The sequence below is a fragment of the Arachis hypogaea genome, chromosome 16 (genome assembly GCF_003086295.3).
Source record: "Arachis hypogaea cultivar Tifrunner chromosome 16, arahy.Tifrunner.gnm2.J5K5, whole genome shotgun sequence".
NCBI classification, from domain to species: domain Eukaryota; kingdom Viridiplantae; phylum Streptophyta; class Magnoliopsida; order Fabales; family Fabaceae; genus Arachis; species Arachis hypogaea.
This window is the reverse complement of record NC_092051.1, coordinates 143,215,286-143,287,151: the sequence shown is the minus strand read 5'-3', so window position 1 is coordinate 143,287,151 and position 71,866 is coordinate 143,215,286. Positions and strand designations below refer to the sequence as shown.

The window sequence follows — 71,866 nt, the reverse complement described above, 5'->3', positions numbered from 1 at the left end:
GAGGTGGTTGATGAACATGGACGTCAATAGCACATTGCTCTTCCATGTTCGTTGAATGCTGGAGTTGAGGCTGAGGTTGAGGCTGAGAATGCTTGGTTGCTTCTGTCTCCTCCCGGTTCGTATCCATCATGAAAAGAGCATCCAGTTCCTCTTTCATCTTTTCTGGGTTATCCTCCATATCCATCTTTGAAAGAGTGTCATCCCAAGAATGCAGTTGATTATCGTCCAAGTCCAAGGGTAACAGATCTTCCATCATCTCCTTGGTATCCATGGTTAAGAGAGCATCTAGCTCCTCTTCAATTATTGCTGCATCAAATATTTCCTCTGTAATCATTCCTGCGTTCTGTAGGTCTCCCTTCTTCTTAGTTTCTTGGTCAGCTTCTTGGTTCTTCTTTGTTTCTTGGAGAGTTTCTTTCGTTTGGTTGAATCCTAATAACACATTTATTGAAACTTCACTATATATTAGAGTTGGTTAGTTTAAATTAAATTAAGGGAACTTCCACAAGGATTACATTCCATTATTCCTGCGTTCTGTAGGTCTCCCTTCTTCTTAGTTTCTTGGTCAGCTTCTTGGTTCTTCTTCTTCTTGGTTTCTTGGAGAGTTTCTTTCGTTTGGTTTAATCCTAATAACACATTTATTGAAACTTCACCATAGATTAGAGTTGTTTAGTTTAAATTAAATTAAGGGAACTTCCACTAGGATTACATTCCATTGGAAGATTTTTTCTCTTCACATTTAATATAAGCTTCATTTTTTAAATTAAAGTGGTTTAGATTACATTAAATTATGGATAAAATCCAAAAAGATTTCATCTTCAAAATTTTATTTTAGAATCTTTTAATTTTTATATAATGTAAATTTGGAAAATTTTAACTAAATAAAGAAAGTATTCTAATAGGATGTCGAGCTTCTTCTTTCTTGGCGTGATGAAGTGAAGTTAATGGCAGCAACTCTTCGAACCCGAAAGAGATGAAAGCCAATGGAAGAAGCCTATGCGTTGAAAGCAAAGAAGGCTTACAGGCAGAGGCAGGGACTTAGGTTGAGGCAAGAAATGGCTTGATGACGCGTTAAATAATGTGGAATTTGTTGTCTTTGGTAGTTATTTTTTAGTTCTTGATCTGATTATGAAACAAGCTCTTCCCCCATTGCATGCCTTCTAATCAAAAATTGATTTAAATTTGTTTTTTGAAAGATATATTTCTCAATGTAAAACGAAAATTTAAAATTTAGATTTTATTAGACAAATCACATTATTAACTAATTTTGTTAAGTTTAAATAAGTAAAAAAAGTGAGAAAATAAATAAATCTTAAAATAATTTAATTTTTATGCACATGTTTTTATTTCAATCAGGATTTATTACTATAAGAGAATCACTCATTCAGTAACTCTTGAAAAGTATAGCTAAAAATGAAAAAAAAAATATGCCTTTGTCAAAGGCTACGCCATTTTAAATTCATATATATAATTCTGTATTTCTAATTAAATTAATCAATTATTATAAAATAAAAATAAATGTATAATAGGTAACAAACAATCTCTTCTCGCTAACTCTCCTCCCCCACCCCCCACCCCCCTAACTGTGTTTGGACTAGAAGTTTACAAAGACAATTTAATAAAGGTTTTGCGAGCAAATAGCCATTTGATCAGTTGAGGGACTGAGTCCATGGCCAAGACAAATCCTCCAATCCGGTAACAAGGTCAGGAGTCGCACGAATTGGTTTTGGTGCAATGATTGCAGTGCCTTGACTTCCAGGCACAAATGTATTTCTTCTAGTCTTCTAGTCTTCTCAATCAGTGACCAATCAGCATTGAGGAAGGCATTTCTGAAAAGATAATACATAACAAGTTCATAAGGTAGCGTTTGTTTTGAGGTACTGAGACAGAGACTGAGAGACTGAGACTCAATATTGTGTTTGTTGGTTCAGAGATTGGTACTAAAATTTCTGTGTCTGTCTCCAAAATTTCAGTATTTCAGTATCTCCAAAAAGTAGGGACACAAGGGACTGAAATTTTTAGAGATAGAGACTAAAATTTTAATAACATTTTATACCTAAAATACTTTCATTTCAATTAATTAATTCCAAATTTACCCTTTGTGCAAATTAAATTAAAGTTTCATACTTGTTTTAATTCTTGTCTCCCATTTTGCACCAAACAGAATACTGAAATTTATTTCAATCTCTGTCTCTTAGTCTCTGTCTCTCAGTCTCAGTCTTTTTGTCTCTGTCTCTCCACCAAACGCTACCTAAAAGTTCAAATATCAAAGTTTATGACTAAAGAAGAACAATAATAATCACTCATGCAAGAAAAATGATAACAAAATTTAACAATTAACAATGTTTATATTACATTGATACATGAGATAGAGTTTCATATGTAAGCAATTCAAATAATTCTGAAGCAAGGAGATAATCTTATATTAGTAATTTTTTTTTTTAAAAATTGAAGCTGTTAATATTTGTGTAAGCATGCACATGTTTTGTAGAAATTTATCAAAAACAACAGAATAAATAAACACTTAGCCAGATTAGGTTCCAAAACAAATAAACACTTAATCAATACAGGCCTGCTACACATACAAGCTTTTTTGAGTTACAACTCGAACGTAAAAACCATGCGTCTTCTTATGATGAGGAACACCTGTAAGTGGTAAAAAGAAAACAATATCAGGTTTAGCATGAGTCAGATCATCAAGGAAATTGAGCTTCTTATCTTGATAATTAATATAATCTACTTTTGTTAAGTTATGCTTAGCCAATTGGCTCATTATCCTCAAAACAATTATCCTATTGGAGCAGTCATCAGCATATATAACAAGAAATAATATCAAACAATAAAAAATAACTCGATTAATTGAGAAGTCATAGAGTGCAAAAAGACAAAGTCAAAGTGCATCCAAATCCAACCTTTTTTTTTATCAAGGATCATTTCAAGATATGATTTGGTGATCCAAGGTCCATTTATACCAAGCCTCATTGCTTCTGTTCAGTCTGCAGAAAATTATTTTTTCCCCACTTTTGGATAAGTAACTCAGCATATTATTAATAAAAGAATGCATAATTGAAGTAGGCAGCAAGGATATACATAGAAATCTCTAGCCAAACAAGGTTTTTAATATAAAGTGGAAGAGAAGGTAAGAAAAGATACAACAATGAAAATGAGAATAACACAAGATCATAACTGACAGTTGAAATGCCAACGAGCTAGTTAGTATCACAATTGACACTAGGCCCAAGTTGTAAGACTAATTGTTTCCACAGAAGTGGCACTCATCCGAGTGAATGCAGCTGACAGGATAATTTTACAAGTAATGGGGTGAAAACTTCAACAAAATACTTAGGAGAAAACAACAAGACTTTATGATCACTGATAAACCTGAACCGAACTTGCCCTTCAAAATCTCCTGAAAAAGTAACACATACAAGATAAAATCCCAGGGACCATTTATCAAACAGTGGAATAGAACTCATTCGAATTTCAGGGGAAATTATATGAGAAAGCTGCCAGGAAATTGAATAAGTAAACAGCTCTGGTATGCATTGCTTAATCACGTTTCTGATAAAACTTGTGTTCAAGATCAATCATTGAGTTAATAAACTCTAAGAACATGGATGATGATTAATACAGATCAAGTTAGTTGAGATTTAGAGAAGAGATTGAATTTAATTTCCCTTTTTCCATGCTTGCATTCTTAGTATTTCTCTGCAATTATCCATAAATATGGCTTTTAAAAGGTATTAAAAGACTTCCAGATAAGTAACTAACTACCATTAAAAGGGTTTAGGATTTACACTGATGTATCATATTATATTATATTGAAGTTTCTAGAAGAAATAAAACACAGAAGTCCAAACCCCTTAAACTGGCCCAAGCTGAAGAGTTTCCTGCCTTAATATCACATTTTGCCGAACTTATGGTGAACAGGTTTTGCGAAATTTAATATCAAATTAATCAAAGCATATCAGACATTTTACTAACAAAAAGTTGAAAAGAACAAATCAGACAGCAATGCATACTCTTGACATTTCAGAAAGTGAGAAAGAGAAAACTAAGCAAAATTTAAAAGAATCAAGAAAAGAAGAGTTCTTCACTAGTGAAGCAACCAAATGGATGATGATCATCTTCAAGTCCATCATATCATTGCTACTACAACAAAACCAACAGCAATAGACATCAATGCAGTTCCTTGAATGCTAAGTAAGCTCGGTGCAGCAGACTTATCCTGATTCTCTTGATCTTCAGTAGAAGACTTCAGTGTATTAATTGGAACTTCTATTGTCGTAACCCCTGCCATGTTAGAAACTCTCTGTCTCACTTCAGCTACCTGCAGGTTGCACAAGAATGAATCACGACATTTGAAAGAGTATTGAATCGGACTGGATGTTTAATCAAAAGGGCACTTTTCACTTTTCATTCTATATTCTCATTATATATATATATATATATATATATATATATATATATATATATATATATATGTTTTTCCCCAATTATTCCACCTCCACTGAAATATACAATTCCTTACAAGTTTGACCATCTAAACCAGGGCATTCAGTTATTTATACCACAAAAATCTCAAATCCAGCACTTAATTATATATAAAATGCAGTTAAATATACCTTCTCTAACAATCAGAACCTAGAACCCTAACAATCAGAAACATACCTTTTCTAACAATCAGAACCTAGAACACCAACAACCAGAAACAATACACATTCAAAAGCTAAATCCCCAAACTTAAAAACCCTATAATCGCAGAACCTCCATAATTCACAGAACCAAATTTAGGAAAAACGAAACATACCATCTCTGTCTCGTTTGGCCATTGTTGTTCATCATCATCATCATCATCATAGCCACACGCACCTTCTTCGACACTGAAACCAGAGAAGAAGTGAGGTAATGAGCAAGAAAGAGAAGATAGAGAGTGAATCAGAGAATGATTATCTAGTGAGTGCACGATGGTTAGCGACGAGACGACGATGTGAGCTACGATGATGAGCCAAGGAGGCTTGTGACGATTGGGAGCAGCGACGGTGAGCGCGCGAAACGACGATTGTGAGCTCACGAGACGACGGCGGTGAGCGCACGAGACGGAGATGGTGAGTGGCGGCGACGGCGAGAGACGAAGGAAGGTGAAGAAGAAAACCTCTGTGAATTCGAATGGCGGGTAAATTCAGTAACTTGAAAACTTGCCTTGTAAAATTTCCGAGTATATACCCATTTTGGTCCTCAAAGAATTTCAGATTGGATACTTTAGTCCCCAACTAAAATTAATTACTCGATTGGTTCCTAATAATTGATTTCGTCAGTCACTTAGATCCTCAGGCACAAAATGGTCCCAGATCTCTTCTGTTCGGAAACTATACTGTTCTCTCTCAATTTTCATCATATCTCGTATAACATTAGCAGTCTAACACTGTAACTTCAAACTACACAATGCACGCTCTATAAATTTAATGTTTACAAGAAAAAAAATCCTCAACTTGTTCTTAACCAATTCATACTCAGGAAATTAATACCTATGTCTCTCAACTAGTTATCGTCTTCGATAGATTGCATGAATCTAGACAGCAAGTCTGATTTGTTAAGACCTGTCGTCGTCGTTGCCATCTCCCTCCTCCTCTGTCCTATCATCTCCATGGCCGCATTGTCCACCACTCAGCTTCTTCTCCGAACCAATGTTCAGTAATCGCTTCAGTTTCCATATGAGCAGCAACGGCGACGTTGCTCGTTGTACTGACAGCTTGGATGCGAGGTCGAAGCTGTCTGCCAACTTGGACTCTGGAAAAGAAGAAATGAAACACTCGGTGTCTATTTCAAATGAGAATTTACATATGATGTTGAAGGAGAATCTTCTTATGATGTTCTAATGTCCAACAATCTATATTGCTTGCTAGAGAGTGGAGAATTTGTGGAACTCGGTCTTGAGGATGTCGTGAACGTGTCGGGGTTGGAGGTGATGTTATCGAAGACGTGGAAGTAGATGCTTTTGGTGGGTGTAGTGCAGAGGAGGTGGATGTACCAGTTACAAAGATTTAGGAAGTGTGTGGTCCATGACATGTTGAGGTAGGTGCGACATGTGTGACAATTACACCATGGCTTAATCTTGAAGCTAAAGAGGAGGAAGGAAAAGATGAAAAAGAAGACTGTGAAGGTGAAGAAAGAGAGTATGAATGTTAGAGTTATGCGAGATATGATAAAAATTGGGGAAAAACAATGTCGTTTTCGAATAAAGGGGTTAGTGATCATTTTGTCCCTTGTTAGAGTTGCCAAGGACCATTTTGTCCCCGTTAGAGTTAACGGAGTAAAGGATCTAAGTGACCGACGGAATTAATTGTTAGGGACCAATCGAGTAATTAATTTTAGTTGGAAACTAAAATGTCCAGTTTGAAATTCTTTGAAGACCAAAATGGCTATATACTCTAAAATTTTCATTAGGCGCATACTAAGCATAGGAAACACTTTTTGAAAACGTTTTTTTAGTAAGAAAAGTATATTCATATGTATTAAAATAAAGTTTACTGTTAGGATTTTTTTTTCTAAAATAAAAGTAAAAAATTTATTATTTTTTTAAATCCAATATTCTAAATTTAATTTTAGAAATGTCATTTTTTTTAACAGTGAGTTGGCTCAATCTCGGTAAACTCCGTTCAAATTTTTTAAAATTTCAATTTTTAAGTTATTATTATCGTCTCCATCAGTTAGAACCGTTAAAATGGGTTAAACTCATCGGGCCAGTTTGTTTACTCATTTAAATGGACAGGCTTTGTCTCTAACATTAAACCCGTTTAAATTTCAGGCTAAACAGGCTAAGCCCGATTAACCCGAAAAAAATGACGGGTTAAACGAGCTAGTCTGCGGGTTAAACGAGTGGCTCGTTTAATTTTTTTTTTACATTTTTTCAAAAAAAATACTACTTTTAGTCGATATTTCTCTCGACCCGATCCGAAAATCCGACCCATCAAATAAAAAAAATATTAATTTTTAAAGATTTTTTTATCTAAAAGTGATATTTTTTGTCAAAATATATTTCAAAAAATAAAATAAAAGAATAAACAGATTGACCCGTTTAACCCATCGAACTTACCATAAACGATCCGGACTGAAAAATTATGGCTCGCAAATAAAGCGGATTTAAACGGTCCAGCCCATTTAATCCACGGATTTAACGGTCCGGGACTAAATGGGCCGGACTAGCCCGTTTGATAGCCATACCATCAGTGTATAAGAGTACATAAAATTATAAAAGTACACATACATGATGATACAACAAATATGGCTTCTTCAATATCGTCGACACCAATGATAATAATTATCATTGTCTCCAAAATATACAGATACACCGAAATAAGCTATATTTAACCATAATTTTTTAATTATAAATTAAAAAAATCACTATTCCAAAAAAAAATACAATTTATTCCTGTATACTCCTATATACTTTAGAGATGATGATAATGGTTGTCTTTCTTAACATTCCAACTTTTTTTTTCTCACCTAATCTGATATTTTTTAAAACGCATAATAGGCGAAATCTATATAAATTATGCGAACTTGTCATAAATACAAAAAAAAAACGTATTTCAGAAATTAAAGTTAAAAAATTAGGTATAAAAAAATAATTATTTTTTTATTTTATTTTTGAAAAATTTTCTCTCCTGTTATAAGTGATCTTTTTAATATTTAAGAAAATATTTTTTAAGTGATGTCATAATTATATTTTTTATTTTACTATAAAAAAGTAATATAGAAAAAACATAACCTATTCTATAAACAGATTAGGCTTTTTAAATATAATCTGAATTGTTAAAGGGGTGATTTTTTTGTAATATTATAAAAGTTATAAAGTATTTTTTTTATAAAATAATAGATATAAAAATTAAAGGAAGAAATTAAGAAGTAGAAATAACAATGACAACAAATTCGTTGGAAAAAATAGTTAAAAAATGAAAGGTTTAATTACTTTGTTAATCCCTATAGTTTTGCAAAATTTTTAATTAGGTTCCTGTACTTTTTTTTCTTTTAATTAAGTCTTTTCACCAATTTTTTTTTAATTGAGTCCCTACACTTTTTTTTTCTTTTATTTGGATCCTTCACTATTTTTTTTATTTTTAGTTGGGTCCCTAACTCTCTATAAAATTAAGTCAATTACTGCCAAGAGAGACCTAATTAAAAAAAAATTAATTGGTGCAAGGATCCAATCAAAAGAAAAAAAAGTATAGGAACCTCATTGAAAATTTTGCGAAACTATAGGAACCAATAGAATAATTAAATCAAAATTAAAATATAAAAGAACAATAAAAAAACCATTAAACAAAGGCTTTTTTATTTAAATAAATTAAGAGAAGAACTAAATTACTCGACTCTCCTAAATAGATTTTAAAAACGTGATTCCCCTAAATCATATAATATATAAATCGTCCTAGACTTTTGTGTTTTAAATAATATATGAATCATGTTACCCTGGGGAGATTTATGCATGAAATGCAATGCTCAAAAATACATAAATCATCCCAGGCCTTTATATTTTACAAAATGTATATAAATCGTCCTAGGCCATCATGAGTTACATTTTTTTATCCTAAAGCTCTTTGCCCTAGCACAATTTATGTGTAACTAGTCACCCCTCAAGACCCTAACACGATTTATGTATTACTATGGCAAGGCACATTAGGCTGGGACGATTTACATTCAAAAACACAAAGCTCATGACTATGGAATAATTTATGTGCTAAAAGAGGTTATAAATGAAGGAGAACCATGAATATCGATCCATAGTTAAGTTGAGAGTTTTAGGAAGATAACTGAGAATGTTTTTTGTAGTTCATTACCAGAGAAAAATTAATGAAAAATAAAGGTGTATCGTTCAGTAGTAAAAAGTAGGTCAGAGTGTTCATAAATAATATATTATAGAAGTAAATAAAATTAGGATAAAAAGTAAATAAAATTCATATGAATAAAACTAAATAAAAAAATAAAAGATTTTATATACAACATAAATATAGTACAATAAAAGATAAAAAAAAAGAATTTATATAAACAAAAAAAATAAAAATATCTTAAAATTAAGAATTTATACAACAATATTTGTCATATGAATAAAAAATACAATAAAAATAAATAAAAATTATATGAATAAAATCAAATAAAAATAAAATTCATAAAAAATATACATATAAAAAATAGTTTAGTAAGTGATAAAAAAAATCATATAAATTAAGAAGTAATACGTACTCTAAAATATAAGATCAGCACACTAAAAAATAATATAAAAAATATTTATCATGTACATAAAAGTACAATATGATCTTATATTTTTATATCATTTTTTTAGTATTATGATCTTATATTTTTAGAGTATATACTATTTTTTTTAATTATTTATTATACTATTTTTTATATGTATATTTTTTATGAATTTTTTTTATTTTATTTGATTTTGTTCATATAATTTTTTATTTATTTTTATTGTATTTTTTATTTATATGACAAATATTGTTATATAAATTCTTATTTTTATTAATTTTTATGATATTTTTATTTTTTTGTGAATATTTTATTGTACTATATTTATGTTATATTTATGTTGTGTATAAATTTTTTTATTTAATTTTATTCATATGAATTTTATTTACTTCTAATAATATACTATTTCGTAAATCCTCTACATTCTTTGAAAGATTTACGAACACTCTGACCTATTTTTTTTTTTTGGTGACTGAAATAAATTAAACAAAGAAAAATAAAAGAAACAAAACAAGGAACTGCTTAAATAGAGGGACAGTCTCGTTTAAGACTACTCTTAAACTCCTCCCAAGGTGAAAGAAGCTCCACATGCGAAAGTTGTAACTTCATCGCCATCTTTGCCATAGTATCTGCCACCGTGTTTGCATCTCTCATAATCAAACGAAAGTCAACACGCCAATTCCAATGCATGATATCTCTTATTTTGAGCACCAGTGGATCAATAAACCCAAAACCATCTTGAGTAACAAGATTAAATGCTTCCATACAATCTGTCTCACAAATAACATCTCGTTGACCCACATCCCAAGCTAAGAGATATCCTCTCCAAATAGCAAACAATTCTCCTTGAAGAATACTATTACTCTCAATCATTCCCAAACACCCCCTTTGCCAGCTCCCATTACAATCTCTAATAACACAAGCAAAACCAACACTATCACCCGAACCAAAATAACTAGCATCACAATTAATCTTAAAAGTACCAATGGATGGGGGATTCCAAAAACCATTTAGAGTAGAGGGAAGGGACATACGTTGTAATTCAAAAATATTTCTAAGCTCCTTTTCTGAAGTTAATGCCAGACAAATGACTTTTTCCGGAGGCCAAGTTTCGTGGGGATTAAAGATGTCGTTATTCCTTGCTCGCCATATCCACCAAAGTCCCGAAAAGAACTTGAACGGGTGCTCTCTGCTATGATACAAGAACCAGTTCTTCAAATCCAAAGGATGACAAGGAATATCCAACCTTTGCCAGACAAGCTGAGCTTTTGGACAATCCCGAATACAATGTATAACCGATTCCTGGCTAGAAAGACATCTTGGACACCTATCCGATGACGACATCCCTCTTCTAAAGCGAAAACTTGCAGTAGGAAGAGCCTCCTTAAGACACAACCAAGCCAAAAACTTATGCTTTTCCGGAACAAGCTGACGCCAAAGCCAAAGCCAATTCTCCCTCTCCTCCCAACCAAACAGCTGCTTACACAACCACAAGTAACCATTGCGTGAGTCATAGACTTTGGCAGCAGACCCACTCCAATACCAACCCACTTCCGGACCTGCTTGTTCATCTGGATTGTAAGAGAGAATATTATCTTTCAGATTTTGAGATAAAGGAGAATAAAGAGTATCCAAATGCCACCTACCAACCGACCAAATATCCTGTATCCGGAGATTCGAATCAGAAATGTGGACATAATCCATCTCATTAGATAACCGTCCTTCTCTCCTCCAACTAGAAAACCAAAAATTCTGGTTCAAATCTCCAATACACCAAGCAAACCCATCCTTCAATACTTTCCAAGCCTTGCAAAGACACCTCCAAATGGGAGAGTCCTTGTTCTTAGGATAACTAAAACAGTCATATAGAGATGATCGGTATTTGGCATCCAATAATTGGACCCATAGCTTGTTTGGCTGCTGGAAAAAAGTCCAAACTAGCTTCCCAAGAAGAGCAATATTTACACAATAAGGATCTCTAATCCCCAAACCTCCATATTTTTTTGAAGTAACCAGTACCTTCCAACTAACAAGATTCAATCCTCTTCCATCAACTTGTCCTTTCCAAAGAAAATTCCTCATCATAGACTCCAATTTACTAATGATTCCTTTGGGAAAAATAGAGACCTGCATCTGGTACGTGGGAATAGCAGCGGCAACAGAATTAACCAAGCAGAGTCTACCAGCCCGATTGAGTAAACTCCCTTTCCAGCTTGCTAGCCTACTCCGAATCTTATCCAGGACACCATTGAAAGTTGAACGAGTCACCCTAGAATGGCTAAGGGTAACTCCAAGATACTTGCCCAAATCCTGGACAAATCTGATAGAGGATACCCCAGTGAAAACCTCTTTCCTTGTTGCAGAGACATTCTTGGAGCAAAGCGCTTTAGACTTCTCCACATTAATCTTCATCCCAGATGCTTTGCAAAAAGTCTCTAAAACCAACATCACATTTTGCACTTGTCTCTTTGTAGCTTTACAGAATAGAAGCAAGTCATCCGCAAACATTAAATGGGATATTCTTGGTCCCCCTCTAGAAATAGCAACCGGCTCCCACAAGCCCAAATCAACCTGATGACTAATAAAGCATGCCAGTCGCTCCATACACAACACAAAAAGATAGGGTGACATAGGGTCTCCTTGTCTAAGACCTCGGCTAGGAGTAAAGCCATTCAGACGACTCCCATTCCAAAGAATAGATAAGGAAGAAGCAGTGACACAATTCATAATCAAATTAAGTGTAGGAATAGGAAAACCAAAGCTCTTAAGGGTATGAGCTAAAAACCTCCAGTCAACTCTGTCATAAGCTTTCTCCAGATCAATCTTAAAGGCCAGTGTGCCTTTCTTTGATTTAGTCTTCTTCATAAAGTGGAGGACTTCTTGAGCAATAATGATGTTGTCAGGAGTTCCTCGTCCCGGAATAAATCCTCCTTGAAGCGGGCCAACAATCTCCGCAAGATGAGGACGAAGCCTATTAACAAGGACCTTCGTGATGATCTTGTAAACTACATTGCAGAGACTAATCGGCCTGAAATCTTTCATAGATACCGGTGATTCAACCTTTGGAATGAGAACCACTAAAGTCTCCAACATTCTCGGATCAAGAGTAACACCGGAGAATGCCTGCTTAACCATCTTCCAAACATCAAGACCAATGATCTCCCAATATTCTTTGAAGAAGAAAGCTTGAAACCCATCCGGACCTGGAGCTTTAAAAGAGTTCATGTGAAAAACAGCTGTTTTGACTTCCTCCATAGTAACTGGTGCCGTAAGATTATTGCAAGCTTCCTCATTCAGAGAAGGAAGAGGCACATCACCAAGGCAACCCAAATCAACATCATCCAAATGACAGAATAAGCTTTTATAGAAAGACTCTGCTTCTTGACTCAGAACCTCTGGATCAGTTTCCCACACTCCATCCTTGAGAAAAAGGCCATGAATCTTATTATGCTTCCTTCGCGCAAGAGTTTGAATATGAAAGAATCTTGTATTCCTATCCCCGAACCTTACCCACTGCTCTCTAGACTTTTGGAACCATAGGAGCTCTTCTTGCACTAGAGTATTATTATAATCATCAAGCAACTGTTGCTCTTTCTGACGCAAATAAATACTATCCACCACTTCCAAACGCTTTTGTAAATAATTAATCTGCTGCTCTAATTCACATTTCTTAACAAAAATGTTACCAAATACCTTCGAGTTAAACTCTAGTGAATTCTTCTGTACTTCTGAAAGCTTGCCATGAATTCCTCTATTACCAGACCACCATGACTGGTTCACAATATCTTTATACCCAGGATGAGTAGCCCAAGCAGCAACAAATCGGAAAGGTCGATTCCCTTTAGGCTGAGGACGACCTTTATAACGCACCAGAATAGGGCAATGATCAGACTGAAGCCTATTTAAAACTTCTGCATAAGCCTCTGGAAAGATAGATAACCAACTACTATTTATACAGACTCGATCAAGCTTTTTTGCCACATCAACATAATTTTTCACCCTCTTGTACCAAGAAAACTGCCTCCCGATAGTCTTCAGATCAAACAAACCACTATCCCCTAATGAAGTAGCAAACATGTCTGCTCTTTGATGAGAAAATTGACAGCCCTTAGATTCATGAGAAAATTTGACTTCATTAAAATCACCAAGAACAATCCAAGGTCCTTGAAAAACCATGGATTGTGCAACAAGATAATCCCAAAGGAGAACTCTTTTATTAAATTGAGGACTGCCATAAATACCACTACACCTCCAAATTAAATTATCAAAGTGAACCTCAACAGTAACACCTTGATCAAAAGCATCAATGAACTTACAACAAACACCCTTCATAGAGGATAGAAACCAAATACCTCCCTTATGCCCCTCTGCCTCTACTATACCAACAGAGTGATACCCCAACCTTTCCCAAAATAATTTTAAATGCTGAAAAGGGGAGTGAGTTTCAACCACAATAAAGAAAACAGGTCTAAATTTCCTAACAAGTTCCTTACAATGCACCCGGGCTAACTTATTAGAAGCACCCCTAATATTCCAAACAATCATATTTAAACTATCCATAAATAATAGGGACATAATAAATAAGAACATAAACTCTAAACAGAATCAACAACCTCAATAGGTGGTTTGTCCTGCGGTACTGGCACACTCTGATCCTCAATAATTGCCACCTTTGGACCCCCTGACACTGCACTTGCCATGCTTCCATCTACTAAGGTTTCCTCCGTTGTGCCACCATTTTTATCAACTGGCGAGTTCTGCAAGGAGGAAGGCCGAGGACGCTTCCGTAGAGAAATTCCACGACGTACAGGAGTTCTGCGCGATGGAGATGGCGCAATTTCATGTTTTTCTTGCTTCCCCATCCTAATGCCAGTTGATTTGCCTCCATCACCATGCAAATTGGGCCTTGGAACCCTTCTCGAACCAAACTTGTGCTGCTTTCCATCTTGGTCCTTCAAACCTGATGACTGGCCCATTGTAAATTTTTTCTTACGCAGCACTTGTTGCCAGCCCTCTCCATCATCCATGCATGCCTCATTAACAAGACCATCAGGCACGTGAGGAGCCAATGATTCCGTAACCACATCCTTCCCTTTAACAACTCCTAATTTCTCACCCAAATCACGAGCTTCTGATTCAGCCTCTTTTGAATCTCATGATTGTTGTGTGGCACTAGTGTTGGGGCTTCATTATTTTTTCCATCACCAAAGGAATTTATGTTTCCTTCCAAGGACTCCTTCTCCATGCACAACGATTTATCATGCCCATACCGTGCACAAGTAGCACAAATCAACTGTAAACTCTCGTACTCCACTTCATAAGTCACACCCTCCACTATAATATGTTTGATTACAGGCAACTCAAGATTAATTTGAACACAAGCTCGGGCATATTTTCCTCTTTCTGCAAGCTTAGTAGCCAAATCTACTTTCACCGGAATCCCAATTGCAGAAGTAATTCGCAGCATTGCTTGTTCCTGGTAGCACCAAATTGGAAGTCCCGAGACTCGAATCCATACCAGCGTTGATCCAAAGGATTTTTCGCATGGCCTAAAATCCACATCCCATGGCTTTACTGCAACATAGTGACCGTCTATCAACCACGGGCCACCAAGAATGACTTTCTCATGATCCCCAGCAATATCAAATTTAACCAAAAATTATCCAAATCCCACGTCCAACAAATCAAACCCTCCTTTGATGCGCCATACTATCCGGAGCTTATGCATGAGAGCCGTGTAGCCATAATACTTATCCAGCACCTTGATCACGATGGCTTCCTTATAAGGTTCAGCTAGACAGCTCTTTGCCTCCTTGGTAAAACTGACACTTGGTGGACGAGAATCACCCTGCTTACCTGTCACCGTCGCGATACCATCCTCAGATAAAGACTCTACTAATGCAAAGGCCTTAGACTTTTCTGCACCAATGACTTTATCTCTAAAAGAGACCTTGGATGGCTTTCCTAACCCCTCTCGAGAAGAACCCTCCTTAACACCGGATGCACACCCACCCACGCTCTCCCCCTTATCTCTTCCGATGGCATGGCCATCTTCCTCACCGTGTTTCACCCTGACCTACTTTTTATTATTGAACCTTACACCCTTACTTTTTTATCAATTTTTTTTTGGTAATGAACTACAAAAACACATTCTCAGCCATCTTCCTAAAATTCTCAACTTCACTATGGATCGATATTCATGGTTCTCTTTTATTTATAACCTCTTTTAGCACATAAATTATTCCATAGTCATGAATTTTGTGTTTTTGAATGTAAATCGTCCCGGTCTAATGTGCCTTACCATAGTCAGTGGCGGATCCAGAAATTTTATAAGAGGGGTCAAATTAAATATAAAATAAATTAAAATATAATATAATAAAAATTCAATAAAATATAATTTATAGTATATTGGTTAAAATTAATAATTATATTATATAAAAATCAGCATTCAACTACATATTTTTAAGTTTTGGTATTTTTAAATTTGTTCTGCGATATTTCATATAACTAAAATTATCAATTTACTATTTAGAATAAATTTTGAAGCATTCTTTTTTTCAACATATACAATCATATAATCTGCTAAAAATTTATTTTTTATTTTATTTTAATAATTTTTATTGTTTAAAAAGTATATTCAATTGTTATTGTTGTCATAGAAAAAAGTCAAAATAAAATTCTTTTTTATAGTTGTTAATTTTTTACATTAATCCAAATCTATATATTTCAATAACTTTTCAATTATTTATATATTTATAAGCTTTTATTATTTTATAAATTTATTTTTTATTTGCTATTAATATATTATAATACACATTATAATTTATACATATTAAATTACTAACATATATTTTTTTTAGTGTGTAATATATTAAAATATATTTAATCTATAATTAATATATATATATATATTATATAATAATAATAAACTAATAATACTATTCATTTTTTTTAAAAAATGGGGGACCATGGCCACCTTAGGCCCCCTTGGATCTGCCATTGACCATAGTAATACATAAATCGTACTAGTTACACATAAATCGTGCTAGGACAATGAGCTTTAGGATAAAAAAATGTAACTCATGGTGGCCTAAGACGATTTATATACATTTTGTAAAACACAAAGACCCGAAACGATTTATGTGTTTGTGAGCATTGTATTTTATGCATAAATCGTCTCAGGGTAACATGATTCATATATTATTTAAAACACAAAAGTCTAGGACGATTTATATATTATATTATTTAAGAAAATCACGTTTTTAAAATCCATTTAGGAGAATCGAGTAATTTGGTTCTTCTATTAATTTATTTAAATAAAAAAGCCAAGTATATATGCATTCATGTTTTTTAATTTGTATTTCGGTTGGACCGGTTCATGTGATTCGAATCCAAACATTGGCTCTAACCTAGTTGAGTAAATATATTTGATTTTGAGTCTAATTGAATCTAAATAAAAGCGAGTCAATTTTGACTCAAACGATTTGATTCAGTACACCAAATCTTTAAACTAAACTGGACTATATGAACACTCCAAATGATATGTAAATCATATACTTCATTTACATGGGAGTAGTATTGAGGTGAAGACGTAGAGAAGATGAGCGAGTTAGCAACTCTAGTGGTGGTGATGAAAAAGAAAGAATTAGAATTTTAATAGGAAGAAAAGAGATAAAGATATGTGTAAATTTAAAAACAAAATGTTAACTTAAATATTGATGTTTAAAAATCTTGATTAAACGATAAAATAAAAAAAAAAATAAAGAATAATATTGTAATCCAAATGAAATATTGAGACTACCGAAACATTGAAAGTAGGAAGTACCATTTTTCTACTATTTTGACTAATTATTCTTATATATTTTCCAAACAACATTATTATAATTATAATGATGATATTCATAGTTGTTAGAAACATAACTATATAAAATTAATAATATATTTTTTTAATATTTTATATGAAGAAAATGTTGCAAGGTGTAATAAATAAGATAAAAATAAATAGGATTAAAAAAATAAAAAATTTAAAATTATGATAAAAAAAAAAGAAAAATTTATCTAATAACCAAGTATATTCACTATTTAAATATTTAGGGATGAAAATGATTGAGTCAACCGTTGATAATATCACAAATATACAGTAAAATTTACAGAATTATTTAAAAATCTAATAAAATTGACGATTTTCTAGATTATCAATTTTTTAATAAAATTAAAATATTTTTATATTTAATAAAAACAATAGCTTGACAGTCGATAATATTATCTAAAATCGACTGTCAATCTATTGATATTTGGTTTATTAAAATTGACACTTTAGCCATTAATTTAATTATTGAAGTATCAACAAGGTTGTTGTCTATTTTTTTTATTTATTTTTGTCCATTTTAAATTAAAAAAAAAACATAGTATTGTCGATTTTAATAACTATATAATTTTTATTAATTATTTTTTTGAAAATAATTGAAAAATAACGTAAATAATTTTTTAAATATAGTAATAAAATTTATACTAAATATTAAATAATGAGTTTGCAAACTTATCAATATAATAAATAATTTTTTAGCATAAAGATGCAAAATAAAATAAATAACTAAACTCATACTCATATTTGTCTAAACAGTAATCCACTAATAATATAAAATATTCAAAGTAAAGTAAATAACCCTAATTATACTCGTCTAAATAGTTCTTATCTGAGTCATCGAAGTCGTTGCGATCATCCTCCATTTGAGAAGAACCCTGTGGCTTCTGTAGAGGCCGCGAGATGTGAACTTGGAAAAGTAAAATGAGGAGGTTCGAAAGAACGTGATCTAGATGACCATCATATACTTAATCAAGTTGCTGGGTTGATAACTAAATTGGTCCATCTGTGAGCTACTAGTGTTGAGATCCTCATGCAAGGATTCAACTGTTTGTTGTTATTTTATTTTCTCCCTTTCATATAGGCTTTCTAGCTCTCTCTCTCTCTTTTCCCTTTTTGGAGTGGTCTTCAAACTCTCTATATTTAACTACATATTGTTCAATTTTTCTATTGAGTATTGTGGTCCGTTCCCTAAGATCTAAAATATCGATATTGATCATCGTGGTCAGCCCACTAACTGATGTTGATTGAGAGGTGTCAATTGAAAAGGAATATTAGAGCCGCAACAACAACGACACAAGTATGATGGAGCGATGGTGGCATGAGTATGACGAAGTGCTTAGAGTGCATCGGCGGAAAGGGAGGGTTGGTGAAAAAGCGGAAGTGAAATAGGGAAAGCGGGGTTAATTTATAAGGTGAAATGTAAGTGGTGAATTGGGGTGAAATGAGGGAGGCACGAAGTATGTACGAGTAAGATTTTTTATTGATGATTGTCGATTTTTGTTAGTAAAAATATCAACACCTTAAGGTAGCGTTTGGTAGAGAGATAGAGATTAAAAGACTGAGACTGAGAGACTGAGACTAAGAGACAGAGACCGAAATAAATTTCAATATTCTGTTTGGTGCAAAGTGAGAGACAGAAATTGAAACAAGAATAAAACTCTAATTTAATTTGCACAAAGGATAAAATTGGAATTAATTAATTGAAATGAAGGTATTTTAGGTATAAAATGTTATTAAAATTTCAGTCTCTAAAAATTTCAGTCCCCTATGTCCCTACTTTTTGGAGGTACTGAAATACTGAAATTTTAGGGACAGAGACAGAAATTTTAGTGCCAGTCTCTGAGCCAACAAACATGATACTGTGTCTCAGTCTCTCAGTCTCTGTCCTAGTACCTCAAAACAAACGCTAAATGTTTATTTTATATAATAAATTTATACTATTCATCTGATTTTGAGAAGAGATCTCTATCATCCAAATTTATCAACGACAAATGTTGTTAATATTATAAATATTAAAATAGATGACACATCTGTCGATTTAACAAAAAACATTAATGCTTTATCAATAATGTGACATAATATTAAAACTTGCTAACGTCGCCAATACAACAGATGACTTGGCTGTCAATTTTAATGTTTTATTTCTAACTATTTTCTTTTACTGTATCAATGACAAGCTATCAAAAAATATCGATGCGAACGTTGGTCGTCGATTTTTGGTATCGAAAATTGTATTGTTCTTTAATTTTATGTAAATTTATGACATGTCAAATAACACGCCAACTAATTATTTTGTGACATGTAATACTAATATGTAATATCATCATGTCACATAATAGTTAGGGATAAGTATTGTTTTAGTCCCTAACGTTGAGGGTCAGAATTGAAACCATTCACATCGTAATTTTCGATTTAGAATCATCCTTAACGTTTTTTTTTCGTATTAAAATCGTCATTTTTAATAAAATTTTTAATTTTATTCATAAACTACCCCTATTTAATAAAAAATTATAAAATTAAAAAAAAAAATAAAACACGCGTTTGGGGGGTGGGGGAGGGGAAAGGACACGGGGGTGGGGTGGGGGAGGGGAAAGGGGAAAGGGGGGAGGGGAAAGGGGGTGACCGTCGCCGCCTCCTTCTCTTCTATGCGCGGGGTTTGTGCGGGATCCTCGACAACCGTCATGGCTCCAGCGTCGCGAACGTAGGCCTCGTCTTCTTCAACGGCAGCCTTCTCGCCATGTCGGAGGACGACCTCCCCTACGAGGTGCAAATCACTATCTCCGGCGATCTAAAAACTATTGGCCGTTACAGCTTCGGGAACCAGCTCAATTCCACCATGATCGCGCACCCGAAGGTCAATCCCGTTTCTCGCGAGCTCTTCGCACTCAGCTATGATGTGTCCAGGCCGTACCTGAAGTATTTTCGGTTCTTGCCGGAGGGGGAGAAATCGCCGGACATGGAAATCCGACTCTTTGTAGGGGAGATGATCAATGGAGGGTCACCGGTGATGTACGACGGCAAAAAAAATCGAGGCTCGGGATTCTCCCCAAGTACACATCGGACGCTTCCAACATCGTGTGGGTGGGGTGGGGGGAGGGGAAAGGACGCGGGGGTGGGGTGGGGTGGGGGTGGGGGAAATGGGGAAAGGGGGGTGGCCGTCGCCGCCTCGCGCGCCTCGCTACCTCGCCCCCTCGCCGCTTCATCTGCACCTCGCTTTATGCTTCTGCATCTTTCTTCTGCTTTCTTGCTTTCCTGATTTTGCTTTTTGCTTCTGCTTCTTGCTTTTTGCTTCTACTTCTTGGTTTGCTTTTGCTGCTTCTTGCTTTTTGCTTCTGCTGATTTTGAGTTTTTACATCTGTTTCTGCTTCTTGGTTTGGTGGTGGTGGTGGTGGTAAGTGCTGGTAGGGGTAGGGGTGAGGGTATTTTTGTCCGAAAAAATTAAAAGGACGATTTTAATACGAAAAAAAACGTTAAGGATGATTCTAAATTGAAAATTATGATAAAGACGGTTTCGATTCTGACCCCAACATTAGAGACCAAAATAATACTTATCCCTAATAGTTAACATGACACCATTGTCGAATCTATAAAATGATTCATTTGACTTTCGATTATATCTCTTAGAAATTAATTTAATTGATTAAATTTTTTAAAAATTAATTGAAAGATCAGATAATTTTTAGAATAGTTTTATTTTTTGGATGGATATACATGTTATAAATATAAATAATGAAAAAACAACCATTTGTACCCATGAACTTTACGAACGCTGACAAAAGTACCAATTAAAGAAGAAAACTAACGTTGTATCTATCAAAGATGGATTCCGTACGACAAAAGTAGCCAAATCCTAAATTTATGTTGACTTTTTAATAAAATTTCAGATTTAACCTCACCATTATCTTCAACCCCTCATCTCTTTTTTCCCAAATCTCAAATACCTCCATTACCTAAAAACCCTAATCTCAATACCTAAAAACTCCAAATTATCATTTTCCTAACCCTAATCTCAATACCCCTTTCAACAAATTTCAACCATCTCTTTATTCTTTTTATCAATTTTACCACCTCCTTCACCAACACGTGTTGATGGTGTATTGAGTTTGTGCTTCCACCACTGCCGCCGGCGGAGCCTTCTCCTCCTCCTGCTGTAACTTTCGGCTGGGAGCAGTTTTGGAAAAGGTAGTCTCCCGATGAGTTGGCACCGTAATCATGTATGATGATTGGCGAAGGAGTGTCCACCGAGGAAGTTCTCGAGTTTGGGTTGTTGGTGATGGTGGTGGTGGTTGTTGTCGACATTGTTATTGTTGTTGCATGAAGTTTCCAATAGCAGGTTTTGGTTGATGTAGTTATTCTCCTTCCAATCTATGATGATAAAGAAAAATAAAAAAAAGAGTAATTTGTAATAATAATAGAGAAATTAAAAGAGAAAAGAAATTATTAAACCTTGATGAGTAGAAAGGTGAAGATGATTGTTGAAGGGTTCTTGATAGATGGGAAAAGGAGTGAGGTTGAGAGTAGTATCGGCATGAGTGGAAGGAGTGAGATCGAAACAGTTTCCATCATCAGCAGCAGTTACATCATCTTGTGCAGTGGGATTGAATAGCCCAAAATGAGTTTGATGATGATGAGTAGTAGTAGTGTGTTGTTCTTAAGGGGAGAGAGAGAAACCCAGCAAGTTCATTGAAGCCATAGAAGAAGAAGAAGAAGAAAGGTTAAATTGCTGAATAAAGAGATGGTTGAAATTTGTTGAAAGGGGTATTGGGATTAGGGTTAGGAAAATGACAATTTGGAGTTTTTAGGTATTGAGATTAGGGTTTTTAGGCAATGGAGGTATTTGAGATTTGAGAAAGAAGAGAGGAGGGGTTAAAGATAATGGTGGGGGTAATTCTGGAATTTTATTAAAAAGTCAACATAAATTTAGGATTTGGCTACTTTTGTCGTACGGAATCCATCTTTGATGGATACAACGTTAGTTTCCTTCTTTAATGGATACTTTTATCAGCGTTCGTAAAATTTATGGGTACAAATAGTTGTTTTTCCTATAAATAATTAAATATTGGTATAAAACTTTTTTGCGTTGCATCAAAATGAAATATATTCAATATTTTGACAAATGTTGTGAAACTTTATCTTCACACATGAGTGTGTGGACAAATATGTCATTCAATTTAAGTAGCCAAGTTGCAAAGCGCAACTAGCTTGTAGAAGTAGAAAGAAGCTCATAATAATCCTTAACTCAAATCCTTGTCAGACTGGGAAAAAGGCCCCTCAGATGTGGCCCTTAGGCTTAGTTTGGTAAAGCTTTTACTTTTCAAAAGTAGCTTATAAAAGCTAACTTTTAAAATACGGCTTTTTAAAAGTTGTAGCATTTATGTTTGGTAAATCAAATTAAAAATTACTTTTAATAATCACAAACAATAACAATTGCATTTGGTAAAATAGCTTTTAAAATTTAAAAATACTATAATAGACATAAATGCAAGCATTAAATTTGAAAATTAGTTAACATATGAGGTTATATTAGACTTTTAAATTTTGAAAAGCACAAGCCAACTTTGAAAAGCTCTATCTTAGGTGCTTTCAAAAGTATCCCAATCTTTTAAAAGCTGCAAGTACAAGCACATGATCTTTTTTATTTACCAAACACAAAATGAGGAGCTTGAGCTTTTAAAAAGCACAAGCACCTCTTCGAAAAACTTTACCAAACCAAGCCTTACTCCATCCACCACGTGGACGAAACCCTTCAAACCATTTCCACTTACCATTTTCTGTGGCTCTTCTCTCTTCCCACCACACCACACCTCTCACCCTGCAAACCCCCCTCCAATATTTTTAAATAAAAAACAACTAAATTTTGAAGCAGTGGTTGGTTATTCAGTTATTTGATCCCAACACGCAATAATTTTATCAAGAAATGCCTTTAATTCTTTCCTCAATTTAGGGTTCCAACTTCCAAGTTCAGCTTCCGTACATCCATGGAGTCTATCTGCACAACCTCCTTCTCCTTATACACTGTTCCTCACCGCCACTTGAAGAAACCACGTGCCAACACTATGCTGCTAACTTCAATTCCTTGTTCTTGCTCTCCTTCGTCGTCGTTTCAATCGTTGCCGATTCGTCGAAGAAGTGCGAAGAAGCTATTAAGAACGAGAATTTCGTGTTCTGCAACAACAGGAAGTGCCGCATCAAACGGCGCCGTTTTGAGCAGTGTGAAGGATGTGTTACAATTGAGAAAACCGTCGAACAGCGCGCTGGAGCAGCTTGACATCGAGCGTGGCGTTTGCATCCCTTTCCGCAAGTACTCTCCCGAGACAGTATGACTTTTCGTTACATCACTGTTCGTTCTCTCCTCAAATTTTTTTTTGGTCCTCTCTTAGTTGCTTTTGATTTTACATTGACGTGGTTTGTTCTTGAGGTAGTGGCCGTTAAAGTTAATCTCTATTGCGTAGTGTAAAACTCTACTAGCTAATAATGTATAGAAATTAAGCTCTTTTTTAAAATTACTTTTAGTATTTTTATTTAGTATTTTTTTTTTTTTTTTAATTGTGAATTTAGAATTATACCGCCTTCGTAGTCTTGAAACATGTATTTTGTATAATCTTGAGATTGATGCTATACGGGGTTAGCAAGGGAAATGGATCCTCTCAATCGGAAATTCCGGTTAACCAAGTGAAGTGTGGATTTTTACCGATTATTGTAAACTTTTGTGAGATCATGCTGAGATCAACTTTATGAATTAATGATAGAGATCTACATTTGACATGTTCAATTGGAATTTCCAATTGATATGATATGCTCCCGCTAGCAAGAGAGTATTTTGTCTTCATTTGTGGTAATCTTGTAATTGCTCAAGAAATATAATCTATTATTATGAAGTATGTAGAACTATGAAGCTAAGATTATTCATTTTTGTAGGTTCTAGTTAATTCCTTCAACTTTGGTAGTTATACTTTTAATGGTTTACTTGCAAGCTGGGTTTATCATACGGCATTATGACATAGTCTGATTTACTTAGCTCACCCCACCTAGTGGGAGACGAGTCTTATTGGTGGTGGTTGTGGCATTTTTGGTGATTGTGAAATCTTTGAAACTAGGAAGGATGTACTTGAAGCGCAGATGTCTGCATATGGGGAAATTAAACTTGATGGTCTAGAATGTAAAATTTAATATTCTCTACATGATGAATATTCGAAACATGCTAGTTGACAGTTGACATGAATATAATTGTAGTCAATGATATTTATCATCCATGTTGGTAGGAGGGTGTCGGTAGCTACTTACCGTGGCCCGTGGGAATCCCCCAAAACTAAAAAAACTTGTTTTGATTTACTGTATAATTATTTCTAACTTGAAGTAATTTTTTTGTTTGAATACTTATCTCTTATTGTTAATTAGGTGAGGAATAAGGTACTAGAATCAAGAGGGGCTATATTGTCGCTTATGTTAAGGGGAGTTGAGATAGTTTGGAGTCTGGGCTTCTACTGGTCTACCTTGGCGTATGATTTCCTGGTTGGAAGGGATGAAGAGGTTGTTCCGTATCGTGCACGACAGCTTAGGAACCTGTTGTGCGATCTGGGACCTTCTTTTATTAAAGCTGGTCAGGTGTGTTATTTTGTTTTGTACTCGGCCATGCCATGAAATTTATAACTTTGTTTTTTCTGGTTATTAAAAAGTTTTTCCCCCCCATTTGACAGGTCCTTGCAAACAGGCCAGATATCATTAGAGAAGATTATATGAATGAACTTTGCATTCTTCAAGATGATGTTCCTCCCTTTCCCAACCAAGTAAAACTTATTACTGTGGCCAACTATTTTTAATTGTTACATTTATGTAAATAATTTTCATACCATTAATCATCTGGATCATATAATTTTGATACATGGCCTACAAATATCACAGACTGCCTTCAATATCATAGAGGAGGAACTTGGTCAGCCCCTTGAAGCCGTTTTCAGCAGAATCTCATCAGGGACAATAGCAGCTGCTAGTTTGGGTCAAGTTTATCGGGCTACTTTGCGTTCCACTGGCGAGGATGTTGCTATCAAGGTTCCATTGAGCTCACCTTTTGTTATAATCATGTTTTAGTTATCAACACATGACATTAAGAAGTTCAGACATGGCATCAATTTATATTGCAAAATAGTGTTTTATTTGTCTATTTATTACTTTTGGCTTGACTGTATTCTTGTTGGGATCACTTGTTGACATTTGCTTGGCCATAATGTTCCATAGCAGCACCTCCCCCCCCCCCCCCCCTCTTCTCTTTCTTTTTTCCCTCTCTCTTTCTTGTTTAGTATGATCTTTCCTTCTGTTCTAGGTTCTGTCAGATATAATTACCTGTATGGTTTTCTGCATGTAAATTGCTGAATATGCATGCATAGAGCAGCATTTCAAAACAAGGTTAAAGCTGATTCCAAAGACATACTTTGCTGTAATTGTAGGTTCAAAGGCCTGGGATAGAGCCCATAATATATCGGGATCTTTTCCTTTTTCGTACCTTGGCTTCATTCTTAAATGGCATTAGCATACAAAAGTTGGGTTGCAATGCAGAGCTGATTGTTGATGAATTTGGTGAAAAACTTTTGGAAGAGCTTGATTATACCCTGGTAACTTTCTGGACTGCCTTGTATGTGCTACAGCTATAGTAGTTAATCTGTTCAAATGTGTTAGGGACTTGGCTATTACACGGTTTATTTAAGGAGTGGTCCCCCCCCCCCCCCTCTCTCTTAGTAGCTAGCTTTTAAGATGTGGTTCCCCACTTAGGTACTTAACAAAATGTCAAAGCACTAAATAGTGTTTCTTGCACATTGTGTGTGTTTTCTGTGTATAGTTGTTTTATACATGTGTACTATTTCTTGTCGTTATTTCAGGAAGCCCGTAATCTTGAAGACTTTATTGAGAATTTCAAAGATGATCCTACAGTTAAAATTCCTCGGGTTTACAAACAACTTTCTGGTCCACGCGTTTTAGTGATGGAATGGATTGATGGTATTAGGTGCACCAATCCACAGGTTTGTTTAGATTGTTTGGTGCTGCTTTTGCTGTTTGTTGCATGGATAGTCAAGCAACATTGTTTGAGGTTTATAGTTTATTGATAACTACTCTTCTTATGAATCAGGCCATCAAAGATGCTGGTATTGATATAGATGGCTTTCTTACAATTGGCGTGAGTGCTGCTTTGCGACAATTGTTGGAATTTGGATTATTTCATGGAGACCCTCACCCTGGAAATATTTTTGCCATGCGTGATGGACGAATTGCATATGTGGACTTTGGCAATGTTGCCGTTCTTAGTCAGGTATTCCCTCTCTCAATAATTTTGTTTCTTTGATATGAGATATCAGCTTTGTCTTTAGTAATAAATGGATTTTGAAGCTGATTGGGGATAGTTTTTGTGGTAACATATTTATCTGCTTCTATTTCTTCAGCAAAATAAACAAATTTTGATTGATGCTGTTGTCCACGCCGTAAATGAGGACTATGCTGAGATGGCTAATGATTTTACCAGATTAGGCTTCCTGTCACCAGGGACTGATGTCACTCCAATAATTCCTGCTTTGGAAGCAATTTGGCAGAACTCTCTTGGAAAAGGATTGTCAGATTTCAATTTTCGTAGTGTCACTGGTACCCATTCCCGTTTACCTTTTAAATATAAATAGCTATTTCCATGTGACTTTGACTTGAACTGTGCTGTTCCTGAAATCAAATTTCATAAATTTTGATTGAATAACTTCTGTCCAATTAAATGGAGTTGTCTGAACTCTGAATCTGAAGGGAAGAATCCCAAACAAGTAAAGGGCTAATAGTTACGACTCGTGTGACTTTGTTGTTTCAACGTACTCGTTGAAGTCATTTATTTGTATTCATTGATGATGTATAGAAGATGTCATGTTATTCTATGGAGAGAAACAAATATGTTGCACTACCCACATACACCAAAAAACTAATTGTTGTAATTAGATTCTGTTGTTTAATTTCTTGATTAAATATGCCAATGTTTCATCTGTCATGTTTTGAATAATTTCTTTGTACTGGCACATTTAACCATTATAAAGGCAGGCAAAAAGGTTATTTTCCTCTCATTTTTCTTGTTCGGAAGAGAAAAAAGAAGGGGGGGTTCATTATTCTTAACTAATATTCTGATTAAATACAATGCAGGAAAGTTTAACCAATTGGTTTACAATTATCCAATCCGCATTCCCGAAAGGTTTTCACTCGTAATTCGTTCTTTATTGACTCAAGAAGGCATTTGTTTCACTTTGAAGCCTGACTTCAAATTTCTTGAGGTAAAAGCTTTGGGTGTTTCTGACTTGTTCTTTTTTGTTGAAAATTCATGGAACTTATTTAAGGAAGCAATGACTTCCATCCCCCCACCCTCTACACTTCTTCTTCTCCTCTCTATTTTTCTTTAAATGTGTAAAATATATTTTTGGCTTTTAAAAGCTGCTTCATATGTTAAGAAATGATACACTTAACATTTTGCTACTGGATAAATGGTTCATTATTGTAGAGAAAAGGTTTAAGGAGCAACTATCATATTTCAATTTCCAATATATATTAATTACCTTTTGAATATCGATTAGGTTGCCTATCCATATGTAGCAAAGCGACTTTTGACAGACCCAAATCCAGCTCTTCGTGAACGTCTTATACAGGTTAGAACGCCACTAAAAATGAATAAACTTTTGTGCATGAGTTTCATTTTTTTTCTTAGCTTTGAGTGAAATCTTGGTTATACTCCCTATATAAACTTGTATTGTTCTTTGTTCTTTCAGGTTCTCTTCAAAGACGGTCTTTTCCAGTGGAAACGGCTTGAAAACCTTATTATCCTTGCAAAGGAAAATGTAGCCAAGATGAGCAGCAATCCAGCAGTGCAAGTTAAACGCATGTCTGTATTTTGTTGCAACACCATTGCATGTTTGGTTTCTTTTCTTCTTTTGAACCATTTAATAAGTAATATTAACATGAGGCTTATTTATACAGGCAAACTCAAAGAGACTTGAAAGTTGAAAGAAAACTGGACCTCACAGACACCATCAAAGATGGAGCACGCCTTTTCATTGTTGACGAAGGAATACGAAGACAGCTGCTTCTTGCTTTGACTGAGGACTCAAAGCTTCATGTTGAAGAGGTTTGTCCTGATTATATGACCTATTCTTACAACATAATTGTGGTGCTGTGCTACATTATTCAGACTTGTGTTTTATACAGCTCGTCGATGTGTATAGATTGGTTGAAGATCAGATAGACTTACCCTCAGTGGCAGTAGAAGTAGCTCGAGGTAAAGCTCTTTGCAGAACCTGATTGTAACTTTCCTTTTTGGATGTCTTTTTTCTCTTTTGCACCTTGACTAAAAACAATTTTTTCTTTCACTTAAAATGTTTTTCCATAATTGAAAGTACACTTAGAGTGAAGTGACTACAAAAGTATTCACAAAAGATTATGATGGACAAAATTACCATTACAAAAGTTCATCTAACATCTTCAAAAGACTTGATTCAGTGGACAATTTTACCCAAAAGTTGACATTTTCATGGGTAGATTTGTCCTTTGGACCAAACTTTTGGGGATACATACTAGATGGACTTTTGTTCTTTCATAGTTAAATTTCTTTCCATATGATCTTTCCAAAGTACATTTGCACTTTACTCAAGTACTTAAATAGCATCACAAAACGCAAAAGAACTTTTTTTCTAGAAACAAAATTGCATTAATGTCTTAAAATATTTTGTCCAAATGCATTCATTTGTTATCTTCCTTGACCGTATATGGCAACTGACAAATCAAACATAAATATTCTTCGTTTTTTTGTTTTGTTTTGAATACAGATTTCCCAACTGTTGTCAGGGATCTTCTACTTTCTTGGAGTGACTCAGTGTTATCCGATAGATAGCTGAATCTCAGGGACTATATTTGTTTCAGAAGATGAGTATACTATTCACATCCTATAATATTCCTCTCTTTTTGTAGCTGTAAGGATTATCCTTTGAAAATTTAAATAAAATTATCACACTTGTAACTATAGGAAAGAAATACTACATCTGTATAGAAACATTATTTTACTCAGTAAATAAATATCAAGGTTTCATGGGGAAAAAGTCCAAAAATGTCATATAATCTCTTAGCTTCCTTTAATGCGATGTTATTTTACAAATGCAACTTGTCTTCATTTATATAGAGCTGCGACTTATTTTGGAAAGTTCTAATGATCTAGTCACCTAGTAATTCTTTGGTTGATAATATTTTTTATCCAGTTATAAATTCATAACTTCACGTAACTATTAATGTACTCATAATTTCTTCTGATAAATGCTAGAAGACTATTAGAATTTATTGTTTTTAGCCATCAATTAGTTATTAATATTTAAAAATATGGGATAAAGTATGTTATTAGATTACTAAACTAAAGAAATTGAACGGATGGCTAAAAATAATTGTCAAAAACAATATATTCTGATGGTTCTATAGCATTTCTCTAATTTTTCTATTTTTAGTGGTTCTATAGCATTTCTCTAATTTTTCTATTTTTAGTGGTTATCGTTGTTGATATTTTTTTCCCTTCTTTTTTTTAGCCTTTTTTATTGTTGGTTTTGGTGGATTCCCTTGTACCATTATATTTCATTATTTCTGATTAAGATTTTAGGTACGCAATCAAGTGTGTAAAATCAATTCTAGCTTCCCGTCTAATATATAAGTTATTCACACAATGCTTGTCATATTTCCTGTGATGTGTACCACCACCCAAGTATGGCGGCAGAAAATAGTATCCTACGTAGGTCTTTTTTATATTTTTATTTTTAAGAAAATTGAAACTTAAAAGCACAGCCATATTATTTTAGTTGACGACCGAGTGGTGGGACAAAATTACGAGAAAGACAGGGTAAGTCGCATCCTGGTGTGTGGTGTCTCATTGCACTTTATGATGTTGTTCTTGACTTCTTTGCGTTCACACTTTACACCGAGTCACTGACACTATAGTAGCTAGAATCTCGATTTAACTCTTAAAATCTTCCGATATTACGATTTTAAATGAGTCCATCGATTTTACGAAATTTATACTAAGTCTGACGATTTTACAATTTAAATCTTGTTAAGATTTTACGTTTTACGTACTTAATTTACTTTTTCGATTTTACGTAAAATCTCGATTTTCTCTACCTTGACTGACACAATAGTTTTTGGTAAAGTGTTAATTTCACTCTCTTTTTTATGATGTCACTCTAGATAATTTTTTTTATATCGTATGTTTGTATAAATTTATTAAAAAAAAAGATGACATTATCAAAATAGAAGTGGTAATATCCATTTCTTAATTTTTACTTCTACTGTGCTTGTTCAACTATGTTTGGAAACATCGTTTATGGTAGACATGATTTTACCTACCTGATATATCTGGATTGGTAATTTTTATTTCTTCCACTGATTGTAATGATGTTTGATCTTAAGATTTTTGTGCTTAATGATTTGAATTGAGGGTCTTACATGTGTTAATCAAATCTCTTACCAACGAACCACTCGTACTATCAGGGTGTTTAGAAATCTCTTAAATTGAATTCAATTTTAGTATTTGAAACAAAAATAATTAAATTAGTTTAGATAGAATTTAATTTAATTTTATTATTGTTTTTTTTTTTAAATTAATTTCAATTCAAATAGGTTGAATTTAAAATTTTAATCTATTGGAATTTTACTTAAAATTTAAAATATTTAAAATGTTCTTATAATCTAATTACTTCTTTTTAACTTTTTTTTATTCATTTTTTCTCAACGTCTTTCACCTTTTAACACTATCTTTCTTCTTACCACTTTTATTCCGTTCTTTTTCTTTCAACTCATTTAATATAATATACACTAAAGTTCTACATTCAAGTAAAATACTAATTAAGTCTAACTAAGTTGTTATAACAATTTTTTAAATTACGTGCTTCTTTTTCTTCTTCTGCGTTTCCTTCTCCCCCTCCTCCTTCTCGTCTTTCTTCTTTTCCTTCTTCTTCTTCCTCCAAATTCGCGCAGATTCTTCTTCCTCTCTTCCTCTTCTTCTCCTCCTGCTTCTTCTCCTCCTCTTTCTTCTTCTTCTTCCAAATTCGCACATGCAGATTCTTCTTCTTCAATGTTATGTATTTTTTTTCGTTATCTTCATCACCAATAATATCAACATTTTGCGAACATCTTTATTAGTTCTGATTTTCTTTGTTACCATCATTAAATAATTTCGGTTCATTTATTAATTTATTTCGATTCATTTGTGTGTTAATTGAGGTTCACTTGATGCTACTAAATATTGACCAAATTTTTTATTCCTTAAGTAATTTCGATATATTTTTGTTAATGATTGAGTTTTTTTTAGCAAAAAAGAATGAAATTATTTATTATCACTTTATTCAATTGTATTAAATTTCATTCCTTTCCATTCAATTTGTCTTGAAAGTCATTCCAACTATTGGGACAAATTATTCATCGACAACACACCTGGACTGCAAATGAACCGAAAATATTATTAAAGCGAAACTATTGTATAATACTAAATGAACCGAACATTTGTCTATTATATAAATTCGAATTCAAAAACATCTGCGTCTAGAATGAACCGAAAATATTATCAAAGCGAAACCACTGTATAATACTAAATGACCGAACATTGTCCATTATATAAATTCAAATTCAATTCAAAATGTTGGTGTTGTTGGTGATTACGATAAAGAAGAAGGAAAATCAAACAAAAAAGAAGAAATACATAATGCTACAAAATCACTTAATGAATTTGGATGTGTTTTTGTTCATGATTCAGTTTTATTTGTGTGTTTGTTTTTTAATTAAGTTTGTGTGTCGTAATCATGAAGTAATTTCAATTCATTCTGGATTTAAATAAGATGCATTTAGTCTGTGCTTGTTTTGAAACGAGTTTACATTCTGAATTTAATTTAAGAAACGCAAAAAAGGAGGAGGAGGAGGAGAAACGCGAAGAAGAAGGCGAAGAAGAAGGTAAAGAAGAAGACGCTCCGTGCGTAAATGAGCGTGAGAAGAAGAAGAAGAAAAAGACGCCCGTATAATTACGCTCTTTTAATGAGAGTGGTTTTTGTTGGTGATGGGCCTACTTGGATGAACTTGGATGGAAAAATACTTAGATGTGTAACATCTCTGTATAATATATACCTATTTTTTTAAGATCTAGTGTGTAGTTCTAAAATAATATCTACATGTATAAATTTTATGTATTTAAATTAGATTAATGACACCAAATGTTTGTTATGTCTGAACATTTTAAATGAAGTTGTGTCGATCATGATACTAGCAAAAAGTTGCCATTGATATTAATAATTTTTTGAGTATATACCCATTTTGGTCCTTAAAGAATTTCAAACTGGACACTTTAGTCCCCAACTAAAATTAATTATTCGATTGGTCCCTAACAATTAATTCCGTCAGTCACTTAGGTCCTTTACTCCGTTAACTCTAACGGAGGACAAAATGGTCCCTGACAACTCTAACAGGAGACAAAATGGTCCCTGACAACTCTAACAAGGGACAAAATAATCCCTGACCCCTTTATTCGAAAATGACACTGTTTTTTCCCAATTTTTATCATATCTCGCATAACCCTAACATTCATACTCTCCTTCTTCTCCTTTACAGTCTTCTTTTCCATCTTTTCCTTCCTCTTCTTTAACTCTAAGATTAAGCTATGGTGTAATTGTCACACGTATCGCACCTACCTCAACATGTCATGGACCACACACTTCCTAAATCTTTGTGACTGGTACATCCACCTCGTCTGCACTTCACCCACCAAAAGCATCCACTTCCACGTCTTCGATAACATCACCTCCAACCCCGACACATCCAGGACATCCTCAAGACCAAGTTTCACCACTACTACAAGGGCACGCCTTTTTTCACTCTCCGGCAAGCAATATAGATTGTTGGACATTATGATATCATGAGAAGATTCTCCTTTGACATCATATGCAAATTCTCATTTGAAATACCGAGTGCTTCATTCCTTCTTTTCCAGAGTCCAAGTTGGCAGACAGCTTCAACCTCGCATCCAAGCTATCAGTACAACAAGCAATGTCGCCGTTGCCGCTCATATGAAAACTGAAGCGATTAATGAATATTGGTTCGAAGAAGAAGTTGAAGGAAGCGATTGGAGTGGTGAATAATGTGGTTAGGGATATGATAGGGCAGAGGAAGAGGGAGATGGCAACGACGACGATGGGTCTTAACAAATCAGACTTGCTGTTTAGATTCATGGGATCCATCAAAGATGATAACTAGTTGAGAGACATAGGCATTAGTTTCCTGAGTATGAATTGGTTGAGAACAAGATGATGATTTTTTTTCTTGTGAACATTAAATTTATAGAGTGTGCATTGTGTAGTTTGAAGTTACAGTGTTAGACTGCTAGTGTTATGTGAGATATGATGGAAATTGGGAGAGAACAGTGTCGTTTTCGAACAGAGGAGATCAGGGACCATTTTGTCCCCTGTTAGAGTTGTTAGGAATTATTTTGTCTTCCGTTAGAGTTAACGGAGTAAAGGACCTAAGTGACTGACAGAATTAATTGTTAGGGACCAATCGAGTAATTAATTTTAGTTGGGGACTAAAGTGTCTTGTCTAAAATTCTTTGAGGATAAAAATGGATATATACTTTAATTTTTTTTACTTGTTATGTTATTAGACTACTTAACAAATTGGTTCTTGATAGTTCATATTTATTTTTTGTCGTTGAAATCAACCATGGAGAACCATTTAATTTTTTTTAATTAATAATAATATTTTTTAAATTTAATATTTTTAGATTAATCAAATTTTTGTTTTTTTAAAAGAAATGAACAAATTTTAGTTGAAGAAAATTTTAATTAAAAAAATATAATTATCCACTATAAACTTTAATTTATTTAATAAATATTTTAAATACTGAAATTTAATTCAATTCTATAATTTTATTAATTTATTTTAAATATTAGAATTTAATTTAATTTTATACCATTAAAAATTTTTAAACCGACTGTAAAAATAAATATATTTTTCGATTTCTAACTATTTATTTGAACAATAAAATGCATTTTTATAATTCAAAATCTTTTAATTTGTTCGTCTAACTAATTGGTCTAAGCGGCCATTTAACCGGTTGCTAATCAGTAATCTGCTAATGCTAATCTGTTAGGTAATAGAGGTATGGATGTCACATGGTGTCACCTGCGAATGGTTTTGACTTTGAAAAATAGGTACTAAAATAAGTTCTTTAAAAGAGATTTTTTCTTTTATATATGAAAAAGTCTAGGGACCAATAACTTTATTAGATTCTGTCCAGTATATAACAACAAAAAAATGTAAGTTATTGGATGAAATTTCACATTAATCTCACACCATTAAAATTATTATTAATAACTATTTGACACAAATTACAAAAGTTGCTGACTTGCTAACATTCCTCTTTACATAATGTTTCGCTCCTATTATTAATAGTTAATAATAAAAAAATGGTATATAAATCAACAAATTATTAATTTGTATACGGCGATAGAGGCGCTTTCACCTTTAGCGATTTCTTTGATGAAAACACTTGCGCTAAAGGCTTTAGTATTTTCACTATTAGATGCATTTTCCTGTTTAGTATTTTCCATGTAAAAGGAAAAAGGTGCTATCCCCTTTAAGGTGCCACCATAATAAATAGTTTGAAAAAAAGTGTTATTTTGGTCTAAATTTAACATTTGTTAAGGCTTTTATTTATTAATAGCATAGAAAATAATACTATTACTTTTAATATATAAATATTAAACTCTTATACCTGAGATTTTCTTTTTTTTTTTTCGGCCGATAATCGTAAGATATAAATATTAAGTTATTTTCAATCGTTTAAAGATTATGAATTTCAGCTCTCCAACACAATTATTTCAGAGACAGAATTTTTGGCCCAAATATAGGCTTATCTTTAGAATACACCCTAAGGAACATTGTATTTTTGTTAATTAAATAAATTTTAATTATTAATTTATTATATTTTTATATCAGTAGTTTAAATTTAAAATTTATAATTTAAGATTTAGAGTATTTTATTTTATATTTTTACTTGTAGTAACAAGTTAAATTTTAGGAATAGGTTCTTTATATTTTTTTTTGGAGTGCATTAGGATGCACTATAATTCTATAAGGAAAAAGTATTATTTTGTTCACCAATGTTTAAAAGATCCGTGAGTAACAATTTTTTATGTATGTTCAATACTGTTCTACCGTTAAATTGACACGAATAGTTAACGAACGAATGACTTGAACGTTAATAACCGTTACTAATTAAATTCTATCTTTTTTATACGTTAGAAAAATACTAAAATTTTCTTGTAATATTTTTGTTCCTCAATCCTTTTTTATAAAATCTCAAATCGTAATAATCAACTATCAACTTCTAAAATAAAATAAAAAATTTTATATCGGTGATTATTATTAGCTTTTTAATATGCAAATGATTTGTATCAAATTTAACGGTAGAACTATATTCAACTTAAATAGGACGTTTAAAATTTTTTATTTTTTAGGATTAAAATAAGACGTTTAAAATGTTAAGTACCAAATTAGAATTTAATTCAAATGTTAGAAATAAAAAATAATACTTTACCTACACCATAATATATCTTTTATTTTAAAATAATTTTCATTTTAAATTGTTGTTATATTAAGAATTCAATGTATCTAGATATAACTTAAATTTATATATAATAAAAAATTTATTAATATACTATAATTTTAAAATACTGAATATTTTAAAATTTCAGAAATATGAATAAGCATAATATTTTATATTATTGCATGGACAATTAATCCATCTTAAAATTCATATTAATAGAGCTAATTTAAAAATGAAAAGCAGGTTGAGGGGTTGGCTACTGAAGGTAGACTTTTGAGTCACGTAACGAACTTTCACAAACTTGATGCTTTTATTCCACAAAAGTTATCTTTAAATACATTTATATTTATTTATTTTTATTAGTGTAGTAAACACAGTAATTTGTTGAAATTTAAGGATACTTTTCTTATTTCATAGTTTATTATAAATTTATATGTCTATGCTTAAATTAGTTAAAAATTTAAATTTTTTTAATTTTTTTTTAAAAATTTAATTATCTTATTTTACTGTAGCGTATTGTTGACACGTCAAGAAGTGTTTTATTTTTTGGAATAGTTTTTTGATACGTTATTAATGTAATATATAAACAAAATTCGTTAATTTTAAACAGAGATATTAATAAAGAGGATAAAATGTCTAATGAAATTAATCGCTAGAAACTAAAATATTATTTTTTAATCGATAAAAAATAAAATAAAAATTAACAAAATAATTAGAAGTCAGAGATGGAGTTTTATTTTTTTTATATAAAAAAGAAACTACTACCAAAAAGTTGACTCTATCTATTTGACATCAGCTGTCATGTGAATAGTTAACATAAACAAATAAATTGACCAAATTCTTTTTAATAGACAGAAAATAGACTATAAAATCCATAACATAAATATAATCTAGCTCAAAAAGTAATATTTAATCAAACTAACTTCGATTCATTCGGCCAATAATTCAGTTGTTTGTTTAAGTAAGTTTTAAAAATTTAAATATTTTTTTTTTGAAAATAAGAGCTCAACACAATAAAGTAGAGCAAAAGAACTAGCAATATACCATAAACCTACTAAAAGAACTAGAAAACCACTACAAGCCTACTGCAAACAGTAAAATAATAGGTCTCGGTGTCATCTTCGGCATAGCCATTAACAATCCAGGGAATCAACACTTTTCCATTCATTAACGCTAGTCGCAGACATGTGGATAACTTGTGCAACATCTTTGTTTTGATTCTGGAAGATCCGCCTATTCCTTTCCAACCAAATATTCCAAATAATTGCGCTAAAACACCTTAGTCACTGCTTTCGAATCTCCGTACTTTTTGGTTCCTCTGTCCAACTTAAAAAATTTAAATATTATCTTATGTATATATTTAAATTCTTAAATAGAATTTTAATTGAAATAAATATTCTTTGATTTATTAAAAAAAGAAAATGTGAAAAAAAAAAGTAATATTTAAACAAACAAAATATTTATCATTTTTTTGCATACAAAAAAAAAAAAATTAAAGCAAGCAAATAAATTGATCATTTAATCATTTTAAGTTGGTTATCTAATGTTATGTTTTAATTTATGTGAATTGATATAGCATTTACTCTAATAAAAATGTTAAAAATATTTTTTTATAAAAATATTTGTGTTAAAAGTATGATTTATTTATTGAATTTAATTTTGATACATTATTAGTGTAAAGTAGTTTTACACGTACATCTAATTACGTAATGTCACATCAGTAAAAATAACTACCTCTTATATTTAGCCACATTTTAAATAAAGATAACACTTTTATAACATATCAAAATCAAATTTTATAATTCATCATCTAATAATAAAAAAAAATATCTTTATTCAAAGACAATTATAAAATCTTCGTTCAAGTATCCACTAATTTGATATATGGCAAATTAATTTAATTTTGGGTAAAGTATTATTTTGGTCCCTAATATTTGGAATGAATCTTATTTTAGTCTTTTACGTTTTAAACGTATTATTTTTATCCCAAAATATTTAAAATAACATCAATATTATCCTATTTTCAAATTTTTCACTAACACTTAATAAAATTAATATATTGTTAATAATACTTTTGTTAAAACTATATTTATTAAACTCCCTTCTCCCACATTTACTCTCTCAGCAAACTCAAATCTTATTTTTCTATTTTTTTTTCTTCTTCAATTTTTTCTTAGAGAATTGTCAGTGTAAAAGAAAGAAAAAAAAATATTTAAACTTGTTAAAAAGATAAAAATAAAAAAAAATTGAACAACTATACTTTTAACAAAAATATTATTAATTATACAAAAATATTATTAATTGTACATCAATTTTATTAATTATTCGTAAAAAAATTAATAATAAAATAATATTAATACCATTTTAAATATTTTAAAATAAAAATAAAATGATTAACTAAAATTCATCCCCAATATTAGGAACAAAACAGAATTTAAACGTTTGAGTCTAACCTTATCAGTAAAGCCGTATTTTATTTCCACAATTGATTTTGGTTTGGGGGAGCCAAAGCCACGCACAACAACAAAGGGCAAAAGCGTCATTTCCTTTCAGTGTACGAGTCTACGAGGACCTTCATTGCTGCCTTCATCATTTTATCTTTCCCTTTTTCAAATAACAAAAAAGAAAAAGAAAAAGAAAAAGAAAAAGAAAGTATAAAGTTCAACAATTGCACTTGGCAAAGAAGAACATCAACAACGGAACACAGAGAGAGAAAGAGACTCCTCAAAGCTTCACAGAGATCGCAACGAACAACACAACACTCCGTACGAGCTTTCCCTATTCTCTGTCATCACTCATCAGTTCTTCAGTTTAAGAAGGTCACTTTACTTTTTCTTTTTGACATGCTTTTTATTTTCCCTTTTTTTTTTAAATTTTATTTTAATGTAGTTGATCACCTCTGTTTCATAATTTGTTTCTTTTTTTTCGTCTTATTAATTTTTTTGGGTGTTAATTAGTTTATATGATCGGTCCTGTTCAATTTATGTGTACCTACCGTCCCCATATTTGTTCGGTAGGGATACCCTTTTAATTTTGGATTGGTCAACTTGGTCACCCATTTTTAATACAACAAATGAAAATTGGAAATTTTTTTTTTGTTAGAGTCTATTGTTATTATGTGATTGGTCGATATTTTATTTGAATTAACGATTTTCGTGATATGGTAAACTGTGTGTATTAGTGTCAATTTTATTTTGGTGTGCTGAGCTTTATGCTATTTAGGTGTAGGCATGTGTTGCTGAAATTTCAGATTTAGTTTATGGTTGATCTGGAGTTTGAAACTTTGAATCATGGACCCTCTAAATGGCTCTGTTCTATGTCTTGTTTGTGTTGTGTGTGTGTGTGTGCAAGCCTGTTTATTCGTTAATCAACATTTATCTGGTCACATATTGATCAAATTCCCGCTGAATAACCGAAGAACTTGAAGCCTCGCATATTTGTCACTTTAGAATAGAAGTTTTTTTCTTGTTGACAATTTACATTTCACATTATGCGTTTTGAAAGTTTTGAAAGCCTTACTTCAGTGGAGTGATTTTGTGAAAATGCGGTGTTGTTGATATGGTTCTAGGTGTTTCTTGCAGTTATTTGTGTTCTTGTTTCAGATGTCTCTAACCTAGAGCTTGTTTCTTGAATGCCAGGCTTGTTCTAGAACCGATACCAGGGACACAATTTGCTTGATATAGCACCAAGTTTTCATCAACGTTGGTGTTGAGACTCTTGAGAGTAAGGAGCAATCCATGTGCTAGAACATACACAATTTTTGTATAAAGCACTGTTCATGGTTTCGGTCATTTTGATAGCATAGTCCAATCTTGGTGAAACAGCATGGAGGATATTGAGTTGTTAGATATCAGTTGGGAGGACGTTGTCTGTCCCATATGCTTAGATTTCCCTCATAATAGTGTGCTCCTTCAGTGTTCATCTTATGAAAAAGGATGTCGTCCTTTTCTATGTGATACGAACCATCTGCACTCTAATTGTTTGGATCGTTTCAAAAGTGCCTGTGGTATGTCATCATCTCCAGCACTTGATGAAACTTCTGTAGAAAGTAATGTTCCATTGGTGTCGGATGCTGCCATAGAAAATAATGAGCAAGTGGCACCAGATGGTCGATGCAAGCTGAGTTGTCCATTGTGTAGGGGTGAGGTTTCTGGGTGGATTGTTGTTGACAAGGCTCGTTCGCATCTTGATGAGAAGAAGCGTTGCTGTGATGAGGTGAAATGTAAATTCATGGGAAGTTACTCGGAGTTACAGCAACATGCTCAACTTGAACATCCTCATGCCCGTCCGTCGAAAATAGATCCCGCTCGACAGCTTGATTGGGAGAATTTCCAACAGTCCTCTGAGATTATAGATGTTTTGAGTACTATTCATTCAGAAACCCCGAGGGGCGTGGTTTTGGGAGATTATGTGATTGAATACGGGGATGATGATTCTAGAGATGAGTTTGAGGACTTCCCCGGAGATGATGGCAATTGGTGGACCTCTTGTATATTGTATCAAGTCTTTGACAACTTCAGAAGTTCAAGAAATAGAAGAAGGGCAAGAGTAGGTGATACCAGAAGGAGTAATCGCCGTTTAAGTTATGATACTTCAAATTCAGATGAAGGTTCTGTTGTATCCTTGGAGTACAACGACTATGGGCTAGATGAGATTGATGATGATTTTGTTAGTACAAGGGGCCCCTCAAGGGGTAACCGTGGTTACGGCAGGTAATAAACTTGTCTTCCTTTATATCGACTGTTGCTTTTTGCTATATTGTAGTGTAAATGTACTTTATCTTTATGTGACATGTCGTAACTTTCTGATTTCTTGAGGTATGATCATTTCATTACAGCACTCTATGCACAAGTGTTATATTATGGTGTGATGAAAGGATGCAGGACTAGAACTGAAATATTCCTGAACCCTCGCTTTTGAACATTCTAAACTTGTTCCCTTGTTTTTACTGTTCAAGGCCACCATCATATATTTATTATTATAAACTTGGAATCGTTCTTTTTTTAAAAGAATATAGTACCTTCTGATGATAATAATATAACTCACATTTTAAGTGGATATTGTTTCATTTGCAGTTTGCATTACTGGCAAAGATCATATGTTATTTCATGTATTGATGTCTTGATGTTTTGTGTGTCGATGAAAGTAAATGTGATCTCATTGGTGAGGATCATTTCATGTGCAAATTGCGCGTGCAGATTTTCACCAATGATTTTTCACGTTAACACGATACGGTCAATTCTGAAAATGTATGCCTTACTTGGTCTTGTACGGTCATCTCGAGAGGATCCTTTAATTTAGCTAACTCATTTTTTAGCAACCTGATTTGTCGTGGTTTTCTTCAAGTTACTATTGTATACTTAACTGTGTTGTTGTACTTTGAGATACGATATGCTCTGTTTACTTTATTCTTTTTTTTTTCTTTTTTTATTTCCGACTATTGTTTTTAAAGTTTTGAGGTTTCATACATCTGATTGCCCGGCACTGGCACCATTTTCCATCGATTCAATATAAGATAAATAATATATAATTGTGTCCTTTGCCAGATCGCATAGGCGCCGATCACGCTTCTTTGATAATTAGGTATGTGCTCGTTTCCGCATAATGTTTCACCTTCCATTGTGTCATTTTGCAAAATTCCTGATGAACTTTCTGCTAACTGTAGATTTCTTTCGGGCTTGAAAGAACGCAATAATGGTGATAAGGAGCCTTATTGATCCATTCCCTTTAAAGTTAGTTATGAAATTAAGGGAAATGGAAGTAGTGGCAGGGGGCATGGTGAGCAATAACAATTATTATGTGTTAAAACCATGCAAAGATTACTTTTTAGATCATCTTTTTGCACTTTGCACTGAGATGTGCTAAGTTGGGAAACTTCTATGAATTTGACAGTTCCATTTTGTCACATATTCAAAAAGTTTCTTTTATGCTTTTAGCTTTGAAGTCACATTTGTTTGCTGAATCTAAGTGGAACACAGTTTGCTAGCTAGTGATTAGGCTACAATTCTGCCTCTTAACTATAATTTTTTATTTTACTTTACCTCTTATTTGTATATATTCTCAATTGATTGTGGATGGACTTGTGGTATGTTAGAATGACCCCCTCTATGGGAGGCATATTATGTTTTATGTCAATGTCAATGAATAGAAATATGAAAAATGATCATTAATGTGTCTGAAAAACAATCTTATCCCAAAATATTATATACATTAATTAAGTTTAGATAGTGTAAATTACGATTGATGTAAGTTTGGGCTAAATATTGTATTAAGAGAATCTTTAAACCTATTATTAGGAGTATATACCTCTTATTTTCTTTCAAAAAATAATTAGGAGATTACGTCATTACTCCACTTAGTAATACATGTTTCCACTGAGTAATATATGTTTTAAGACATTATTGCGTGCGGAGAAATGTTTCCCTCCTCCGAGAGCAAGCGTTAGCTTCTGCAGATACCACTAAATATTATTCACGTCAATGCCTTGTGGGTCCCTCGAATTTTTTTAAACTATTTTTTAAAAATAATTTGTAAATGAAATTAACTATAATTAGTAACTCAATTAAATGATGCGCACAATATCGTCACTGCTAGTGCTGACCATAGGTAGGATTTAAACCATAAACTATAATTCTATGCAATTCGCAAATTGAGAATATCTCAATTCTAATTCTATCCTCATTTTAAAGTTTTACATCCCATTCTATTCTATATGACTCCAATAAATTAAAATTTTTAATCAAACATAATATTTAATTATTCCTGTTTATATCTTGACCCAAAAATATAAAGTCAGATCTAATAAAGATAAAGACCTACCCAAAAAAGATAGCTTCTTCTACTCACCCGACCTCTTGAGCTCGGACACGACACGGATAGTCCGACCTTGTTTATTTAAATAAGCAACTACCTCTCTTAAATATCTTCTATTATCCATATCTCATGTAAAAGATAGATCTCAACAAACTCTCAAGATAAAGGGAGCGGTTATCGAAGTGGAACCACTCTAAAAGGTGATTATCTACTCTACTATAAATATACACAAGAAACTCGGATGGCAGCATCTCGACACCAGCACAAGTCGGATGCTTGTACCACTTCCCACCTCACGCTGCATCAGAAGGAGTCTAGACCTCACTTTCAGACCCAAATCTTGATAAACCTCAACAATTATTTCTTATGATATTTTTGGTTAATAAATAAAAATATTTTTAATATATATTATTATTTTTTGTATTCTTTATTTATTATATATTTTTTATTAATATTTTATTATTCTGATTAATAAAAGTGTTATAAAAATTTGACTTTTTAAAAATATTAAAAACATTCAGAGGAACTTTTAAAATTTTTAAAATATTTCATATTGAGATATTTTAAAGTTTTGAGAATTGTTTTGTACTTTACTCTTGGAAACTGAGTTGTCCAACTCATAGTTAACAGCAATGTGTACCGACTAATAGAGGAGAACTATATTGTCTAACGAAAATAAATGTTGGCAACTGTTTTGTGTATTTTAAAATTTGAGAGACGAAAGTATCCAATTTTAAAAACTTAGGTACTGATTTGGTAATTACTCAAAGCCTGATCACGTGAATTGTTTCCCTATAAAAAACATGCATTCCCAGAGGGAGGCCATGTGCCTTCCCAGCTAGGATGTCTTCAACTCCATTTGCTTCCCCGCAACTCAATTTGGAAAAAATACAAGTTACTTGCGTGTGTTACGTTACAGAAACTTATATAACATCTTCCTTTCAGCATATCTTCATGGGGCGACCTTGGCTGCACAGAAGCTCAAGCCTGCTGAACCACTTTAACAAGTTCGTCCGAACCTGCAACTGGCTCGTGTTTAATCATGGCTGCGCACTAGCTTTTGAAATCACTCACCCATTAACTGGCGTGCCAAACCAGCATGCAAAGCATGGCCACCCTGCACCAAGATTATGATCAATTGCATTAAAAATCATGCTGATTGGGGCATAATCCGATCTGGGAATCAAATTTTGGAGCATGCAACTTCTTTTGCATCGAGATAAAGTGGCACTTCTATATTTCAAGAGGAAGGGTGCAGTTCTAGCGACACAGTATTAAGCAAAGTGACATAGATCCAACGAAAGGAAGGACATAGAACCAAAGGCTCATATGGCCATACCTTGTAAGCTACAATGTGTGCCACTGGAAGTCCTTGATTCCCAAACTGAGCAAAAAGTGAAAGATCACCAATAAGATCTAAGACCTTGTGGCGGCATGGTTCATCATTAAAACGCAGAGGTGGGTTCAACCAACCTTTACTGGTACTACAGAAGAAAACCACAGTTATACAGTAATACAGAAGCAAATACATGATGAGTGCATAACTTTGTAAAAGATAACCAGATACCAAACGAATCTTAGGTAGGTGGGCATCAGGGAGGGACTTACGTCAAACAACATTCAGGGGCTAATGCGAATGTGTGATATCACTTGATTTCTAAACTTATTTGATGCTGAATATCTTTCAAAGACTAGATTTATGTCATGCAAATCTCTCAAGGAATGAATTGCATATTACTTTAAACTGTGTCCATACTCAGCATTTGAATTCGTTGTATAGGCTATCGATATCTTGCAATTGTAATCATATCGTATATTTATGGTAATTGAAATATATGCATTAGTTAAATGACCCCTACTTGTTTAAGCGTCTATTATGCTGTTCTAAACAGATGAAAATCTTGAAGTGTCCATCCCATTTTACATCATAACTTTCCATCTCTAACCTCCCTTACCACGAGTCAAGTATATTTACATCATCTTTCAAAGACAGGGTTGGTACAATAAGACGATTACCTAGACTGGTCAGTTACACAAATAGCGAATTATCCGTTGAGACTTGAGAGTGAGTTTTTTTATTAAAAAGAACGCTAAAGACCAACTCTCTTATAGTGAGAATCCTTTTTACACTGCAGAATAGGACAAAAATTTTAGCTGTGAGTACGTGCCAAAGTATGTGTTTATTTTATCCAACGTATGTGCAAAAGTGTTGCTACTAAGATTTTTACCATGGTTTATTCCCAGAGCTATTAAATAGGTTCACTAGCTATCATATATTTGATCATCATTAACAGTAATAATGTATACTCGTAGCAGGGTTTTACCAGCATACAATGGCATTTTCCAGAGAACCCCCCTTGATAAGTCCAACATTGCGCATTTCCTCGATCTGCAAGATATTTTAAAGCATGGTTAAAAGTGTGAACCACATCATGTCGAACACATGGAAATAAATATATAGAAGAAAAAAAGTGTTAGGTACTAAGTTAATTATAGTCAGGGGTTTAATTGTTGCTACGGATAATTTGAAAAGTTAGGCATGCAAGACACAGATGAATGTTTGTGTAACTTTGTCTACCTGGCAAGTTAGCATGAGGGAGATGATAGATTGTTATTTCTGTTTGAAGGAGAATTAAGTAGGCCAAGGGGTGAGAACTGTGGGGGAGCACCTTAGAAAATTGGAAAAACAAGATAAGACTAGGAGACAACTGAGTCTCTTGAATACTCAGCAACTGTTCATCCTTTTTTTTTTCCTTATCAATTATTATCAACACACTCAAAGGAGGAGATCACAACTCCACTGGTAGAGATCATTCCTAGCACTAATATTCATATTTTGCTACCTTTCTTCACACTATTTTGATCACTAGTAGAGATCAAATCTTAGCGCTATTATTCATATTCTGCTACCTTCCTTCACACTATTAGATCTTAGTTCTCACACAATTACACCTAAAAAAAATTACTGCAAAAACTGATGCAATTCCATAAAACATATGGGTCTTGTATATATGTAATTTGTGCCTATAAAACCAGGTAACATATTCCCCATGTGCCCGCAAGTTTCATTGCAAAACACAATATAGTAAATCACAATAGTAAGTTAGTAACTTGTTTGCAGCAAAAGACAAAAATAACATCATACCCTTCCTAAACACTAAACTCTTAGTGCACGTGATATTACCCACACCTAAGCATAGACAAAATGATACTCAGGATGAATCATTTCCACAAGAAAAGAGTTTGCTACATTTCCAACAAGGTAGAGTTGACTACATGAATCAAGCAAAGTCATACCATTAACATCTAAATCTCTTGTGGTTTTATTATAGTTTTTCTAGGTCTCTGTATTCCCTGTATTCCCCTCACACTACTTTTCATTTAATTTATATATCTGGCTAAATTTAACAATGTCATGATGGCTGTGATGGGTACTCATTGTAGATCTTAATCAAATGCATCAAGTACAAATCTGGATGAAGTGTAATTGAACCCATGTAGTAGATAAGGCATAATTCTTGTATATTTAGTGATAAAATATAAGTGACAAATCACAAATGACATATTAACTCTCAAATGATTCTCCACTAAATGACATATTGCAACACAAAGGCAATAACTAGATCAGAAATAGAAAATCGTACTAACCTCCTCATAAATACAGAAGGTTCTTGCCAAAGCGATCTGTCTGGTATAAAACAAATTGTCCACAGATGGTGTAGAAAACCACTGGGAGCCTATAGCTGGTGCCTACAAGAAGGAAGTGTACTGCTTATTACTCAATGCTAAGCATCTATGAATAGATAAAATCTGCAGTTGTGAGTTGTGACCTTACATTCAACATCAATTGAATTTAAAATATCAGCATACTAGTAATAGTATTCTAGTACTCTCTGGGAACAAAAGAATATTCTCAATCCAATGTATCAATCATTCTTTACCTGTGGAAAGCTGATGCCATAACTTATCTTAACCACGTTTGAAGGAAATGCAGAAACAAAAGAATCATCCCTCCAAACATACACCGGTTCATTCACATGTGCTGCCATTTTCTCACAATGTTTGCCATCCCGGGTTGTTGCCACCTTTAAACCAACTTCATCCACTGCTTCAACCCATTCTCTTGCTGATCCATCAAATATAGGAATCTGCTAAAAAAAGAAAATCAATAATACAATTACAATCAGAATAGACTAGAGATATTTTTCTGCACCAAACGGAGATGATGCTTTTCTAATCTCTAGGTGAGTATGGAGAGACTATGCCATTTGAGTTATAGCTCATTGGCTTTTAAATTATATTGTTGAAATATATAAAAGTTTTACAATTCATGAAACAATTGAATCCACATTTCAAAAATGTTACCTCAGCATCACGCTCTTCAGCATCCAAATTCTCAATCTCAATTATGCAATTATCAACTCCAGCAGCCTCCAATGCAGAAAGTAAGTGCTCTACGGTTCGAACACGGAAACCATCTTTACAGAGAGTGGTACAGAGAGGCGACACCTGAACAAAATCAATAGATGCCGGAATCAAATTGCTCCGATAATCAAAGTACCTTCCTTCGCCGGCGAACCCAGGGCACAATCGCACTGTCGAACCCTTTCCTGAATGCAAAGCCTTGCCCCTCCGCTCTACGCAATTCGCTAGGGTTTGCTGAAGCCTGCCGGTCTGCGATTCATGGACGTTTTCACTTCAATTGAATAGAAACAAAAAAGGAGAACAACGATTTTCTCTATTTGGTTTCTGGGAAAAGTTAAGCAAGTGATTTTCATCAGAATAATATAAAGCTTTCTGAAAAAAAAATTACGAACAGGTTTCCATGAGACCAATTTGGACGATCTGAAGGAGTTGAAAGCAGTCATTATCACTTGTCAACGCTACGTTAATGTGAGTAGGCCCGCTACTAGAGCCAAAATTTAGATTTTGAATAAAACACCTTATCTTAAATTTTACTTTATTGTTGATAAACTTTAAAACGTTTTACGTTGTTAATATAAAAATAGTTAATTTTATTAATAAAATATTTTGTAACCAAATTTATATATAAATTTTGAAAAGGCCAGTCTTCTTTCTCAAAATAGAGTAATATTACTAGAATAGAAAAAATTGAAATTTTATAAAAAATTAAAATATAAATTAAATACATAAAATATAAAATTATAATAAAATTTAAATGATTAAATTATTAAATTTAGCATAAATTTTAGAATTTATTTATTTTATATTTTAAGAATATATATTAAATTTATAAATTAATTTTTTTATTAAAAATATAAAACATTTAAATTTTGAATGTATTTATTTATATGTATTTATATGTATTTATTTTGTGTGAGAGGCAGAGAGCGCTGCTTTGTCATCAGCTTCTCAGTCCTTCATCTTCAACACTTTTAAGTCTCTCTCTCTTCTCCGCCAGTGGCACACTGCGCTACCATCCGGCCACCCACCGCCGCCCCCTCCTCTCTGCTTCTCCGTCGGTATGCCATTATTTTTTTTCAAAAGAAACAAGTTGTTGACTTTATAGGTTGTTTGTGTTATAAATTTTGAGATTATCTTGCTTTCCATATTGATTCTAGATTTTTGTAGATTAGTGCTTATTATATTTGTGATTTTTTAAAAATTTATTTGTTATTGATAATTGAAAACAACACTTTTAGGAGTAGGAGCAGCTCGTTTTACATAAAACCTAAGATGGCGACACCGCCACCGATGGGGCCACCGGGAAATCCAGTGTTTGACGGAGGACCGCCACCACCGCCGCCAACTCCAGGGACGGACATGACTGGAATATGCTTCAGAGACCAGCTTTGGCTAAACACCTACCCATTGGATCGGAACCTGGTGTTTGATTACTTTGCTTTGTCCCCCTTTTATGATTGGGGCTGCAACAATGAGCAGCTTCGAATGCGTTCTGTCCACCCCCTCGATATCTCACAACTATCGTAAGACGCCAACCATCTCAAACTCCTTTTTGTGTATGCCATTGTTGCGTTGTATCTGCATTTTGGGTTAGTTTGGTGTTGACTGATTTGTCAAAATACGTGGAAATTGTGGAATTGATTGGCCGATAAATTAGGAGGTTTGGGAAGATGAAATTTCTAGAGCTGGAAATTTGTAGTATTTGGAGTTTGGTTTCTGTTAAGAAGTGTGCAAAGGAGAAAGCTTTTGGTTGAATTTCTGTAGGTTATTGAGGAAACCAAGTTGTTGGGAAATCTGAATTTTATTTAGGCTAAGCGGTGCTACTGCAAATTAGTAAATTGCATCAAATGATTTAAGGTGTGAAGCAGATGTCTAAACCAGGTTTTATTCTTCAGGAAGATGACAGGGATAGAGTATATGCTCAGTGAAGTTTTGGAACCCCACCTTTTTGTAATTCGCAAACAAAAGAGAGATAGCCCTGAGAAAGTTACACCGATGCTGGCATACTACATCTTGGATGGTTCAATTTACCAGGCACCACAACTATGCAATGTTTTTGCTGCTCGAATTGTAAGTTCTTGCTGGATTTACATTTTCGTTTTTTGCTGTTTTGGGGTAATTTTCTAACTTCAAAACAATTGATTTGCACTGAATAGCTTGCATGATATGAGATGGGGACTTTAGATTGTGAAAATCAGAAAAAGTTTCAGTTGTGAAATTTTGCTCATTGTTTCCCCATATGAAATCTGGATTAGGTTCATATTGTTCAAAGTCTTGATGAATATCATTTTAAATTCCAGATGACACTATAGAAAAAAATATTTTACGAGTCGTTGGTGCATAAAAATTAAAAGCTTTCCCCTATACAGTTTCTGTAATCTATTATCTTTTCTTTTACATTGGGAGAGAAGGTTTTATTCAAAACTGGTTTTGTGATTGATCTTGCAGGGAAGGGCACTCTATTATATACAGAAAGCCTTTACTACAGCTGCCTCAAAGCTGGAGAAGATAGGACATGGTAAGAGAGATTGTTGTTTTTTTGTTTCTTAAAGACGAAACTTTTTTCTTTTCTGGTGAAGAATGATTTTGTAGCTACAAAAACTATACAAAAAACCTGGAACACAAAGAGATCCACTTCTCAATAGCAGAAAAGAAAACTGGAAAATCTATCAATAAAGCAAACTTTCCAACTGCTCGACAAATTTGAGAGGGAAAATACTTTAAAGTGATCATGATGGAGGCTGGATATCTAATTTTTTACCACAAACTAGTTTGTCCATAAAATTTTTAACTGAACATGCAACTATGCTACAACCAAATACACCAAATCTTGTAAAGATGAGATATTTTTAACCAGAGTATCTTGACAACAGGGTTTAGAAGTGTATTGTAACTAAAACTATACTGCTATAGTAATTAGTCGAATCTAATTATGGGCATAGTTCGTTATTAAACTATGTCATGATCTTGTTGAAGCTTATGACCATAGAACAGTACACTGCTGACTTTCACTCACATTAACTTAATTTTGATTTTTCTTGCTTGATCAGTTGATTCTGAAAATGAGACTGTGGTAACGGAATCAAAGGTTGCTAAGGAGACAATTGACTTGAAGGAAGTTAGGCGCGTGGATCAAATTCTTGCATCCCTGCAGCGCAAGGTAAGTTCAAAAAATATGACTTCCCTATATGTTAAACTTGTTTTGTGAAGGAGAGGAAAATAGGATTAAGGGGAAACGGAAGATTGAATTTTAAAATTCTTGTCTAGAATATCCATTATATTACTCCCCCGATCCAAAATAACCACCACTTCAAAATTTGGTACATGTTTAAACTAATGTATATGGATACAGTGGAAGTAGTTTTGAGAAAATATAAAATGTTTATATCCTGGTTAATGGTTTGCTATCAACAAAATCTGTTGTCTTTTGCCTGTGTGTGTCTACTTTATTGACTGTCACAAAAACTGCTTAAAACAGATGGGTCACTAATTATGCTGTTATTCACATTCTTCTTTATTTAGAAGTCTTGCAATTCATGCATCAAAGTTGTTACCTTTTGTGGTAAATATACAAGCTTTACTCTAGAAGTTCAGACTTCAGAATATGTTGATAAATGTGAAGAACTACTACAGTTTTACCACATTCATCCCAGATTTTTTTTGTCTCTCATATGTGATTGTCAGTGTTAAATGGGTATTAACTTCCTGCTGCAGCTACCGCCTGCCCCACCACCACCACCATTTCCAGAAGGATATGCTCCTACTGCAGCAGGAGAAACTGATAAAGGCCCCGAAGCTCAAGAAGGAGCAGAGTTGCAGGTTCCTCCTGGCGATCCCATTGTTGATCAAGGACCTGCAAAAAGAATGAAATTGATGTAAATGACACACAAATCGCAATATGAAAAAGCTGATCATTCCCTACATGTGGCCCTTTCTGGAACATGGTGAACTGTGTTTTATACTTTTATTATTCCTTCATTCCTTGGTCTAAATTATTGGGCCTTCATGAAATTTAGTAATGTAGTAACCATCAACTAGGCTCATTGTAAGATAGAATAATATCATTCATTTTTTTGAATTATTGACAATGCATTAATAGGTAGTTTTAGTGCATGTCCTTCAGAATTTGGACATTCTGTCTATTGGTTAAATGAGATAACAAACTAACAATGCACTATCATCATTTGATAAATTTAAAAAAAAGGATAAATGACATTGAACCTTTTCATTGCCTGATTTGTCAGTTCTACTTTAATTAGTGTTATGTTTATAGGAGAGATTGGCGTTGTATTTCACAAAATATACGATAAGTTGGCGTCATATTTTTAAAAAATGCAGGGTATTCTGTGTAAATACTATTGTTAATTTATAATTTTACACATTGATGAGAGATATATCGTGTGTAATCTCGTTTAATTTATGATAATCAGTGTAATTTAGCCTACGTATGTTTTTGGTTGAAGGGTTAAATATCCGATAAGCTAACTTCCACATCTGAGACTTAAGTATAACATTGAGTATGACTCTGATGCCAGTATTGCAATGATCAATGATCTAATAAATATCCAAAATAGCTCCTGAAATTCGCATCATAAATTTGAATTGATCCACTACGGACTCCCACATTTTGAACTGAATTGGCACATAAGTTATCATGGTGTATGAATGAAAACTACGACGTTTGGTGGCAACAGAAATGACTTAAATGACACCACGAAGAGATGTAATTTGACTTATAAATGTAATAAAAGTTGACGCGAATTACGGGTCAAAATTTGAAGATCTAATTAGGTCAAATAAAATTTTTGGAATCAATTTACACATGATGCAAATTTAAGGAAGCAATGTAGATATTTATTCATCAATGAGCGAAGAAATTTAGAGAAGCATTTGGCTTCGATTAGAAACATACATATCTGGATACAAGACTGATTGCCTAGTTCCAAAATGCTTAAGCGTAGAATAAGGATTTCAGTTTTGGAATACCTCTTAGACACGTTGCTAAGATCCTAATTGATGATGAGCAAAAGGCTTCTTTGCCCGTTCAGTTTGTAGATAAATTTTCTCTCTTGGATTTCTGCCCTGTTCCAATACCCTAAAAAAACCTACACTATTTCAATCTGAAGCAAATAACACCCTCTCTGATGGAAAATATGGCATTCCATTATAACAAAAATCAACTGACAAAAAATCTGCCTTCGGGTTATCTCCCGCAAAACTTAGTGGATGTTGAAGGGGTCAAGATATGTAAACTTACTTCAAAACGAACATTATAGGCTCCTTAATAACTTTTTAATTCCAAACATAGCATAAATTTCAAACAGAAGGGGGTCATAAACAAAGGGGACTAATATGGAACATTCTTTGGTAAGTTCCTTATCACATTGTTCTTCATTCCTATCTTGGTGCGCATATTCTCCACACCAGACTTGTTCATTTGCTTCAGTACTTTCATCCTCACCATTTGTTCCCTTGATTGAACCGTAGCCAATCCCATGCCTCTATACCTGGAAATAAATAAGAACAAAAAAAAGGGATCCCAATTACCACATGATTCTCTATTTTCTTTTGTCAAACACCAAATGTTTTTACAAATATTGAAGACAAGGTTGGGAAATAACCTTGAAGCCAATGCAGCAGTAATGGCCATACTATTTGCAGATGAAGGTCGAGGTTTCTGACGATAATAACGCAGAAATTCCCGGGAACCAAGAGTTGTGGTTGATGTTCCACGATCAGTTTTCTTGGTGATTATGAGCTCACCACCGCCAAGTTCTACATTGTTAACTGCATCACCGGATACAACCAGCTGCTTGCCTTGCTCGTCCACATAACTGGAGGAAAAATAAGAGTAATGGTTCATGAGTGGATGTCGTGTTATCAATTCTTTGCAGTAGTTCATACAAATTCAAAGGAAAAACCGTCAAAACTGAACTAACCTGCTGCTATAATCGTAGAATTCTTCTAACTCCACTTCTTCCTCGTCATCACCATCACCATAATGCACTTTACAGTGACTTTTAGCTTCCATATGCTTCCTCACTGCTTCCAAGCTGCTGAAAGGATAACAGCGGTCATTGCAGTAGAGACACATATAGTCCCTTTTGACCTGGAAAATAGAAACAGCATGGTGAAACTAGGATCAGGAGGTTTTAATTATAAAAAACGTTGAAGTAGGGCAAAAATTATACCTTAAGCCCAAGATAAGTTAAAAGGCCTTTAGCATCCTTCAAATATTCAACATCTGGAATGAAGAATCCATGGTGCTTGTGCATGTGAACCATGCAGCTTTCGATTGTATTGTGCTCTTTATCACACATAAAGCAACATGATGGATCCAACTCCTCAAAACTATCATCATCTTCGTCCATATCAGCATTGCCGTCATGATCATTCATGTCCAAATCAGTGATAGACTTTGCAGCATCATGAACCAAATCATCTTCAGGATCAACCTCCTCCCATTCATCTTCACTTTCTTCATTGTCAGACTTGTCTACCTCACTTCTTGGGGAAGGCCTATTTGCAACACGACGTGGAAGTGGCTTGACTATCGCCTTCTCATCTGATTGGCTAGTTCCTTCAGATGCTCGCGTAATATGACCCCGTGATTTAAGGTGCTCGGCATGAGCCTTGGAACTTTTATACGCCTTCCCGCAAAGACCACAGCTATAGAGCATAGGGGTTTCATTAGACTTATCTTTCTCTTGAGCAAGAGCAGATTGTCTAGCCAGAAACAGAGCTTCTGTCACCCCAGGGACCCCAGCCACCTATATTCCACAAAAAGAAAAGGGAAATTTACCATTATATAATGTAAATATAAATAAAATTCCGTGAATAAATCAACCCCCCCCCCCCCCCCTCTTTTCCCTTTCTCTCTTTTCTCTTTTCCTCCTTCCTACAAGATAGATGTAAATAAACTTCTTCAAAGTGGATAGATACCAACCCCCTCAAGAAAAAGAGGGGAAAAACCTCTCTATTTCCTTTTATTTCTCATTATGACTTTTTGTTCCACTCTTTGATCAATGTATCACTATATCATAATACATTTGTATCTAATATATCAATCCAGGAATGTACTAAAAAAGGTGAAAGCGATAACTAGGAACAATGAGAGGAAAAACAAACAAGAAAGAAAGAATACTATTAATAGTTCAATACCAAACATTACGAGTTTAAAGCTCCCAAGTTCCACGAAAAACGATTTCCAACAGTATTAAAACCTCCCTATACCACTATATTCTCAGCACAAGCACCAAGTGAACATTGTCCTTAAGGCACTCTCAAATGCAACAGAAGAAAACACCAGTGCAAATCAAACAAAACATTTGTTTCCTCAATGATGTTATTTTATCCTAGCAATTGAACCAACCCTAACAGTGAACACATTTGATTACTTCTCACCGACCTAAGCAAAAGCAATAACAAACCCTTATAGTAATATAAATTTTCCCCGGTAAAAGACGAAACTCAAGTGAGAAAGTGAAAAGATAAAGACCAAAACAACATAACACAATGATTAAAATTTTCCCGGATTGAACAACCAAAATCCAAAATATATAGTTAGCTAAAAAATAAAAATTAGGGTTTAATAAAATGAGTAAACAAAGTAGAACTTGGTAACACTGGACATCATAAAAAAATTAAGAAAAACGGTTTTCTATACTGATGATTAAAAAAATGAACTGGTTTTCCAAAAAATCAAAAATAAAGAAAAAAAAAAAAGATTCAAACCTTGCGCTTGAGGTTGTAGCGATGCCACTCAGACTTGTAATGAAGCTTTTGCTCTGAATCGTCATTGAATTCCTTGTTGCAAGCGTTGCACGTTAATCCCGGCATCGTTTCGAAAGTTGAATGATTTTCGGTTAAGTTCGATTGGGTTGGTTTGTTCGAAGAAGAAGAAGAAAGGATTGAATTTGGTTGGAAGCGAAAGAAGGTGAAAAGTAAATTAAAAAAAAAAGGAATAAAGAGAAAGAGATTTATTTATTTAAAGCACGCCGGGAAGGTTCGTTTTGTTGTCGGCGAAGTGGAATGAAAAAGAAAAACGAAGAAAGGGTACTCGCTTGTGCTTGCGCAATGGCTTCTGTCATTCATTTTTTTTTTTTTAATCACAATTCTTCTTTTTTTTTTAATATTTTTTTGGTCGTCTGAAACTGAAACTGGATCTGGGCCTGTTCTTCTTGTTCTTTGACCCGCTTCTACTTTTGGAGCTATGAATCTTTGTTTGATTGTATCGAAATGCAATAACTTTAGCCCAATTTTGTATTTTTGTTTTGATGCATGGATAATTTCCAGCCCAAAAAATGCATGGGTAATTTTGATTAAGGTGAATAAATGTATGTAATTAACCCAACTTGGATTGGTCTAGTATTTAATTTATTAGTTGGTTTAAGTAAATATTGGGTGGTTCGAATCCTATATATTGCATGTAGCAACCCAAGCCAACGATAAACCCTTAAAAACAAATTTCGATCTATGAAGGATTAGTCTTTGACCTACCAGATTAAAAAATACCGTGGATAAATTATAATAGGCCTTAGCCACTTTTTTTTTTTTATTATTTTTTTTATTTTGAGAATAAATATTAAAAAATTAACAAAATATCATTTATAAAAAGACATCTTAAATCAATAATTTCATTGTATCATATTCATATATAAAAAGTTACGACTTAAACAAATATACTTAAAATATTGGTAGTTTTAAATTTGTTCAATCGTGTTTTATGAAGCTAAAACAATCAATTATCATATCTGATTAAATTTTGAAACAAATATAATAAGTAAATTGCTTCATCTTCTGACATTTTTTAGTGTCAACCTAATAAAAATATTTATATACATGTTATTTTTAAAAAATTAAACTAATTAACCTTAATGAATAAATTTCCAAATAATTTCGATCCTTTTTCATTTTGTCAATTATTGGTCAACATTTTTTTAAAAAAAATGTCATTCTTTTAAACTCTTATTAATTTATTCTCTCTTCCTTCTTTCTTTTTTTTCAACTCTATTTCAGCAGTCACCACCGCCAACACTACCTCCACCACTAATTCATGTATATTTTCATTATTTTGGCTTCTCATGTCAACCTTTTTTTTTATTATTCATCTTTGCCTATCAGCAAAACTAAATCTCAAATAAAGAGGGGGCTTAATTAAAACCTAAAACCTGTTTTGAATGAAAACCTACTCCTATTTGATTTTACGAAATTAATTTTGATGCACTAAAAATATAAAATATACAGTCGTACAATCACATCCGTCTTTTTGAATAATCATCACGTAGTTAATAAAAATAATAGTTATTTTTGATAATATGACGTTAAGTAATTTGATATATATGTAAAGCTGTTTTATATTAACAGTGATCAAAATTAAATTATTGCTTTCGTATAAAAGTTATATTTTTTTAAAAAAAGAAAATAACTTTTTAAAAAAGAGTATACAAAAATACAAATGTATAAAAAGTAAATTTTTGGACAAAAAGTCACATCCAAACGCACTCTTACCTTGCGGTACCCATTTAATTTGTGGCTCGGATGGTGAGTGACAAATTGACAATGTATCTTGTTTCCATGTTACTATAATATTGTCAATGCTATTAGACAATTGTTTGATTAAGACTAAAGCACTACTTTGGTTCATTCAGTCATACATATACATACTATTACTATTACTAAGAAAAGAGGAGCAAGCATTTTTATTCTTTACTTAGGGTCCCAGCCAAGGATGTCATGTCCTTTCGGATCCTATCACATATAAAATGTGGACCAATTTTAAGAGAAATTCCATTTTATGTAATGGTTAAATAAATATAACTCGTATTTATTATTTTTAATTTTTTTGTGGTGTAATGGTGTTTGGTAATATTCTTATGCTTTCTTCTTCTTCTTTTTTTTTTTTTAATCTTATATGTAATTATTTTTCTATAAAATTAATAGTTAAAAATCATTAGATGATAATTTAGTCAAATTTATCAAATTATTTAATAATTCTTAAATATTAACTATAAACTACAGGTAAGTTTTCACTTTGTTTTCTTTCCGTAATATTATTCTTGTACTTTCACTATCGGCAATGCTGAACTTTGGGGCAACTTTCATCATCTTTCTTTGACTTGAGATATAGGCTTTAATAATGTATTAATAGAAAGAAGGTCACTACAAAATTCTTATTATTTTGTGGCAGTTTTTTTTTTAGATTGTGGCGGTTTCTATCCCCCATAAAAAAGATTGTGGCCGTTTTTAAAACTCCTAAAATTTAAGGTGTCACGGCTTATTTGTTGCGATTTTATAAAATTCTAGAACATTATTTAATGGCGATTTGTTGTTTGTTCATTGGGATTTTGAATTAATTTTTGTGACGATTTTTTCATCATTTTGTGACGGTTTAAAATTTTCACAAACTAAATCTTTTAATTAAAAAAATTAATTATTTATGAGGGTTTCAAACACCCCAACAAAATTTGTTAATAACTTAATATTGAATAATTAACTATTTTTGTAAGAGTATCAATACATTATTAGGTAACATGATAATAAATTTAAATAATAATAAAGAAATACATTATAACATTTTACAAGAATAACATAACAAATATAATCTTTATACAAGAATACGTTAACTAAAATTTGTTTAAAAACACATGAAATTGAATCAAGCTAGCAATGCAAAAGGAAAATAATTAACTATTTGTGTGTAAGAAAATTGTATGGTAAGTTGTAGTAGTAAGAAGGCTCAAATGCATGCTATCACGCGACAACACTGAGGAAGGCATCACAGTTTGTGGTCAACTAGCGTGTCAGATGTCAAGAAGCAACTGGTTCTTGAATGACGAGAAAACTAGAATGAGGTCTCACAAAAAAAGTGTACCGGTGTGCAACACTTCTAGAATAAAACTCTTAAGAAATTCTTTCATTTGGTTTGAAATTCAAAAAAATATAATTTTATTGAGAGCTGTTACACATTCAATTTTTTTAGTAAATAAATTTATTAAATTAGCCTAAATCTAATAAAAATTACTTTCATTATATGTAGTCATAAGGGATTTTCCTTGTAGAAGTTTCAAAAGGGTGAAATCCCCCAAGAGCAATAGCCTCTTTTATAGATGAGACACGCAAATTTCTAATTGTAAAAGGCTCATTTGATCAGTAAAGGTCTGAGAGGCAAGAAAAATGGAAAAGAGAGAGGAGTGAAGTTGACGATCTCGAGAGGAAGAGCTTGCCCCATCTGGCACCTTAAGGCATATATTTCATGTAGGAGATTAAGCTCAAACAAGGCATTTTTAATTGATTGATTCCCCTAATCGATTTAAGTCGTATGCTAAAATCTCTCGCTGATGCGGATCACCGACAACAGGGTAAAGGAAGTAGACTTCCGTCAGATGCCAAGAAGCAACTGGTTCTTGTTATTCCTTTAAAGAAAATAGGCTCAAGTTAAAAACATCAATATTCTCAAAACTCAACATAATTAATGAGCGGAAAAGAATCAATTACTTGGCAAATAAAGAGCACAGAATTACAAGCAACAAGCCTTTTAGCACTAACAAAAACACTCCATCCGGTTGTGAGTAGATGCCTTTTAGGATGGCTTGCATAAATAGAAAGAATTTCAAACTGATCTCATCTTCAGCCCCCAACACTGAATCAATGTTGGCTTTACAACTCACATCAAAATAGGGGTGTGCATGGGTCGGGTGAAACCGGGTTTGATGTGACCCAAATCCGACCCGAAATATATACCGGGCCTATTTGTTAGACCCGAACCCGACCCTAGACCCGATGAAATCTATACACTTTCGGGCCACGATTATACTGGGTAAAAACCGGGTGAAAATCGGGCCGTTAACATTATATTATCTTGATACCTTCTTGTAAGTTAGCATGTAAAAATATTCAAATTTCCAAGACTTCAACCATTATTTGACATGATAAATTCACTTAGAAAAATATAATAAGAACTAACTCTTCTCTAAAATTAAAGTATAACCATAATCAATACTAATATTGCCTAATAACACCAAATATTTAAATAAATACAAATAACACAAGATTATGCATTAGTCTAAAGTCTTATGCATTTTAAACATAAAACATTAACTTATAGTCTTATATATAATGACTAATAACACAAAATATTAAGGTTTACAATACTTAAATTTCACATAATAATAGCCATTATCCATCACTAATAACACAAAATATTAATTATGTATGATGACCGGGTCACCGGGCCGATTTCGGGTGACCCGAGCTATGCCCCGGACCCGACCCGAAATAATGACCGGGTCTACTTTTGAGACCCATACCCGACCCTAGACCCGATGAAATCACATCAAATTAGCCCCTAAAGTGTTCGGGATCGGGCCGGGTCTTCGGGCCGGGCCGGGCCATGCACACCCCTACATCGAAAGATATGTCTGAATTTTCATTCATTACCATGCAAATCCCTTGCAATCAACTCTTGAGCAGGAGGCTATTAAGAGAAATCTAAGTGATATGTTTCATAAAATTTGTTCAAATTCAATTCAATAAAACTGTCAAGTGCCTAAAGACTGACAATGGTCCTGAGTTCACTATGAAATCATTCTATGCATTCCAAGACATTGTGTATCACACTTCATATGTTGAAATCCCACAGCAAAATGGCATAGTAGAGAGAAAACATCAACACATTTTAGGGGTGGTTAGAGCATTGCTATTCCACTCATCTATGCCAAATTGCTTTTGGAGTTTTGCAGTAAAACATGCTGTGCACATCATTAACATACAGCCAAGCCAATTTCTCAATGAAAAATCACCTTTTGAGCTTCTTTTCAATCACATCATTGACCTGTCTAATTTAAAAATTTTTGGGTGTCTTGCATATGCATCAACCCTTACAAATGAAAGAGCTAAATTGGATCCGAGAGCACTAAGATGTGCTTTTCTTGGATTCAAAAAGGAATAAAAGGATTCACATTTATTGATCTGAAAACAAAAAAAAAGTCACATCTAGTGATATTTTTTGTGAAAATCACTTTCCATATTCTGCACATGATTCTGATGTACACAGTCACACTAAAAATTCACAACAAATACCAACCACCCAACATTGTAATTTTGATCCAGTCACCTATAATTCTCACTATACTGACTTATTTTCTCCCAATCTATATCAACCACACATGCCTCAAATTCATATTCCACTTGCACAGCATCAAAACCATCAACATTTTCAAATACCATCGATTTCAAATTTTAAATCTGTTGAATACATCATTAATGAACCTGCACATTCTACATATATTGCTGAAGAATCTTAAAATCTTGCATCACATGCATCAAATCAAAATCCTCAACCAATTGAACTCAGAAAATCAATAAGAATTAAAAGGTTACCAATCTATCTCAAGGACTATCATTGTAAATTGAACAATACAACTTCTAGCTCTACTAATCCTCTTTGTAGGTATCCAATTTCACAGCAAATTTCTTATGATGCTCTTAGTCCAAAATATAAAGCTTTTTCTTTCGTTGTTACTACAAATGTTGTACCTAGTAATTATGAAGAAGCTGTTCCTCACCCTTGCTGGAGAGAGGCTATACAAAGTGAACTTGAGGCTCTAAAGAAAAATCGAACTTGGCAAATTACAACCCTTCCTCATGGCAAGAGAGCCATAGGCTGCAAGTAGGTATTCAGGATTAAATCCTGATGGAACCATCGAAAGATACAAAGGCAGATTAGTGGCCAAGGGTTTCACACAAATTGAAGATGTAGAGCTCATTGACACATTCAGTCCAGTTGTTAGAATATCAACTTTGATAGTGGTTTTAGCCTTAGCAGCAGCAAAACAGTGGCACATCAAGCAGTTAGATGTGAATACTGCTTTCTTGCATAGGGATCTACATGAAGAAGTCTATATGAAACTTTCACCTGAGCTTCAACAATCTGAATTGGTAGCAAACTTGGTGTGTAAGCTACAGAAATCGCTTTATGGCCTGCGTCAAGCTAGTAGACAATGGAATTTGAAATTGACTGAAACGTTAAACTCAGTTGGTTTCTCTAAATCAGAATTAGATCACTTTTTGTACACCAAAATCACAGGTCACAGGGTTACAATCATCATGGTTTACGCAGATGACTTGGTCTTGACAAGCAATTACCTTGCTGAAATTGACTCAATCAAGAAACTGCTTGATCAAAAATTCAAAATTAAAGACTTAGGTGACTTGAAGTACTTCTTAGGCATAGAATTGGCATGTTCATCAAAAGGAATTCACCTTTGTCAACGCAAGTATGATGTTGACATTCTCAAGGATTTCAGTTTCTTAGAGTGCAAGCCAGTTAGCACTCCAATGGATTACACTTGTGCATCAAAATTGTCAAGGAAAAGCGGCACTGCTTGGGAAGATTGAACTCAATACAGACAACTAGTTAGTAAGCTCTTGTATCTAACCAACACGAGACAAGATTTGGCTTATGCTACGGGAAGATTCAATCAATTCATCGATTGCCCAACAGATGTGTACACATGCAAGCTGCTCATAGGGTACTAAGGTATTTGAAATGTTGTCCCTTGGTTGGTTTGTTCTTTGCGGCTGATAATGACCTTAACCTCACGGGGTTCTCAGATGAAGACTGGGCGACATGTGCAAATTCCAAAAAATTCATCACTAGCCATTGTTTCTATCTTGGAAAGTCACTCATTAGTTGGAAAAATAAAAAAATAAAGTATTGTTGCGAGATCATCTTCAGAAGTTGAATATAGAGCTTTGGCTCTTGCAACATGCCAGACTCAATGGTTATCCTACATCATGAATGACTTGGCATGCCGCTCACAGAGCCCATCACACTCTTCTACGACAACAGCTCTGCCATCCACATTGCCACTAATCCTATTTTTCACGAAAGAGCCAAACATATCGAGGTAGATTGTCACACTGCTCGAAACCAACACCTCTCAAGTCTCACACATCTCATGTCAGTTTCTTCATCAAATCAATTGGTTGATTTTCTTACTAAAGCTTTAGCACTTGGTCCTTTTCAAATTTCAAGCAACATTTTCAAACTAGGTCTCTTAGATATTCATAGTTCTAATTTGAGGAAAGCTGTAACCTGAGTTAATGGACTTAGAGAGCTAAAATTATTAGTTGGTTAATTGGTGCTGTTTGTATTAGTTAGTTAAGATTGCCAGCGGGCAAAGTTATAGGAAAAATTAAATTAGTTAGTTGTTAGCTCAAAATGCAGTTAGTTAGTTAGTTGTTACTGTTGCTTTTGTGTAATTATATAAGACAAGTATGTAATGCAGAAAAGGATGATGAATGAATTACGATCTTCATCTTCTCCAATTCTCTCTTTCTGTGATTGACATTTTCAATTACACTAATAGCTTTTTCATTTGTTCTTGTCCCTTGTTTCTTCTCCCTCACTTTCTTCTCTAAATTCTTCACCCTTTACTCTCGGATTCATTCAACTTAGATTGATGAGAGCTTGATTCTCTCTGATTGTGCAATTTTTACATACATGTTATTATTTCTTAATTCACTAATATGTAATACAATTCTGCTAGGGAACCAAGAGGGGGTTTAGCCAACTCCTGCTAACTTTTTAATGGGTTGAACCTTGAAACTCATCTTAATAAAAATAAGTTAATATATATGGATGTTTTTCTGCTAAGGATCAGAATATTTCTTTTTCATACTAAATGGATGTTCTTTTATATATTTTTTGAATTTTTTATTACAAATGTGAATGTCTCTATTTCTTTAAGAATTTCATAGTTTTTTTTTTAATTTTATAGATATCTAATTATTTTTGTCAAAATATAACTGAATATTTCTTTTGTTAAGCATTATGATGTTTTTTTTTTTATATTTCTGTAATTGTTCAAGAACAATTCATGTTCCACCACTCTTTCCTTAAACAATTCCTGAAACTGAACCAAGTGTAAGGCAGAGACCGATTGGATGTAATAGAATCGTGATTTGACCGATCGAAGGGAGATTGGATGTGATGGAATCGTGATTTGACCGATTCGAAGAGGGCCTGACGGTGTGTATTTATGAAACTAACTGGTGACTATAGAAGAAGAAAAATAGCTACTGCATTGTTGAAAGCGTGTGACAAGCTTTCCATTTTGTGGGGTCATGAGTTTCTTGCACTTCGGGCTTATGAAGAAGATCTTGGTGCACGCAAATTATACACAAATGGAGGATACCATGTTGTGTCTAGAGATCCACCATGGACAAGTAATTGGATTGGACGATGAAGGTTGTGGTAGGCTTAGAGAAGGGGGGTTGAATCTATGCCTTTCTTTTTAGTTTTTGAACTGACCCTTTTAAACAATATTTGAATTCTAATTCTGTTTGAACTCAGCAGCGGAAATTTATGAGACAATTTATTTTTGTCTCATGAATATCAGAAAACAGAACAGTGCAGAGAAGAAAAAGCTAACACCAGCATATATCCTGGTTCGGTTGTCTTGTGCTATGCAACCTACGTCCAGTCTCCTCCACAACAATGGAGAAATTTTCACTATAGTTAACAGTATTACATACACCAATTCCACAGGATTAACACAATCCTTTCTCACTCAAGTTCTAACCTAACTTGACATTGGCTATGCTAATACCTAACTATTCACTCTTAGTGCTAACCCAACTAAGAAATGGATACCTTACAGTTACAAGATACAAGACACAGACATACCTAAACAAATCTGAAAATAACTCTAGGTTTTTCTCTCAAGTGTATCTCTCAGCCTTTTTCCACTCATGCCTTTTACTTGAGCTCTCTCAATATGCCTTTTCTCACAAGAAATTATAGAAAGATAAACATTGAAAAGTACATTACAATCTGTAAAACATGAAGGAGATTGACTTCATCAACAGCCTCTTTGCTATGTGATAAACCAGATTTGCATGTCTCTTATTCAGTTCTTCGTTTTTGGCGGAATGCTTCTTTGAAAGAAAGCACTGTCCAAGTAGAGGAACTTCTTCAGAGAGCTCTTCACAGAACAAAACCTCAATACTCTGGGTTATCTCTCCTTAACTTCTGAATGAACATCAAACCTCTTTTATCTCCTTGCATGTTGCTGGGTTCTTCTTCCAAAATCAACTTCTTGAGCCTTGAGCTTCACCAACCCGCTGTCTCACTTTTTTCCATTAATCCTCACAATGGAAACTTTGCTTCTGACCTTCCAAGGTTGACCGAAAGCCATAAAACAGCAACCACAAAAAATCTTCCAATGACAAAACGGATCTGAGCCATTGATAAGCTATTTGGTCCCCAAGAATCACTTGTGACCGTAGATACACAGCAGTGAAGAACAGAAATCCTCTTTTCCATATAGCTCAAAACGGAGTGGCAGAGAGTTGAAGATGAAGAGATGAAAGTGTGTTGCATGTATAAAGAAATGGATTACCTTTAACCTTCTGATCTTTTCTTGATATGGTTTGAAATGGTTGATTAGACCTTACCCTTCTTTGCTTAACCTTCTCTTTCTTTCTTCTTTCATGACTAGCTTAGGAACTAAGCTCTCTTTCTTACTTTTTCTGAGTTATGTGATTTGACTGAGACAGAGAAGAGAGGAACGTTGCTTTGGAAGCAAGATGGAGGGATTTGAAATCAACTCGGGCTTGGATCGGTTTCTTCTTAGGTTCAGCCCGTTGGTTTCTTTGGCTTTGTTTCTTTTGGGCTCCACTTGACTAACCAGCCCATTAGCCTTGATGTTTTATTTTTATTCCATTTTGGGCTGCTAGACAAAGTCTTGGCCTGCAATGTTTAATAAATAATTAGCAACAGATCATTATTAACACTCAACACTAATTATTTATTTTACCCAAAAATAATGTTTGTCATCATTAATTAATTTAGTTAATTTCTTAACTCAACAAACAAAAATGTCGTGTTCTTATGAAAAGGGTGGAGAGGGCTGACAGTAAGAAAGAGGAAAGTGTGTGTGGTTGTTGGAGGTGGTAGGTTAATGTAGGAGAGAAGAGGAATGTTTTTATAGGTTTTAATTAGATTTACTTAATCAGTTTTAAATTTTTTAAATTCAAAATTTAAAAAATTTAAAATTAATTGAGTTGTTCACTTTTTGGTTGATTACACACTTACTTTCCTATATTTTTCCTATGTAATAATATATTTCTTATAATTGAGGAATAAAGGCTGAACTGAAAGCATGCAAACATCTATTATTATTATTATTATTATTATTATTATTATTATTATTATTATAGCAAATTTTTTGGGGATTAAAGATTATAAAATTGTCTTAGCCTCTTTTGTTTTTGTTATATTTACTTAAAGAAAAGTAGTAGACGAAAAAAAAACAACTTGTGTTGTTGTGGTTGTCGCCATCAATATATTCCATCAACGCCATGAAAAATGGCACTGACTCGAATTGGGTAACAAGGTTTATGTCACAAAAAAGGTGAAAATACTAAAGAATGGTTTAACTTGAAAGTTGCAGCAACCGAAAAGACAGAAATATTGAAAACGGTACAAATTTACAAAAGAAGTGGTTATAACACTGTATCATTGGACTTACACTTTTAGTGGCCCATTCCCATTGAAACCTATTGTAATTTGTACCCATGCATATTCCAGTTTACACTAACTGTTAAACATGACACAACTTTAATTATTTAAAAATAAAAAATTTAGTACTATCTAAAAATTAACTTCTTATTAAATATAAATTAAAAAAATAAGATAAACAAAAAATATATCTTAAATTCTAAATTCTAAATTCTAATCTTTTAATATGAACTATTACTATAAAATATAATAAATAAAGAATTAAAATTTATTTAATTAATAAAAAAATTAAATATAACACTTTTTATTTAACAAAGAAGGTTTAAGGATGAGCTTTTATATACACCGTCTATTATATTTATGTAAAAAACCATTTTCATTTTTATAGCATGTTTAAAATATGTATTAATTAGCTGATATATTCTCTTATTATCACCTGATTTTTTAACTAAGAGGTCGACGGTTTAAAATTTGAATCTCTTGATAGTTTAGGAAAAGTATAGGGTACTAATATATTATCTGTTAATTTATTGTCAACCATAATTCATTATTATATTTTAAACACATATATAAAGAAACACATCCAGAAAATATATCTATAAAGACACTTTTATTAAATACAGTCATAAAAAAGATATTTTTATTAGACACATTCATAAAGACACTTCCATTAAACATAATTATAAATAAGAGTTGGCAGAAATGTTGGCAGAAGTTGGCAGAAATGTTGTTGGTAACATAGTGGGATTGGATAGTTTATACATTAAAAGCAACTCTTAACCACCTACTTGTCATTAGGCAAATAATCCACAGCTAAGAGATTAATTACTTCATGTGTATATATATGATTAGGGGTTTTTTTTTTCTTCTATTCTATTTGACTAGCTGTTGTTCCAGTCCTTCAAGTGTATTTAAAATAAATAAAAATTGAGAAGAGTAATGAATTTGGATACGCATCTATAATAATAATAATAATAATAATAATAATAATAATAATAATAATAATAATGTATATTGCAATAGTATCGAAAGGTTGTGTGGTTGATATAGAAACAAGAAAAGTTGGATTACTTCCAAAGGGAATCAAAGGACGTGGACTATATATATTTATAGTTGTATCACTTCTTCTTTAATTCGTGCCCTTCATCACAATCACATGCACATACATAGGACCAAAAAATATTGTAAAGTCCTTTTCTTATTTCCACGACAAATGAGATTTATAATCATTTTAGATGGCAATAGGAGAGGCCTTTGTGAAGGCGTAGCTTAATAATTCTTCACCATCATCATCATCCATAATTCATATCCCACTAAGTGTGTATATGCAAAAGGCCAATGCAAACAGGACTTACCAAATCCTCTACATTGCTTTATGAGCTTTAGTGGGCTTTTTTAGCCTCTTTAGTGGGATTTTGTGGATTGCCATATTTCAAATTATGACATTCTTGACTCACACACTCATCACTACTTAACCCACATGCCTAAGATGTAGATTCCTTCTGGATTCAATAATGGACATCTAATCTTGTTATTACTAACAATCTGATTAACTCGACTTCATTGATCCATGTTTCATAAACGCAGTGAAGTGTATGTTTAGTTTCACATAAATATAAAGAGCCTAATTAAACAACTTGAGTTGTCCGAGTGGTCAAGTCATTCGTCCGATTAAAATGAGAAAAAATTGGTGAATGGACTAGTTTGATGCACAACATTTAATTCATGCACTAAAATGAGTCACTTAATGCATATACAACGATGATATAATGGATGACACGTGGACGAATACTATTGCGACACATGGCACAAACAGACACATGGCACAAACGGACACGTGGCCAAATAACATTGTGACACGTGGCACAACCATCCACGTCAGCATGTCACGTGTCACTGGTCACCACATCATCATACCATTACACGTGGCCAAATCATGAAGTGACACGTGTCACTTACAGTCCACGTCATCATGCCATGTCATCACGTTGTTAATGGAAAATTGGTCAGGGACTAATATAGTGCACTTTTTTCAATTTTAGGGACGTAATTGGTGCAATTGGAATCTCAGGGATGATTTCAGTGCACGACGCCAATCTGAGTGACCATTTTGGGGTTTAACTCATTCTAAGTAGTTAAAAAATTATTATAATTTGGATAATATATATATTTTTCATTGAGTTTTCAAAAAATTAAAAAAATACCTTAATATATATATTTTTTATTCAGCATAACATTGTCATATCATATGTTGTCCAACTTAAGGATATAATTGAAAAGTGAAAACATAATAAAATATAGGATAAATTCAAATAAAAAATAAGGATAAAATTGAAATAAAATGTAAATGTTGATGATAAAAATAATATTTATTAATTTTTTAAATAAAAAATAATATTGATAACACTCTTAAAATATATATTTATCATTTTTATTGAGACTCGTTTTAATATACAGTAATTTTTTTATTAAATGAATAAAATATTATGTGATAAACATTTTGTGGGATAATTTTGTTTCTTTTTTTGTTATTGTCTTATATATTACTATCAAATAAGTTTAAAAAAAAAAAAAGAGATACTTTTCTATCTGTCTCCACTATCTCTGTCCGTCTATGCCTATTTCTATCCTTACCCTGTTTTAAACACTATTTAACAAAATTTTAAATGATTTTTTTTTTCAAAATTGGAATACAAATTTTTTTATTGTAAATAATGAAGAAAAGGCATGTCCTATCTTGACAAATCCCATAAAAATGCTAATAAGATGTAGATTCTTGCATGATGAATAACAAAAGGGGACGTTCTCACAAGCAAGGAGAAATGAAAATAATAATAATGGTCCACATCTTAATGGTGATGGAGCTGTTTGTAACTATAAGATAATGGTATCTTGTGACAACTTCACATGATGGGACTAAATCCATGTCCACGAGACTCCTCTCCTTTCTTTTTCTAGTTTCTGTTCTATGTGCATCTATCATCATGGATCATGGAAAAAGAGCTAACTTCTTTAAGACATCATGAAGGCCCTATCTACTAACTTTCATCTTCTCATCTTTTCTTTTTTTCAAATATATTTTTGCATGTCTCTATTATTTAAAAAGAAGGCGGTTAACCAACTTAAGTTGGTCAAGTGGTTAACTCACTCGTCTGCTTAATCAAATATCGAGGGTTCAAATCTCGCTTTGTGCATTCAATAATTTATTGGCTAACGACAAACCTGAGATATGCAACTCGCGCATAAAAAGATGAAAATACACGTGACAGGGCATCTTGCGTAAATACAAGTTTAGTTTGGATTTAGTGTGGATACATATGTCAGCGTTTTCATTTTTTATGGGTACAAATAATCATTTATTCAAATGATGAAAATCTTATTGATCACATATAGCATGATCATGTGAATTGGAAATATATATATATATACGAATACTTAGAACCTGATATATTTTTGTATATAAAATTGATATATGTCTCGTGTGTTTGTGCTAATCAGTCTTGTGATTACTCCTTTTCACGAAGTTCGTCATCCAAGTTTCCTTTTGGGCTTTTCTGAGAAAGAAACTTCATCCACTCTTCCCGTGATAAATTTACTAACTTTCTTTGCTTAAACAGTTGAATTGATTGCCACCAAAAACAAAGAAAAACCCCTTAAGCTTCTAAAAAGTCAGGATTCCAACCCTGAAATGTGTATGGAGAAATCTTCAATTTGAATGTAATTATGAAAAAAAAAAAAGTATTGAGAGCCAATATTAAAAACTAATATTGTAGCCAATATTTAATATAAAAAATATTTAAAATTTTTAAAATAAAAATATCTGAAATATAATTAAAAAAATATTTAAAATTTAAATTCAACAAAAAATTATTTTTAGAGGATTTTATAATGAATTTGTTTGACAATTTATTGTAATATTAACTGAAATTATTAGTTGTTATAGTATTGGTTCTCTAACATTATTCTTTAGATATCTCTACCTGCAATTATATTCAAAAGATATATGTAAATTATTAAAATTATATTATTGATAAAAATAATTTTTAAATATATGAAAGACAATAAATTTTTAAAAAATTTGAAACAAAAATAATCAAATATTATATTTTTAAAAAAATATATTAGAGATCAGATTTTTATTTTTTTTTTAAACAAAAAATTATCTTTGTTATATTTTAGCTTTTTTTTTTTTAATTTATTTGTTGTTCATATTTTTTAAAATTATTTTGGTTAACGATATAAACGTTTGGATATTATTTAATGTTTTACCTAATTTAACTCCTTAAGAATATTAAATGGTTACCTTTGTGGGAAAGGATTCCCTTAACCTTTTTAACATTTTTTTCTTCACCCATATTACATGTACAAGTATTAACGTGTGCAAACGTCATCACTTTTTTATTTTTTGCACTTTTATATAGCACAGAGATTTTGTTAGAAAGCACATAAATTTATTGATATAATAAATATTTTTGTATATAACACAAAATTTTTTGCATATAATAAATTTATCCATAAAATATAAAAAATTTTATATATGACACATAACATATTTGTATATAGCACAAAAATTTTTGCACATATATAAATTTATGCTGCAAATATATTTTGTTAATTGAATAAGCTAAATCAATATTTTGGGTATGTATTGTACACCAAATTTTATGTATGATGCGTATTTTGTTAGTTGAGTGTCAATATTTTGGACATGTAGTTTTTTAGAAATTTCTGTAACAGACACTAATTTTTTGTGTTGTATACCAAAATTTTTGTGTTATATTTACATCAGAATTTATGTACCGTGCGTATTTTGTTAGTTAAGTGTCTAAGCATGTAGTTCTTCTTAAATTTTTGTAATGTATACTAAAATTTATGTGTTGTGCATCAAAATTTATGTGTTCTAATTTTCTAAAGGTCTAATTATTTTGTTGGTCCCTATAATTTTACCAAATTTTTAATTAGGTCCCTATACTTTTTTTTCCTTTTAATTGGGTCCCTATACTGCTTTAATTTTGTAATTAAGTCCTTCCTAGTGTAAAAAATATTAGAATTAACTGAATATTTCTTCGCAAATGAAAGGTATTTATAACTAAAAACTTAATTAAATCTTTGACTGCATATATTTTGGTAAAAATATTATGTTAATTTTAACATTTTTAACATGAAAAGGATGTAATTACAAAATTAAAAGCTGTGTAGGGACCCAATTAAAAGGAAAAAATAGTATATGGATCTAATTAAAAATTTAGTAAAACTATAGGGACTAACAGAATAATTAAACCTTTTCTAAACATATATAGGATGGAAGATTATAATGATGATAATGATGATGATAATGATAAAGGATGAGGAGGAGGAAAAAAATAAAGAAAAGAAATTAAAAATAACAACAACAATGACAACAGTAGTCGCAACAGCAATGGTGACAATGACAATGATGATAACAACGATATTGAAAAAAAGTGCTAAAAAAAAGGAAGACTGACCGCGATAAAAAAGGAGGAGGAAAAGAGAAAGAGGAAAGAGCAGCAAGAAAAAAAAAGTACCCAATGACTTAGTTAAAAATTTAATTTAAAAAATATTTAAATTCTTATTTTTTTTTAAGTGTAATTTTTTACTATTTAATATATTTTTTCACATAATTTATTTTGGTCTCATTTAATAAGAGATCATATTTGATAAAATAATTAAAAAATATATTTTATCATTAAATATTGAAAAAAAAAAGAGTAGACAAAGACACATAAATGAAAAATTAATGTTATTGGTATATGAAGAATTTTAAGTATATTTAAAATATTAGTATTTTAACTGTTAATTTTAATTATAAAAATATATAATATATATTAATTAAAATTAATGGTTAAAATTACGAAATATTAATGTTTTAGATACATTTAAAAAATTTTCATCGGTATATACTCCTTTTATTTTAAAAATTATTTAATTTTAAAGAGAAAATAATTTCTTATAATGTACCATTTTGTTTTAAGAACATATCAGAATCATTTTAAGACTGAACGAGGACAGATTTTTAGAAATCCATTGTTATTGTTAGAAATAAGAGATTAGATTGGAGAAAGGATTTATGTATTATTGAGTGTAATTAAGTTGTCTATTCAAGTTGTCTTGAATGATATAATATAAAAGGGTATTTATAGGTACTAAGAGAATCGTAATAATAAAAAAAATAATCTCCTATAATAAATATTCAGATATACTAAATAATACTAATTGATCATAATTAATTCGTAATTATATTCTAACAGTTATAGATAGGATAAACCAATTTTTTGGTCATTTTAAGATAGATTAAGCTCTTCAAACAGTAAATGGGACCAGTTCACAAAGCGAC

At 32.8% G+C, this 71,866-nt stretch overlaps 5 protein-coding genes and 1 long non-coding RNA gene across 12 annotated transcripts; 3 read left to right on the top strand and 3 right to left on the bottom strand.

Annotated features, from left to right (window-relative positions):
* Nucleotides 1–1,475: 1,475 nt before the first annotated feature.
* LOC140180404 (uncharacterized) lies at nt 1,476–5,189 on the bottom strand. Of its 2 annotated transcripts, XR_011874623.1 has the most exons (7): nt 4,964–5,189; nt 4,808–4,880; nt 3,189–4,327; nt 2,910–2,993; nt 2,583–2,643; nt 2,125–2,248; nt 1,476–1,826 (listed from the first exon to the last, which is right to left on the bottom strand). It is a non-coding gene; the product is annotated as an uncharacterized lncRNA (long non-coding RNA). The 2 variants fall into 2 exon arrangements; XR_011874622.1 differs by having other exon boundaries at nt 4,808–4,966.
* A 17,633-nt stretch (nt 5,190–22,822) lies between these two features.
* Nucleotides 22,823–29,220, top strand: LOC112755487 (protein ACTIVITY OF BC1 COMPLEX KINASE 1, chloroplastic). 3 transcript variants are annotated; one of them, XM_025803612.3, is made up of 14 exons: nt 22,823–23,436; nt 24,518–24,724; nt 24,817–24,906; nt 25,022–25,168; nt 25,564–25,728; nt 25,993–26,133; nt 26,241–26,420; nt 26,551–26,746; nt 27,281–27,408; nt 27,706–27,777; nt 27,898–28,010; nt 28,106–28,253; nt 28,351–28,403; nt 28,951–29,220. In XM_025803612.3, the coding sequence occupies exons 1-13, from the start codon at nt 23,098–23,100 to the stop codon at nt 28,357–28,359; spliced, it is 1,935 nt and encodes a 644-aa protein (XP_025659397.1). In that variant the 5' UTR covers nt 22,823–23,097; the 3' UTR covers nt 28,360–28,403; nt 28,951–29,220. The 3 variants fall into 3 exon arrangements, with proteins under 3 accessions (XP_025659397.1, XP_025659396.1, XP_025659398.1); XM_025803611.3 differs by having other exon boundaries at nt 28,334–28,403; XM_025803613.3 differs by having other exon boundaries at nt 22,868–23,459; nt 28,334–28,403.
* A 9,091-nt stretch (nt 29,221–38,311) lies between these two features.
* On the top strand, nt 38,312–41,822 carry LOC112755486 (uncharacterized). Its single transcript, XM_025803610.3, has 4 exons — nt 38,312–38,566; nt 39,386–40,459; nt 41,294–41,330; nt 41,413–41,822. The coding sequence occupies exons 2-3, from the start codon at nt 39,573–39,575 to the stop codon at nt 41,328–41,330; spliced, it is 924 nt and encodes a 307-aa protein (XP_025659395.1). The 5' UTR covers nt 38,312–38,566; nt 39,386–39,572; the 3' UTR covers nt 41,413–41,822.
* Nucleotides 41,823–43,291: 1,469 nt separating this feature from the next.
* On the bottom strand, nt 43,292–47,537 carry LOC112755485 (probable UDP-3-O-acyl-N-acetylglucosamine deacetylase 1, mitochondrial). Of its 4 annotated transcripts, none has more exons than XM_025803608.3 (7): nt 47,378–47,537; nt 46,926–47,234; nt 46,502–46,711; nt 46,209–46,310; nt 44,885–44,949; nt 43,900–44,038; nt 43,292–43,677 (listed from the first exon to the last, which is right to left on the bottom strand). In XM_025803608.3, exons 1-7 carry the CDS (start codon nt 47,426–47,428, stop codon nt 43,627–43,629), a joined length of 927 nt encoding a protein of 308 aa, XP_025659393.1. In that variant the 5' UTR covers nt 47,429–47,537; the 3' UTR covers nt 43,292–43,626. The 4 variants fall into 4 exon arrangements, with proteins under 4 accessions (XP_025659393.1, XP_025659391.1, XP_025659392.1 ...); XM_025803606.3 differs by having other exon boundaries at nt 43,900–44,044; nt 47,378–47,536; XM_025803607.3 differs by having other exon boundaries at nt 43,900–44,044; nt 46,502–46,708; nt 47,378–47,536.
* A 333-nt stretch (nt 47,538–47,870) lies between these two features.
* On the top strand, nt 47,871–51,221 carry LOC112755484 (mediator of RNA polymerase II transcription subunit 6). The gene is made up of 6 exons (XM_025803604.3): nt 47,871–48,043; nt 48,224–48,508; nt 48,881–49,055; nt 49,434–49,503; nt 50,036–50,145; nt 50,700–51,221. Exons 2-6 carry the CDS (start codon nt 48,258–48,260, stop codon nt 50,862–50,864), a joined length of 771 nt encoding a protein of 256 aa, XP_025659389.1. The 5' UTR covers nt 47,871–48,043; nt 48,224–48,257; the 3' UTR covers nt 50,865–51,221.
* A 596-nt stretch (nt 51,222–51,817) lies between these two features.
* LOC112755483 (cytoplasmic 60S subunit biogenesis factor REI1 homolog 1) lies at nt 51,818–55,158 on the bottom strand. The gene is made up of 5 exons (XM_025803603.3): nt 54,720–55,158; nt 53,177–53,755; nt 52,925–53,094; nt 52,607–52,819; nt 51,818–52,492 (listed from the first exon to the last, which is right to left on the bottom strand). The coding sequence occupies exons 1-5, from the start codon at nt 54,822–54,824 to the stop codon at nt 52,333–52,335; spliced, it is 1,227 nt and encodes a 408-aa protein (XP_025659388.1). The 5' UTR covers nt 54,825–55,158; the 3' UTR covers nt 51,818–52,332.
* Between the last annotated feature and the right edge of the window lie 16,708 nt (nt 55,159–71,866).

Coding starts and splice junctions, on each gene's coding strand:
- LOC112755484 (XM_025803604.3), top strand. CDS start 48,258: ATGGCGACACCGCCACCGATGGGGCCACCGGGAAATCCAGTGTTTGAC. Junction 48,509..48,880: donor CTCGATATCTCACAACTATC/GTAAGACGCCAA, acceptor TTTATTCTTCAG/GAAGATGACAGGGATAGAGT. Junction 49,056..49,433: donor ATGTTTTTGCTGCTCGAATT/GTAAGTTCTTGC, acceptor TTGATCTTGCAG/GGAAGGGCACTCTATTATAT.
- LOC112755485 (XM_025803606.3), bottom strand. CDS start 47,428: ATGACTGCTTTCAACTCCTTCAGATCGTCCAAATTGGTCTCATGGAAA. Junction 46,712..46,925: donor CTGAAGAGCGTGATGCTGAG/GTAACATTTTTG, acceptor TTCTTTTTTTAG/CAGATTCCTATATTTGATGG. Junction 44,045..44,884: donor GAAAATGCCATTGTATGCTG/GTAAAACCCTGC, acceptor TTTCTTCTGTAG/TACCAGTAAAGGTTGGTTGA.
- LOC112755483 (XM_025803603.3), bottom strand. CDS start 54,824: ATGCCGGGATTAACGTGCAACGCTTGCAACAAGGAATTCAATGACGAT. Junction 52,820..52,924: donor TTCTACGATTATAGCAGCAG/GTTAGTTCAGTT, acceptor TTTTTCCTCCAG/TTATGTGGACGAGCAAGGCA. Junction 52,493..52,606: donor ACTGCTGCATTGGCTTCAAG/GTTATTTCCCAA, acceptor ATTTATTTCCAG/GTATAGAGGCATGGGATTGG.
- LOC112755486 (XM_025803610.3), top strand. CDS start 39,573: ATGGAGGATATTGAGTTGTTAGATATCAGTTGGGAGGACGTTGTCTGT. Junction 40,460..41,293: donor GGTAACCGTGGTTACGGCAG/GTAATAAACTTG, acceptor GTCCTTTGCCAG/ATCGCATAGGCGCCGATCAC.
- LOC112755487 (XM_025803611.3), top strand. CDS start 23,098: ATGGAGTCTATCTGCACAACCTCCTTCTCCTTATACACTGTTCCTCAC. Junction 23,437..24,517: donor GCAAGTACTCTCCCGAGACA/GTATGACTTTTC, acceptor ATTGTTAATTAG/GTGAGGAATAAGGTACTAGA. Junction 28,404..28,950: donor GGCAGTAGAAGTAGCTCGAG/GTAAAGCTCTTT, acceptor TTTTGAATACAG/ATTTCCCAACTGTTGTCAGG.